At 44.4% G+C, this 71,939-nt stretch overlaps 2 protein-coding genes across 2 annotated transcripts in view; both read right to left on the reverse strand.

Annotated features, from left to right (window-relative positions):
- Nucleotides 1-5,131: 5,131 nt before the first annotated feature.
- Nucleotides 5,132-25,276, reverse strand: GPRC5A (G protein-coupled receptor class C group 5 member A). The gene is made up of 4 exons (XM_007196048.3): nucleotides 25,126-25,276; nucleotides 9,302-10,230; nucleotides 6,433-6,491; nucleotides 5,132-6,135 (listed from the first exon to the last, which is right to left on the reverse strand). The coding sequence occupies exons 2-4, from the start codon at nucleotides 10,221-10,223 to the stop codon at nucleotides 6,043-6,045; spliced, it is 1,074 nt and encodes a 357-aa protein (XP_007196110.1). The 5' UTR covers nucleotides 10,224-10,230; nucleotides 25,126-25,276; the 3' UTR covers nucleotides 5,132-6,042.
- A 41,666-nt stretch (nucleotides 25,277-66,942) lies between these two features.
- DDX47 (DEAD-box helicase 47) overlaps nucleotides 66,943-71,939 on the reverse strand; it is a 20,067-nt gene continuing 15,070 nt past the window's right edge. The window contains exons 9-12 of the mRNA XM_007196049.3: nucleotides 71,695-71,832; nucleotides 69,939-70,009; nucleotides 69,231-69,360; nucleotides 66,943-67,529 (exon numbers count right to left, since the gene is read on the reverse strand). Of these exons, the coding sequence (XP_007196111.1) occupies nucleotides 67,398-67,529; nucleotides 69,231-69,360; nucleotides 69,939-70,009; nucleotides 71,695-71,832 (471 nt within the window). The 3' untranslated portion in view covers nucleotides 66,943-67,397. The remainder of the gene's footprint in view (nucleotides 67,530-69,230; nucleotides 69,361-69,938; nucleotides 70,010-71,694; nucleotides 71,833-71,939) is intronic.

The raw sequence follows: 71,939 nt of genomic DNA on the forward strand, positions 1-71,939 counted from the left end.
ACACCCAATAATAACACTTACTAAAAGGTGAGGGCACCAAGAACAACAACGCGGCAAGTAGAAGTCCAGAGCCCTGAGGGTTACAAGACTCCCTGAGGTTATCTACTCCAGCCTCATTCCTAACACAGAATTACCCACATCATCCTCAGCAGAGCACCCTTGACCTTGAACACTTCTAGCAAGAGATAACCCACCACATCACAGGCAGCTCTTCTGGGATCCATCTCCCTCCAATTTCTAACCCTGGAGCCGTCTGCTGTGCTGTCATGATTACAGGTAGTTGAGGCAGGCTGCAGCTGTGCAGAGGAGATCCAGAGGTGGCCCTCCAGCTTTGACTCCCAGCCCTCCCACTTGGCAACTGTGTCACCTTGGACACTAGTTAACCTCTTCGTGCTTCCATTTCTGCAGCTGTTAAATAAAGGGAGATGATGATCATAATAACTCATATGGTTTTTATAAGTATTAAATTATATGAAACAAGTAAAGCACTTAAATGGAGCCTGGCATAGAGGAAGCACACAATAAATGTTAGCTGTGATGATGGTCATACACACTGCAAAGTCTTCTCCTTTCCAGATGAAATATCTCCAATACCATCAACCATGCTGTATATCGTGTAGTTCTAAAAATAACTCCTCCGTTAGAAGCTCCTCCATTACGGTGAGATGCACAGGAATGGATTTAATATTCTGATGTGGTATAACCTGCCCCAAGTTCAGTGGGAATAGCACCTGCCTTGACCCAGACTTCACAATGGTATCAGTGCTGCCTTCGATTGAGTTGGCTTTTTGTCTGCTTGGTCCTTATCAGTCTTATAAACACCTAAAACTACTAGGTTTTTTTCATAAAAATTGCGGTCGAAGCAAGCCTTTCCAACCTATACTTATGTAATTTATTTTGGAGGCATGAATACATTTACATCTATTAAACTAAATTCTTGGTCTGGGATCTTTATTCCAGTTTACTGCAATACATTTGTATTCTGGTTTTATTATTCAGTCTTTCCTAATTTTGTGTCATGTGCAAAATTTGAGAAATATGCTTTATTTTTACCCAAGTGGTCAATAAAAATGTTATCCAAACAGATCCAAAAACAGAGCCCTGTGGGACACCACTAGAGACCTCCAGCTAATAAATGACCTTTTCTTGGATGTTTGACTTATGACTCCACCTAACTCTATGATCATTAGACCTGCCTTTTTCATGAAGATAGCTTGTTCATAAAGATATCATGCTAGACGCAAACTATTATATATAGAATGGATAAACAACAAGGTCCTACTGTATAGCACAGGGAACCACATTCAGTATCCTGTGGTAAACCATAATGGAAAAGAATATGAAGACGAATATATAGATGTATAATTGAATCACGTTGCTGTGCAGCAGAAATTAACACAGCATTGTAAATCAACTATACTTCAATAAAAAAATTTTTTAAAAGATACCTGCTAAAACAATCTGGAATTATTCCTTCTTAAGAGAAAGGAAGTAGCTTTACATAATCACAGGGTATGGTGCTAACTTCTACCACCATGTCCCAGAGCTCAGGGCATAGCTACATGGGTTTCTCAGAGCTTTTAAAATTGAGTTGATAAAAATCCAGCAGGTTTGGTAGATCATATTATGGAAGGGGATCTGACTCAAAGCAGCTGGTAACCAAATTTCATTAAAGTTTCATCTTCTTTTCTGTTGAAGATCATGGTTGGATCTGGTGCTTGAGATCCACTACACACACAACAGCTCCTTGCAAAGTTTTCCTGAGGACTGCCTCTGAAATCTGCCCTCAGAAACCGCATAGGGTGGTGATCATTTTGTAATGAATAAAAATATGGAATCACTATGTAGCACGCCTGAGACGAATATATTGTAAGTCAATTATATTTCCATTTGAAAAAAAGAAAAAGAAATCGCATAAAGAGTGAGAGATTGCCAAGGGTATCTATAGATCCAGGCAAAGGAAAAGAACAGGGCCTGGGTATGGGTTTTTGACACAGGCTGGGACTCAAGGAAGTGGAACGATTATTACAGCAACTGGGAAGATGAACTCTTGCCTTCCCTTGCAGCCCCTCCTTTGACAGAAGGAGGCTCGTGTGGCTTGCAGGTTGCGGAGGAGTGACCTGGGGTGACCCAGAAAATGTCAGTCCTCACCCGGTCCCTCTCCCCACAGCTTCCATGCCCGGGGGAGGGATGCCTGGAGGAGAAATCGGGGGGCAGGAAAGGCATCTGGGGAGGCAAAGGAAGATGAGAGGAGAGCTTAAAATATATGCTGACCACAGTCATTTTGTCTGATTCTTTCCTCAAACACCCCCTTTGGAAAAAAAAGTGTCTAAAACGGACCACACAAGTGTTGACAGTAGAAGGAGCACAGTACCAGAAATCTGAGCCCAGTTGTGTTAAGTCCTTCAGGCCTGAATTCCCTCCTCTGTAAAATGAGGGCTGTGGTCACCAGCTAAGGAAGCTCTGTGACCTTCTCAAATGCTAACGTTTTAGGCAGCGGAGTGTCCCACTCTGAAGGGTCAGGGAAGTGGTGGTAATCAGGAGGTTGCAGGAATCGGGGTCAGGCACCCATCCTCTGCCACACACTCTGCATACCTGGAAAACCTGAAGCCAAGGAGGCAAAGCATCATCTGCTCCGATGGAAGGGATGCCAGAAAATGACCACAGGTGGACCACAGAATTTCCAAAGGCAGCTGGCTATAACCTGGAGGCCGAGCTCCCAGATCCGGGATCTCAGCGATCGATCGACACCTGAGAAAGATTTTTCTGAAGCTGCCACCTCCAGTTCTAAAGTAATCCCATGTTTCAGGTTGGGGCTGGAACAGTGGCAAACCTACAAACCCGGTAGCAACAGGAGGAAGTGGACAAGGAGGGAAAGATTGGCGGGGTGCAGTTCAGTTCTCAGGGACGATGACAAGTCCAGAAATGACGGGAGAAAGCCCAGAACGCGTGGGGCGGGGATTTCACTGCTGCATTCCCGGGGCCAGACTGTACTCTTGGTTTTGGCAAACTTTCCCTGACAAAAGCCAATGTTCTCACCACATAAACACTCTTCGACATTAATAACAACAGCCTATGAGACCAATACCTGTAAAGATGCCAGGTTGCATGCAGATGAGCTGGAAATACCTTGGAGCGTTTCACAAAAATGAGACACAGGGGAATGAAGCTCTGGGAAAGGAGACGGAGCGTGGCTTCTTTAAAGACGCTGGGAGGGGCGGTGCAAACAGCTCACACGTTCGAGCCTTTTAAAATGGGACGCGTTTGCCTCAAGCCAGCTGAGTAGCTGGCGCCCTGCCTCGTGCCCTTCACGGAAGAGCAGCTGTGGACTTACGCTGAGTCCCTGAGGGCCGATACCTGAGGTGTCACCGCCATCCAGTGGAAGCAGGGGGCATGGCCGCTGTGGACGGCCTCAGCCTCAAGTGAGGGGCAGAGACGACACTCGGGTCTATTTCTCAACCGACAGTGAAAGATGAGGGGAAGGTCGTTGAGCTTCATTTCATTATCACCCATTTAGTTACAAGGAGATGCCGTTCTGGTTTCCAGCCATCAATCAATTGGCGTCACTCAAGGACCAGGCTGGGCTAAATTTGCACATTCTATTTCAGCCCAGGTGGCGATGGAGACTTACAGGAGGAGGGCTTTGAAACCCTCTTCTCCAGTAGCATAGCGATCTTCAGATTCCCAAACTTCCCGTCCCTGAGAGGTCCCTATTTTAATAAAAGCGTTTCATTATGTCCAGAAGACAGAGACCTGAAGTCAGGTTAGCATGGGTGGGGGGACAGGGGTGACGAGTGCTATTTGAATGGGCAGCATTCTTCTGCCACCTGGAAAGAAAAAGAACTCAGTGAGGTGATGATCTACTTGTCCAAACTGTACTTCTTTCTTTTTTTAATTTTTAAATGTTTTTGGCCATGCCACATGGCACATGGGATCTTAGTTCCCCAACCAGGGATCGAACCCATGCCCCCTGCAGTGGAAGCGTGGAGGCTTAACCACGGGACTGCCAGGGAAGTGCCCAAACTGTATTTCTTGGAGGAGAAACCAATCTCCAGCGATGGGTGCCATTTCCATGCCCTCTCCTGTTTTTGAAGAGGCTTGAGGATGGCCATCATGGGGCTACAAAGGCCTGGCACGTTCTTTCCTTAATAAGAAAGCAAATCCAGAGTATTTTGTGGCTTTACCTCTCACTCAGCCCCCTTTGCTTGGTTGACAGGCCAGAGACAGAGAAGGAAAGAAAAGAGGGAAGGAAATACATGTTTCTTGAGTATCCACACTGCGATAGATAATATCCATGAAACAATATTGTTTTCTCTTCACAACAAACCTCACTGGGTTATGGCCTCTTTGGGAAGACTTGAATAGTCTAGAAGGATCCAAATCATCATCTGTAATTCCCCTTTTCAATACGAAGCTGGGCTAATGTGAGTGTGAAGTCATATGGGAAACAATCAACTAAATCTCTGTGGAATGTCAATATCCCTAATTCGGCAAGTCATTAATTGCTCTCCAACCTCTCCCCAGAAAACTGGGTTTTCTTTGTGATGAGAAGCCAAGCGTCAGGCTCTTAGGCGGTAACTCCCTAACTCAGCTATAATCTCGTAAAGGTCATTCAGTTTCTGTGCATGGGGATTTATTTTTTTCTTCTTCACCCGAAAGCGAGCTTCAATTGCCCTGCCCCACAAAGCCGTTTCTGGGATTAAGCAAATGATCATTGTTAGGTACCCTTGTCTTTTCCGAGAGATATTATGAACCAATTCTGTCAAATTAGGGATCTGGATTTATCCCCTCCTACAATTAAACCTCAGATGAAACGAGAAACTAACTGCCTTTGAGGTCTCCTCCCTGTCTGACCCGGGCTGCCAAACCCCATTCTGAAGTTGCCACTCCTCTGTTTCCTGGAGCAAAACCTCAGGTCCGTGACCCTTCCCAGCTTCCCCCTCACCTTTGCCGCTCACCCCCAAAACTGGGGAACACACACTTGTCGTCCTTACGTCTGTAAGGAGGAGGAAAGAAAGGTCAAGTCCACACCCAGTGGGACTGAACCTTGAACTTCAGCTCCCACGTGGAGACGAGAGCCTGCGACTCTCCCCGTGTCCGGTGTCCACCACTCACACTGCCACAGCAACAGTCCAAGAGCTGCCACCACACCTTTATTGCATCTCCAGTGAAGAACGGTGAGTAACTTATTTTACAAGGAACGCTCCCCCGTGAGTGGACAATACCCACTTCCAGAACGCAGGGGGTGAACACGGAGTACATCTATTTACAGAGTCTGAGGAGCAAGGGGGTGGGAGAAGAGTCAGTGCCTAGAGCACTGAGCAGAGCTTAGAGCAAGCCAGTGCACACGTTCTCCTGGCAAAGAGAAACTGGGCTTGTCCACGCTGGTGAGGCCTGGAGGGAGATCTCCCGGTGAAGCACAGGGCCAGGAGGTGAGTCTGGGGACCAGTGGTGAGTCTGGGAGTGAATTGGCGCTGGGGACCCTGCTTAGGCAGCATCACAGAGGTTAGCAAATTCCGGGTGACTTTTAGCCTCTCCCATCTGGGCATGAAGGGAAGTGTTGGTAAGTTGGTTTCCAGTGTAGATGTGGGTGGGGTGGTCTGAGAGACAGGCCTTTGCTGGTTTGCTCAGCTTTGCAGCTCTGCTCTGAGCCAAGCAATTCTCACAGAATCAGCCCACAGTTGGAAGAGTTGGCTTCTGAGGCTGAATGAGCCAGTGTGTGGTCAGATGACCAGAGCCTGAGTCACGTGTAAGATGGCAGGGATGGTTACGAGCCACCCGGAGTGGCCCGAGACTCCCACTCAAGAGAAGTAGCCTAGCTATGGGACAAAGGGAACGACTACAGTGGTGCTGAGAACTGTGGTCCCGTCGGCCCTCGTTAACCCCAGAACAGAAGAATCATGGCTGAAGGCTGCAGGGAGGCGAGGTCTTCTTGTGATGTTCTGTACAGCTTCCTGGGAAGACTCAGGATTCAGCCCACATCCCATGAACTCCCCGCTGGCCCTGCTGACTTACTGTGTTCATCCCACCCTTCGGGACGTGTTAACTGACATCTTTCCTTCCTTCATAGTCACTGTAAGGGCTAACCCGAGTCTGGGCCCGCGGAATGGAGTAATCCTTTGGGGAGTTCCGATTCTGAAAAGAAAACATTCATATTCTTCAACCCACTCCACTTCCCGGCCATTTCCACAGCCCTCTGCACTCCAACCTGGGCAGGAGTCTAACTTTCCTTCCCTTCCTCTAAGCCCTCCCCTGCCCTGCACTCCAGTCTCCTGTCCTAACCCCATGAGGCAGATTACAGGAAAGTAGACCCGCGATCCTTTCTAGGTGGCATCTAGGGGCCATCAGAGTGGCAACATCATCTATTCCCAAAGAACAAATGCTCCTGGGGTGCTAACACTGCTGATGAAAAAAGAGAAAGAGCTCATTTACCTGCAGCTGGAAATGGGTGGAGTAGGGGGCATAGAACGTGTCACCTGTCTCTTCAGCACCTGAAACAGACAATGTGGATTAGGTAAATGTCAGGGTCCCCTCCTTGACAGCCCCCACCTGTGCTCGCCCCAGTTGAGTCATTTATAAAGCATGATGCATTATCCCTTTAATTCTCTGTCTCCCTGGTAGATGGTCAGTTTCATGTGGGAGGAGACTGCGTCCTCAAGCGCAGGCACAGAGTCAGCCCCAAACTGGTTGAACAAATGAATAACTAGCCGCGTATAATCACTAGGGAAATGCTTTCCAAAACCTCTCCAGAGCCCTCCTCATCCTAGGACCACTCCAAAAGCACATTTGACACCAGTCTTTTCAGACACAGATCTGGCTGGAGGTGTACCTAGAGAGAATCTCACTGGGGATTTACCCACTTCCTTACCTGCCCAACCAGGGCGGGAAAAAGTCATGATTTTCTTTGTGAAGGGATAGAACCTGTGAGTAATTGTTTTCTATGTATTTAGGGGAAATCAGAAGGATTTTTTTTTTTTTTTCGCCACACCACGCAGCATGCGGGATGTTAGTTCCCCAACCAGGGATGGAAGCCATGCTCCTTGCAGTGGAAGTACTGAGCCCTAACCACTGAACCACCAGGGAAGTCCAAAATCAGAGGGATTTAAACTCAGGAACAGACGAGTCAACACATACGCTCATCATGAATACGATTTAGGGAATTCCCTGGCAGTCCAGTGGTTAGGACTCTGCGCTTTCACTGTCATGGCCTGGGTTCGATCCCTGGTTGGGGAACTAAGATCCCACATGCCGTAGGGCACGGCTAAATAAATAAATAAATACAATGTAAAGCAATCCATTTATTTCCCACCAAATTTACCTGTTCAGTTTACTCAATAAATACCTAAACACCTTCTGTCCGTAAGATATTGTGAGGAATAGAAGGATTCATCAGAATGATTCCTGCCCTGAGGGTGCCGCTGGAGAGTCCGGAATATATGACAGCTACACAAATAACTACGCAATGAGACAGACTCTGATAAGATCATCTCAAAGGTCTAGAGTTAGGCGGGCGGAGCAAAGACTGAGGGAGACTGGGGACTAGGGACTCTGCAAAAGGGCAAGAATAAGGAGGGATACGTCAGGCAGAGGACAGACGCTCTTTGAGCCCGGATACGCAGGCAGGAAATTGCAGGGACTTGGTTTGTTTGAACTGAGAGCACAGCTTCAGGGGTGGTGGGTTCGGGCTGTGAAAAGCCTCACCAAGGATTCGGGAAATGCAGTGGACGCTGGGGCTCCAGTGAGGCATGCGGGCAGGAAGGGGTGGTGGCCAGACAAGCATTCTAGGGAGGGGAAGCTGGCAATGGCCAATAGAATGAAGGGAAACAAGGATTAAAGGAAGGAAGACTAGGGACTTCCCTGGTGGTCCAGTAGGTAAGACTCCAAGCTCCCAATGCAGGGGGCCCAGGTTCCATCCCTGGTCGGGGAACTAGATCCCGCATGCCGCAACTAAAGATCCCGCGTGCCACAATTAAGACCCTGCACAGCCTAAATAAATTAATTAATTAATAATAAGGGAAGGAAGACTAGTTAGGGACCGATAACACAGAGTCCAAGCGTGAGGTGACAGAGTGAGAGTGTCCATTGGGAATGCACAGGAGGAGGTGGGTGGTAAAGTATCCCCTCCGGCCCTCCCCCTCCCTTCACTCTTCCCAGTGCACAGGAGAGGGACCAGGGCTGCAGAGAGAAACACCGGCAAGCTTTGCACTGAAGGCTTCAAAAGCAAAGAAATTTACTAGCTGGAGCTACGAACCTGGCCTTGGAGGTCCCTCACTCCTGTCCCATACCCACTCCCCTCCCCTGATTAGGCCCGGAGGCTGATGTAAACCCAAGAGATCAATGCATAGAGGCGTAGGAACAAAAGCAGTTTCTGGCTATCAGTGCAACCTGGCTGCTCAGGACTCCAGACAAGAGCAAAATTCCCTCCCGTGGGCCACAGACGGGCAATAAAATGTGTCTCTTCAGGCTACATCGAAATCCTCAGTAAATTTACGGAGATTCCCACTGGTTTATGATAAAAGAGCTTTCTCCTCACTCTGTGCTCTGTGGTCACTGCATGGCTGGGTTTTGTGCATTCAAATCTACAAAGCCTCCACATTTCTGGAAGGATTGCCTAGTTGACATTTATAAAGAACACTATCTCACCCACTTGTCTCTGGGAATTTATCTAATCATTCTTTTCCCATTCCTTTGCTCCATCTTGTTTTGATTCAGAGAAATCTACATGGTATTGGGTAGAACATACTAGATAAAGACCACCAAGGCCAGCTTCTAGTTCTACTTGTCTCTAACTAGCTGGATTATTTTTTCTTTTTTTAATTTTTATTCATTTATTTGTTCATTTTTTGGCTGCATTGGGTCTTTGTTGCTGCGCGCAGGCTTTCTCTAGTTGCGGCGAGCGGGGGCTATTCTTCATTGCGGTGTGCGGACTTATTGCGGTGGCTTCTCTTGTTGCAGAGCACGGGCTCTAGGTGCATGGGCTTCAGTAGTTGTGGCACGCGGGCTCTAGAGCGCAGGCTCAGTAGTTGTGACACACGGGCTTAGTTGCTCCGTGGTATGTGGGATCTTCCCGGACCAGGGCTCGAACCCGTGTCCCCTGCATTGGCAGGCGGATTCTTAACCACTGCGCCACCAGGGAGGTCCCTCTAGCTGGATGATTTTAAGTAAGATCTGAGCTGCAGGGACCTTATCTGTTCTATCGGGAGTATGACCTGATAATCTTGCATGTTCCTTACAGTAATAATATCTTATGATTCTTCCCCATTTTCCCATAAGGGATTCTCCACCCAGCCAGGCTCTGTACCTTGAGTGATTCCCTCTTGAGAATAAGCTGTGTTCTCCACACCATAGCTCTGCTTCATGAGCTGAGGTTTACAGAAAGCATCCTCCACAGGGTAATCCATGGGGTTCCGTTGCTTTGTGAGCAGCTGAAGCTCAGGTGCAACATAAGCCAACAGGAAAACCCAGCCATTGGCCACCAAGGCTGAACTGAGGATGGTGTCATCCCACTGGGGGCCAGGGGTGGGAACCAAGAGCAGGCTGATCCACGTCACCCAGATGGCAATGGAGAGGAGCGTAGTGAGGAAGATGTGGGCCCCGTGCCTCTTCCAGCCAGTGAAGGGTCCCCAAAAGGTGAAAGAGGTCGTGAAGAAGGTCAGCGTCATCAGGAAGAAGACATAGATGAGCAGCATGACGAAGTCCTCATTGCGCCGAGGCGGAGGAAGCTCAGAGAAGATGTTGACGTTGGTCCTGTTCATGGTGAGGACCACATACTCGATGGCGATGACATCCTGCACCAGGCTGAAGCCCAGGGCCAGGCCCAGCATCGCCAGCATGGAGAGGGGCTGCCTCCCTTGGACCAGCTTCGTCAGGTTGAAGGCGTGAACCAGGAGGCAGGAGAAGCAGAGGGCAAAGAGGATGCCGAAGAGGAAGAAGCGTGTGGGCCCCGTGCTGCCGTCAAGGCTGATGATGAAGGCGAAGGTGAGGCCAAAGATCCCCAGCACACCCAGGAGAAAGAGGAACTGGGTGGGGAGCACTTTACGCTTGTTGGAGTCCTGCACCTTGCAGATGAAGACCAGGAGGGCGATCATGAAGGCCACCGAGGTCACAGCGCCCACCGCAGCCAAGGCCTCTAAGACGATGCCCCAGGCTGCCTTCCTATCACAGAGCCTGTGGTACCTGGGGTCCAGGCCCAAGCAGCAACCGTCAGGGAGAACTGTGCCCATTCTCGTCCTGCAAGAAAGCAAAGTTGCAGGTGGGGGTGAATCTCCCCACAAACTCAGGCACAGAGGACCAAAAACTATTCGGAAACTATTTTGTATATTTAACCAGGGTTTTTGCCCCTGAACTTACAACGTTAGATCAAGCTACTAGCTGTTCTCCACCTCTCATGGCAAATTCTAAAGGCTGATGAAGGGAAGAAACAATCTCATACCTTCCTCCCCGCAATTTAACTATGTTAATATTTACCCTGAAGCCAGAGGGCCCAGGGCTCTGACAAGGTGTTTCAGAGTCACATCTCAAAAACTACGTCACAAATAACTTGCCAGGGGTCCTGATATGTTTGGCTAGTGTTTCCTTAGGAATTGGTGAACATGGAAATATGTAACCATAAAGTTAACACTTTGGGAATTCCCTGGCTCTCCAGTGGTTAGCACTCAGTGCTCTCACTGGTGGGGTCCGGGTTGGATCCCTGGTCAGGCAACTAAGATCCCACAAGCAGGGCAGTGTGGCCAAAAAATTTAAAAAGTAAACACTTTAAACATAATTTGTCAGTCTCCAGTTTTTTTTCCACCTTGGGCCCAGCCTCAGATATTATTTGTAAGCATCCCATTCTCTCACGGACAAGAGGAGTTATCTGAATCGTAGATTTCTCTGCAGAAGGCCAGCCTTCCCCTCTCAGCCCCTGGGTCCTCTTCCTCAGCTCTGCTGTCACATATTATTTTCCCTTCTTAATTAAGGTTTGTAAGGATGGCTCTGCTAATCCAGAAAAGCAATGGAAGGGGTCTTCCCTGTCATAGGGTTGGCCACACGTTGCGGCTTGTTGGATCTTAGTTCCCCAGCTAGGGATCGAACCCATGCCCTTGGCAATGAAAGTGTGGAGTCCTAACCACTGGACCGCCAGGGAATTCCCCATAGTGAGCTCTTAATTAGCTACCTGTAAGGAGGGATGGCCCGGATGACACAAAAACGGTGGGTGACCCAACAAAAAATATTCCCAATAGCTAATGCTCATTTTTACTATGAATCAGAAACCCTTCTAATCACTTCTCATATATATATTTATTAGTTTAATTTGATAGCAATCCTATAAGGTAAAAATGATTATCCCTATTTGACAGATGAGGAAACTGAGGCAGGGAGAGATCAAGTTATTTGCCCAACATCACACAGCCAGGAAATGGCAGAGGCAGGATTTGAATCCAGGTTTTATCTGGCTCTAGGTGAGGACCCCTGGTCTTAACTACTATAGGTGCTACCTCTCCAGGGAGTTCTAATGGGCCTTAGAATGCAATCTGAGATATTCCCTCCCCCTTCTTTCCCTCATCAGATGCCCCGTAAACCAGCTATTTGTGGTCCTAATTCTACTCTCTTAGTTCAGCCCCACTGACGGATAGGTGCTCCCAGGTGATAGATGATCCACAAAGCAGGTAATCTACTCACCCACTCAGGGATAATCAGAAATCGACTTGAGGTAGAGCAGCTTACTTCCTATACATCTGTCCTTAATCTCCCAGATCTGCTGCCTTTTTTCCTTCCACAACCTCCATGTCAATTTTAGACCCAGCTGATTTCCCAAACCCCATGAAATCGAATTCCTAGGGATTCCGGGCACACGTGGGAAGATGAGTTGGGAAATGGGAAGGGAAAGGAGTTTGTTCCCATATTTCCTCAAAATGGATGATTCTTAAATTCCAAAGTCAGTGTCAGATAAGACGTTGAAATTCAGGACCGCTCTGGTTTTAACAGCTTCTCAACAAAACTATAATTTTTTTCCGAATTATATTACTGTTTATAAGTTTCTATGGCACGATTCTTATTGATTTGTTGTATACTATTTATGCATGTAGTCTTTTTTTTTTTTTTTTTTTTTTTGGCTCTAGCTTTTCTTTTTCTGACAGGATTGCTCACTCAACAGAGAAATCTTTTGAATTGACTAGAAGACAAATATTGCGGGGGCGGGGAGTGGGGGCAGAGTTAAAAGAAGGGAAGGCTCGTTGAGACCCCCTCCATAGAAAAGCACAAGTGAAAGCTCTTGGCCTCTTCTAGTGCCAAATTGGGAGAAAATGTGCATAAAGAAATCAGCAAGAAGAAGACAGCTGGGATTGAGAAGCAGGAAAAAGCAAAAAATATCCAGAGTCCTGCCTCTTTCCTTATAGCAGAAAAAACAGCTCAGAATTTCTGCACCACATACCCATAAATGCTTATAAACAAGATTTCTCAGGCCCTTCACAGCACTGTAGGGGTGCTGTGATCAACCCAAGACAAACAAGAAAACCCTCCCCTCCCCTTCCATCCTGTCTCTTCAAAACCAAATCACAAAATATGACACAAATGAACTTATCCATGAAACAGAAACAGACTCACAGACATAAAGAACAGACTTGTGGTTGCCAAGAGGGAGGGGGTGGGGGAGGGATGGATTGGGAGTTTGGGTTAGCTGATGTAAACTATTATATGTAAAATGGATAAAAAAGGTCCTACTGCATAACACAGGGAACTATATTCAATATCCTGTAATAAATCATAATGGAAAAGAATTTTTTAAAAAAAGATCAAGGACTTCCCCAGTGGCACAGTGGTTAAGAATCTGCCTGCCAATGCAGGAGACATGGGTTCGATCCCTGGTCCGGGAAGATCCCGCATGCCGCGGAGCAACTAAGCCTGTGCGCCACAACTACTGAGACTGCGCTCTAGAGCCCACAAGCCACAACTACTGAAACCCGTGTGCCTAGAGCCCGTGGTCCGCAACAAGAGAAGTCCGTGCACTGCAACAAAGACCCAACGCAGTCAAAAATAAATAAATAAATTTATTAAAAAAAAAAAAAGATCAAATCACAAGACGGAGCACAGCGAGGTGGGACACATAATGAGCAATTGCTGGCTGACTCTGCAGAGCAAACAAGCATCCTCCTCCACGTAGACAGAATTCAAACACCTGCTTCCCTTAAAGATGCAAAATCTGGACTTCCCTGGTGTTCCAGTGGGTAAGACTCCACTCTCCCAATGCAGGGGGCCCAGGTTCAATCCCTGGTCGAGGAACTAGATCCCACATGCCACAACTAAGAGCCCACATGCAGCAACTAAGAGCCCACATGCAGCAACTAAGAGTTTCCATGCCGCCAACGAAGATCCCACGTGCTGCAACTAAGACCCGGCTCAGCCAAAATAAATAAATAAATTTTAAAACAATAACAATAAATAAAGATGCAAAATCATCTCTTCAGTTCAATGAGATAGTTGTGTCCCAGCATTGTTTTATTCACATAGCCATTAGGAAAAAATTATATATATGTATATGCCATATAACACATACATACATATATGAATGACTATTATGTAGATGCTAGCATTTTATATGTGTGGTGTGTTCGAATAAAATAAATAACTTAAATAATTGATGGCTTAAATCCATCTTCCATACTTTGTAATGAAATTTGCCTCTCCAAGCTTAACTTTTTTCTTTTTTTTTGGCCACGCTGGGTGGCATGCAGGATCTTAGTTTCCCGACCAGGGATCAAACCAGTGTACCCTGGAGGGGAAGCACGAAGTTTTAACCACTGGACCTCCAGGGAAGTTCCTGCAAGCTTCACTTTACAATATAGCCATTCATTCAACCAGCACCACTATGTGTCAATCATGTCAGTTACTCTTCTAGATGCTCAATGGTAAAGGGGAAAACAGACATCAGACATGATCCTTGCTGTAGTAGAAGAAGTAGACAGATGGACGTAATCTACCACCACTGCCACGACCTTCCTGTGGCCTTCCCTGGCCAGGGGTCTGTCACCTGCAGTCCACTCCAGGGAAATGACACCCTGGTCATCCCGACCGCATGCAGAGCACAGAGCAAAGAGTGGGTTACGTTCCACCTCCCCAGGGCAGTGCAGAATGAGACACAGGAGGAAAAAGAAAGGCAAATGCACTTCAGATACAGGCAACCCCTGAAATACAAGGCCCCCCAAAGTCTGATACACTTCGCCCTGGGTGGAACCGGACGGGTGGGGGGGGACACGCCCCCTTGTCTATGCTGAGGATGCAGAAGAGGAAGAGCCGGGTCTAATTCAAGGGCAGCGGCACAGGGGAAGGGACCAGGCTCCAGCATTTTCTTCACTCTCCACCTCCCCACCTCACTTCCTCTCAGATTAATCATAAGGGCAGTGTCCAGCTGGAAAGGTATTTCTCTCACCTCCCGCCCTTCCCTGGAAACTGCTCCTTCCCCACCCCTCAGGGCAGTGCTGTTTGTTGACAGGTAGTTGTTATCATAATTACCTGATAATTACAAAGGACTCTGAACCTGATGTCTGTCAGTCTGGAGAGAGTGATGAGGTTCTCACCTAAAGGAAGGTTCTGGTGCTGCACAGAGGGATGGCAGGGCAGAGACCTCCTGCTCCCAGCTTGGACCTCTAGGCCCTTCCCATCTGTGCAGCTGTGCAGGAAGGGTTTGTGTCTTGGGGCCTCCTGGTGCCCACAGACCAGGGTCCGACACTGTAAGCACATAAGGTAGGGGGTCCCTGGAGAAAAAGAACGAGGCATGGCTTTCTTGACATGAGAGAAGCCATTTTTGGCCTAAGTTGTTTTGTGATCTAAGCCTGGTCACAGTGCTTGCCCATGAACAGGTCTCAGAAATTAATGATCTTTTTTTTTTTTAAGATTTTTTTTTTTTGATGCGGACCATTTTTTTAAAGTCTTTATTGAATTTGTTACAATAGTGCTTCTGTTTTATGTTTTGGTTTTTTGGCCAGGAGGCATGTGGGATCTTAGCTCCCCGACCAGGTATCAAACCCGCACCCACTGCATTGGAAGACGAAGTCTTAACCACTGGACCACCAGGGAAGTCCCAGCAATTAATGATCTTAAGGGAACAAAAGAATGCAGAAATAAGCGAGGGTGATCAGGCAAGAGAACTACCAACAGCAAAGATAATAGATCAGTTGTAAAGACTCCCAGTTCTGCTCAAAGATTAGCCTGAAGCACTCAACCACCAGATCAACTGGAGTCTAAGGGGTAATGGTGTTGACCTTTGCTGACCCTCATGACTTAAGTCAACAAAAGCTTGGACTCTGTCGATGCCCAAGCCCCTTCATGAATATGCATGGACCCTTAGCTTAAAACTTCCCCAATTTTGCCATTTGGAGAGACACTGCTTTGGGAAAGATCCCCAGTGTTCTCCTTACTTGCTACAAGTAATGATAAATCCTTCCTTCTCCTGATCTTTGGCTTGGTTGTGTCTTTTGGCTCAACACTCACCAAGAAGTGAATCCAGTTTTCCAAGTAACAACACGAACAATTGACAGTGGGTATGTAGAGGAGAAGAACCCCACTTCCCCCAGTTTCACCTCCACCTCCCACCCCCAATCATGCAAGGGAGATGGAGAAACAGTCCCTGAATTACCTTTAAAACGCTTTTTTTAAAGTAAAAATAGAACTACCATATGACCCAGCAATCCCACTACTGGGCATATACCCTCAGAAAACCATAATTCAAAAAGAGTCATGTACCACAATGTTCATTGCAGCACTATTTACAATAGCCAGGACATGGAAGCAACCTAAATGTCCATTGACAGATGAATGGATAAAGAAGATGTGGCACATGTATACCATGGAATATTACTCAGCCATAAAAAGAAATGAAATTGAGTTATTTGTAGTGAGGTGGATAGATTAGAGTCTGTCATAGAGAGTGAAGTAAGTCAGAAAGAGAAAACCAAATAACGTATGCTAACACATATATATGGAATCTAAAAAAAAAGAAAAAAACGGTTATGAAGAACCTAGGGGCAGGACAGGAATAAAGACGCAGACGTAGAGAATGGACTTGAGGACACGGGGAGGGGGAAGGGTAAGCTGGGACGAAGTGAGAGATTGGCATGGACATATATACACCACCAAACGTAAAATAGATAGCTAGTGGGAAGCAGCTGCATGACACAGGGAGGTCAGCTCGGTGCTTTGTGACCACCTAGAGGGGTGGGATAGGGAGGGTGGGAGGGAGACGCAAGAGGGAGGAGATATGGAGATATATGTATATGTATAGCTGATTCACTTTGTTATAAAGCAGAAACTAACACACCATTGTAAAGCAATTATACTCCAATAAAGATGTTTAAAAAAAAAAAGAATAGGGCTTCCCTGGTGGCGCAGTGGTTGAGAATCTGCCTGCTAATGCAGGGGACACGGGTTCGAGCCCTGGTCTGGGAAGATCCCACATGCCACGGAGCACCTGGGCCCGTGAGCCACAACTACTGAGCCTGCGCGTCTGGAGCCTGTGCCCCGCAACGGGAGGGGCCGCGATAGTGAAAGGCCCGCGCACCGCGATGAAGAGCGGTCCCCGCACCGCGATGAAGAGTGGCCCCCGCTTGCCGCAACTAGAGAAAGCCCTCGCACGAACCGAAGACCCAACACAGCCAAAAATAAATAAATAAATGAATAAAGTAGCTATAAAAAAAAAAAAAAAAAAAAAAAGAATAAATTTTACCAAGATAAAGATAAAAAAATAAAACATGAAAAGATGTTTAAAAAACCCACTTTTTTTAATGTTTGTTTTTATTATAGAAAATTTCAAGCATACTCAAAAATAAAGAGAATAGTATAATGAAGGCTCATCATTTGGTTTCAAAACTTACCACTATTTGCCCTATTTTCCTTCATCTACACCCCCTTCCCACTCACTAGATCATTTTTAATCTAGTGAGAAATCCCAGACATCATTCTGTGCATAAATGCTTCAGTATGTATCTCTAAAAGATAAAACCCTTTTTAACTTAACCCCACTTTAAAAATTAACGATGACCCTTTAATATCAAATATCCAGTTAGGGTTCATAGTTCTCAGTTCTCTCAAACGTCTTTTTTAAAAACTTCTGAGTAAGTGATTTTTTATCTGAGTGACTAATTTTTTTGGAATAATCCTTCCTAATTCACCTCTCAGCCCTCCTCCACCCCTTCCCCAGCATGACAGCGATTTCGCAACGGGTCTGAAGTGTCCTGAGCACTTTGAATTTTGTCAGAGAAATCAAACTCACCAAACGCACTAACAAGCAGGTCTGCACTGAGAAGGCGCTGGGTCACATAGGGAATGGCCCAGATGAGCCACCAGGAAAGTGGCTGGGGACGAAGGACAGGGTTCTGAGAAGCTGAGGGCTTCTAGCAAGCAGGGTTTGAGGAAGAAAAGGGAAGCATCAGCATCTGGGATTAGAAACCGCCAGGAGCTAAAGCGACAGCCTCAGAGAAGAACCTAAGGGCTGGAGCAGGAGAAAATGAAACTGGTGGTCATATGGACATCATAGGACCAGAGTCATAACCAGATTCTTGTCTGGTTAAGTCTGCTCATCACCAGAGTCAAGGGCAGACAGACCTGTGGGAATTCCCTGGTGGTCCAATGCTTAGGACACTGCGCCGTCACTGCGGTGGCCCGGGTTCAATCCCTGGTCGGGGAGCTAAGATCCCACGAGTTGCGAGGCACAGCAAAGACAAAAAAGGGCAGAGAGACCTAGGGTCCAACCAAGAAAGGACTTGCTCCTACAAAGACCAAACGGGGGCAGCCCTGGCCGCGGCTGGGCTCCTGTCTAAGTGACCCCAGGTGTCTTCTGGTAGCTTGGGTCCTGAGCAAGCAGCGCCAGTAAGCAGAAGGATTCACTGGCATCCGGTCATTCACTCCCACTCAGCTCCCTGATTGACTAAACCCTGCGCTCTGGAGGGAGATGGTGAGGTTTCAGCGTGTGCCGCCTCTGGCCTGAGACACGAGAAAGGACTTTGAGTCATGGGGGTGAGACCCTCTTCACTTATTACAGCAGCTGAGCCAACTACGGCCGTCCAATAATCCACCAACACCCACACCCAAGACCCTGATAGCCCTCGGCGCTGCCTTAAGCCCTTTACAGGTAAGCCAAGGCATGACAGAAAGGTTAAAAAAAAAAAACGAGGGAGGAAAGGGAGAAAGGGAGAAGGAAAGGAGAAACAAGAAGAACCAGAAGCCGTGGCTGAGGGAGAGGGGAGGACCGGGAAGGAGGGAGTCGCTGCGCTCAATTCCCAGCCCTGTGACTCCGCCCCTTTAGGAAAGAGGGGTTTCAGCGGCCTCTGTGTGCGGACACCATCTCCTGGAACCTCCATCCTCTCCAAAGCGGGGCTGGGTGCTGAACTAGGCGGTCTGAGCCCATGTCCATTTCCTCTGTTCATCCCTCTGGGGAACTCCTTGTAGACAATTTCCAAATCACTTTCTCCCTCCCCCTCATCCTCCTTCCTGCCCCATTTCCTGTCATTAAAAGAATATGTGCCGCAAACTCCTAACCAAACCCCAGACCAGGGCTGGAGGTGAGGTGGAAGGGTCTGAGTACCGGCTGGGCTCAGGACGCAGGGTGAACGCTCACCTGCCAGACAGAGCCACAGGGGTGCTAGAGCAGGACTGGCCCTAGACTGGCCTTGACACACGGCATTGACTGCAATGCAGGGACAAATGCCAGCATGTGAAGGGTCTCTCAGCTTCTTCTTTGCAAGCTCTGAGACTCCTGTTTCCCCAGAGAGGTGGGGAGGGGTCTGGAGTTACTTACGTCCAGACCTAGTAGGTTGCCTAGCTGACTGTATGCGGCCCACCCCAGATTAGCTGAGCAGGAATTACCCGCGGCCCTGAATCTTGCCCAGAGCTGATCTTATGTTCCTCCTTATGAGATCTATCTCCTTCTGTCATCTAAAAAGAAGAAGACGATACATGTATGACTGATTCACTTTGCTGTACACCTGAAACTAACACAACATTGTAAATCAACTATACTCCAATAAAAAAATATTTTTAATAAAAATAAATGAAAATAAAAAGAAGAGGACGATACTGACCTCTTAGGACAACTGCCTGGGGAATGATATCAAATAACTCAAGTGTTTGTTAAAGCTGGGCCTTCACACCATCCCAAGCCAGGCAAACTGGCAATTTTCTAGCATTTTAATTTTCTCTCTATTCTTGGAATTGCCACATTCAGTCAGTAGTAATAACAATAGTCACAATATAAGTATGATTAAAACTAATGACAACTACTGTCACATACTGAGTCCTCTTATGAGCCAGGCTTGATGCTGAGTGTTTATATGTTTTTTTATGTGCGTTCACTCATTTACATGCTTTTACATCTATTTTCATATTTAATATTCCTACAACCCATTTTATAGGTGATAAGACTGACTCTTGGAGAGATGAAGTTACACATCCAGTGTGAATTAGTTAGGAAGAATATCCCTTTATGAGTAGTCTTAATTAGAATTTAATCTTTTGTTTCATCTCTAAATCACTATTATGCTCTCTGAAACTTTTCTCCCTGACTCCAGCTTCACTCTATTTTTTTTTTTTTTTTTGAAATTGAAGTATAGTTGATTTACAATGCTGTGTTAGGTCCTGGTGTACAGCAAAGTGATTCAGTTATACATATGTATATATTCTTTTTCATATTCTTTTCCATTATGGTTTATTACAGGATATTGAATATAGTTCCCTGTGCTATACAATAGGATCTTGTTGTTTATCCATTCTCTGTATAATAGTTTGCATCTGCTAACCCCAAACTCCCAATCCATCCCTCCCTCACACCCCTCCCCTTGGCAACCACAAGTCTGTTCAAGCCTCTCTCTATTTAAACCACATCCAAGAAGCCTCCAAAATAAGCAATCCTGCATTTGGTCAATCTTCCTGCATTTGCTGTGTTAAGTGTACAAATCATGCAGACTCGCAGACAGAAAGTGTGGCCGCGGCCCCTAGAAGCACCAACAGAGTCACACTGACATACAAACAAGGGTTGCAGAGTGTGCAGGGAATGCTGAGGGCACACGGAAAACAGTGACCCACTCTACCTAAAGCGGTAAAAAAAAAAAAAAAAAGGCTTTAGAGAGGAGACCAGGGGGAGATGAGGCCTGAAAGATGGGCAGGGAATGGTGGGAGATTTTAAGAAGGTAGAACCAAATGGAGCTTAGAAATACAGGCTCGTGGGGAGAGATATCCAGTTTAACTTTGTTAAATCTAAGATGAATTGGGGGGACTTCCCTGGCAGTTCAGTGGTTAAGACTCTACGCTTCCACCACAGGGGGCACGGGTTCGATCCCTGGTCGGGGAACTAAGATCTTTTTTTTTATTGGAGTATAGTTGATTTACAATGTTGGGTTAGTTTCAGGTGTACAGCTAAGTGATTCAGTTATACATATACATATATTCATTCTTTTTTAGATTCTTTTCTCATATAGGTTATCACAGAGTATTGAGTAGAGTTCCCTGTGCTATACAGCAGGTCCTTGTTGGTAATCTGTCTCATATATAGCGGGGTGTGTATGTGTGTTCATGCCAGATTACGCCCTCTTTTTACAGTGGAGGAAATAGAGGAACAGAGACATTAAATAACTTGCCCAAGATCACCTGGCTCTTAGAAGCCAGGCTCCTGGGAGTTCCCTGGTGACCCAGCGGTTAGGACTCAGCACTTTCACCGCCATGGCCCGGGTTCAATCCCTGGTCAGGGAACTGAGATCCCGCAAGCTGAGTGGCGCAGCCAAAAAAAATTTAAAATAAAAAATAAATAAAAGCCAGGCTCCACGACACCAGATTGTGCTGACCCTGCGTGCTTGAACATGTGAGCCTGAGGCTCAGGAGAGGTTTGGGCTATGAGTACAGATGGGGGGGTCACGGGCTCATAGCAGGTATCGGAAGGCTTTGGAGGAGACCAGATCACAGAGGAAGCATGCACGGCAGCAAGAGGGCCAAGGACAGAACCCTGGGACACCGTCTCATGGAAGCAGGAGTCAGCAAAGGTTGTTCAAAAGAAACTGCCAGAGTTAGCACAAGAAATAAGCCCGGCTGGTTTCTTAGAAGTCAAGGAGCAGTTTCCCAAAGAGTGGTTGATGGAGTTAAATGCTACAAGGGCAGCAAAGAAGAGAAGACGTGGGAAGGAATCTTTGGGTTTAGCAATTTAAAAGCATATCAAAAGAAAAATAAAAAAATAATTCAAAGCATATCAGCTCCTTTCTGTCTGTTACAACAGATTCAGCCTCAGTGTGAGCTTCAAGGCTTTTCTCCAACTGGTCCTCCCACCCACTTCTTCCTGGTTTCCTAACTCCCCTCCCCACATCTATGCAAGGTAAGCAAAACTTCCAAGAGTATTTTCTATCTGGAAGGGAACTGGGGCTCATCTAAGACCCTCTCTTACAAAGTCGCTCTTTGCCTCATCACATGCATTATTCTCCTTGCCAGAAAGGCCCTTCTCCTCCTAGCCACAATTCATGTACCATGTTTCTTAGAAACTTGACCCAAAACTTACCTCTACCTTGAGGGTTTTTTAATTATTAGTCCCATCTCATTCTAAATTTGTAGATCTCTTCATAGTTTTTACAATTAAGAATTTCTCGGTGCTCAAGTTTTTCCATATATATGTCATATATTATACATTAATATCAGTGCTAACTCACCTATCAGATAACAAGCTTCTTAAGGAAATAGAGCAAGTCTTCTATTTGTTGGTATCTCCCTATGTGCTCTGCACAGTGGTTGTTGAGCAAATGTTTTGGACTAAAACTGAGTGTGAATATAACTCAAAGCAAGTTATTCATTAGCAAGTGTGAGTAATGGGGAGGAAGGATTTGGGGAGCTGAATATGTGCTGATGCTAATCCTTATATTTTTATCTAGGCTGAGCTCTAAGACGAGGGTGGAGTCCCACAGAAATTTCTCTGCCCTAGGTGAAGGATTAGCTGTAAATGGAAAGTGTCTACAGGGAAATCTCCAGGATCCCCTCTTCTGGGTAAGCCATCCAGATTCTGAGGACATAAAAGTGATGCATCGTGGCAACAGCTTATGAATAACATCTGAATAACATCACTGAGTTGAGTTTCTATGTAGTAACTGGGAGAAAATAAATCATCATTCCACCACAGGCAGATCTAAACAAGTATAACAACGGTGTTCATCCCAATTTATTCACTTTTGGAGGTATTACCGTCTTCCTCTGTTCTAAACAGTGCATGTGAACTTTAGATAAATTACTGAAATATAAAATAAAATACTGGAAATCCCCTTTTTTAACTTAAGATTTTGAGTGAAACTACTAAATCTCTTAGGCCCAGAATTTTAAGATATGAAATTTCCAGGAAATAGGTGGATAAAGTGAAGGCCTCTACTGGTATACCGCCTCAAAGCTCTCAAAGACACCTTCTTTCAAGTATTTTATTTCAACATATGAAGGTAACATATTTATGTTCCCAAGCTAAACTTATCTCTCCTTACAAGCCTTTATTTCTAAACCCTGAGAATGGTACTACCATACACTCAGTGTATCTAAAAATACAATATAGACTATCTAATGTGGGGGAAGATAGAGAGAGCAGACCACATGGCCAAAAATTAGATGACAATAGCAAGCAACTATTATTACAATAAATGTAAATGGTAATTTTTTATTTTGAAAAGACTAAATTAAACCATATTATACCTATAAGAACCTCACCTAAAACAACGAGATTCAGAAAAGTTGAAAGTAAAAGAAAGGAAAAAATGAAAATAAGTGCAAAAAAAAGCAACAATAACAGATATGTTTATTTAGCAAGTATTATGTATCAAGTACAAAGTTAAATAATAGCTTGCTCAAGGTAAGAAAATTAAGTAAGAGTTGAGTTATTAATATCACACAAAGTTTAGTCAAGACAAAAAGCTATTATACTGACCTAAAAGCTTTTTTTATAATAATTAAGAATACTCCACATTGAAGATACAACCATCATAAACTTCTATGCACTGAATAATACAGCACCAAAATACCTAAAACAAATCTACCAGAAATACAAGGAGAAATCAAAAGAAATACTATAGTTACAGAAACTTTAATACTTCTTTATCAGTCTTCAGCAGATGAAATAGAAAAAGCAAATAGTAATATGGTAAATTTTTATAAATGTTCTATGGATCCTTTAATATGCTCTATCTTCATATTTTATTAGATCTCTACTATTAATCATGTAATTCAGATCCTCTATATCTGTGATCAGCAAACATCTTTTGTAAAGGACCAGATAATAAGGAACTTAGGATTGGCAGGCCATTTGTTTGTAGCTGAGAGCAGTCATAGATGATACATAGACAATGAGCATAACTGAGTTCCAATAAAACTTTATTTACAAAAACAGACTGTGGGAAGTGTTTAGCCAGGAATCTAGTTTACCAGTCCTCTCTATATGATTTCTTTTATTGAAGTGGTCATGGAATGTTTACAAAAACAGCATATTTTAGACCGCACCAAAAAAAAAAAGTCTGAAATAAGAAATGTACAGGAATGTACATAATGCACAGAAATGTATATAATCTGACCACAGGCAATAAAAATAGAAATATAAGTAGAAACAAAAACACCAAACTACTCAGAAAATTTGAGACTCCTCAAGCAAAATTATTATTTGATTCATTGTTTTTAAAGGCCCTATCATACCAACATATCATTTCCTGCCCATTTCCTCAGCTCAGTCTGTGGATTTTTAAATAGCAGTGGACCTGAAGACAAACCCCCAGAATGAGAATAAAATCACAGTCAAAACTCTTCTTCACGCCCTCTTACCTTCAATTCCCACTAAGGAGTGGAATACAAAGAAGCAGGCTCCAATGAGGACGCCCAAAGAGACACATACAGATAGAGAAGGGCTAGAATCTCAGCCCTGGGAAGGAGCTGGGGGCCTTTCCAAGATCCCTTAGGAGGAACTCAAGGCCCAGCCCAGGCCTCCTCACAGCTACATGGCCTGCAGAGCTGGGGTGAGAAATCAGGCTTCCTGACTCAAGGCTAAGAGCACTTCCCAGGAATGTTAGCTCCTTCTGAGTTCTGCTCATTCCCATCTGCCCTTGGAGCACCCACCTACGTCTCCACACCCCAGAGGAGCCTCTTTCCTGGGTGACACCTCTGCTGACCCTCCTTCCCCCCGCATTTCTTCCCTCTCCTAGGAGAAGCCAGCACACAGACCGGAGGGCGGAGTTCTGACCCCCCATCCTCACCCCTCCCCAGGCCCCTTGTATCTGAAGTGGCTCAAGTATTCCCCTTCAGGAATGAGCCCACAGGCCTAGCTGATTCAACCAAACCCTTCAACAGGTGTGGCATTTACAAAACCCTCAGAGGCAAAAATCAGTCTGTAAAGAAGTCAGGAATGGAAAGTCCTTCAAATTCCTTGAACCTGAGCTGCCTCCGCTTCCTTCCCCCGTGGATGTTTAAGGGACCATCTTGGACAGTTTGGGCCCATTCCCGAGTCCCATCTGGTTGGTGCCTGAAGGTGGGCTATTACTGGACATTCAAATGGACATTCAGCCCAGGGATCCAGAGCAACTCAAGGGACAGCAGAGGAGGGAATGCTGCAGAGCTGAGGGCCACACTCACGTCAAGAGAAGGGATGGCTTCTAGAATCTACTTCCCAAAATTCAGAAGGGCACACTTGTCGTGGAAGGACAAAATAAATGGACACTTTATAGTACCTGGGTAAAGTAGCAGTGGTCACCATCTCCTTCTTCCTGCCCACCCAACCAATTCCCTGTCATTCCTCTAAGATCTTCCTCCTTCTTTTCTCTTCCCCTAGACTGACCCCAGAACTGCTCACCTGCCTGGCCGGGATTCCACCTACTCAGTTTGTTCAATGTGTCTGAGCAGAAACTATTTATCCTGATTATCTTTTTGCTCTCTGCCTCTTAGCCTGGGAAGCCTGGGATGGGGGTGTGGGAATCTGAGTTGAATTAAACTACAGGAATTCCTTTCCTGGGATTGTTTTTTGCTCCGAGCCAGCTGTAGTCTATTACCGGGGTTTCTTTCCTCTCGTATCCCCTCTCCCAGCGCCGCTCTCCCCGCCGCGCGTCCCCCCTGGAGGATTTCAATCCCGAGGCCGGGCGCGCTCTGTGCGCAGTGCGCCTCACTTACCCTGCTACCTTGGCTTCGGCGAGTGAACTTGGCGCTGCTTCCCACGCACAGAGGCAGCACAGGAGCCCCTCGGTGCTAGCGGAGCCCGCGGGCAGCAATCCCGCCCTCCCGGCGCGGAGCAGTTATAAAGGCGGCTGTCGCCGGAGGGAGGAGGGAGAGAGGGGGTGAGCAGAGGCACGAGGGGCGGGGTAGGGTCAGGGTGGGGTGGAGTAGGGGGAGAGGACACGCCTATTCCAGTTCCACGGCACTGCGTGCTGTTATGAAAATAAAGTCCCCGTGCCAGGGAATGAGCCAAAAGCCGCCTGACGTCAGCGGCACAGTCACCCTTGAAGTAGGTGGTGGTGGTGATGGGAGGGGGCACCCAAGGCACCCAACCCGCCCCACCCGGCGCATCAGCAGCTCAGGACGTCCCAGGGCGCGGGGGTAAAGAAAGGAGTCAGAGGGGACTGCTCAGTGTCCGTCCTGCCAGCTGTCACCCCCAGGAGGGAGTCACACAGGCCCTTGCTCCGGGCACTCCCGTGCGCCCAGGGCAAGGGCTAGACAGCTCGCAGCGCCTGAGTGATTCCTGGGTCCTGGGACCCCTGGGAAGCTAGGCCCGGGAGAGGAGGAGCTGGCCACCCTCTCGGATCTCCTCAGCCAAGGCAGGTGAAGCCAAGGAAAGCCTCCTCCCTGGTCCCAGAGTCAGCTGTGCAATTCCGCCGGTCAGAGCTGTCCCCAGACGGGCACCGTGAAGGCTGCCCCAGTGCGGAGAGACGGGGAGACGGTTCCCTCCCTACTTTGCTACCTCTCTTAAAGCCTTGACAGTGCAGGTGGAGGAGAATGTGGATGCCAGATAAAATTATGAAATAAAGGAATCTGCCTTTGGTGTCTGGTTCCCCCTCCCTCCGCTGCCCACTCCTTGGCCATGATCAAGCCAATCCCACTGAAACCTGTCTTTATTGACTTGTCAAACAACCCCTGAGTGGCTGCCGCCTGGGTGCTGGCCTCAGGCAAGGCTCTACCCCACTGCCTGGCAGGAGGGCGCTGTGTGCTTTTAAGGTGCTGCTTGGTTAGCACACTGGTCAGCTAACCTGGGATACTATGCATGTAATGAACGCGGAAGGCCTAGGGCTCCCCAGCTTTCTCCTCACGTCTCCTCACACCCCAAGTTTCCAGTCTTTTTAAAGGTGACTTTTTGGAGACAGTGCCTCCACTTTTGGTAGGTTTTTATTTCTCTCTCTCAAGAAACCACAGCCAATGTCCTGAGTCCTGGAACACTTCCCTTGAGGCCTGCAGCTCAGGTCCACGGGCTCCTCTCCCAGGCTCCTAGGCATGCATGTGCATGTGTGTGTGTGTGTGTGTGTGTGTGATTGTCAGGGACTGGGAACGACAGTGCTTTTTAGTGTGCGCCGTCTGCTAAATCAGGTCTCCTCTCTTGACCACAGTTTTCTCATCTGTTGAAGGAGGAAGTTGAACTAGTTCAGCCTTGTCCCCTAGATGTGTCATTCAAGCCACGAAGGTCAGCCACGTGTGTAATTTAAATTTTCTAGCAGCCACATTAAAAGAAATAAAAAGAAACAGGAGGAATTAATTTTAATGATGTATTTTATGTAACCCAAGAGACCCCAGACATTATCATTTCAACATGTAATCAATATTTTTAAAAATATTAATGAGCTGCTTTACATTCTTTTTTTTTTTTCAAACTACATCCTCAAATGCCCAGTATGTATTTTATGCTTCCAGCCCTGACCAGATTGGACCAGCCCTGGACCAGCTTCCAGCCCTGGACCAGCCGTTTCTAAGGGCTCTTCGGGCACTGGCATTTTAGGGGTCTGGATCACCAAGGCTAGGGTGAGGTTCATGGCATCAAGAAAAAGATGTCAAATCGGAGGAGGGAGTGAAAGCAGAGGGCTCATGACTTTGGGGATTTGCCCCACATCCCCCTACCTCCGACGTCCACAAGAAACTCGGGGAAACCTAATGAGAAAGGGGTGCATGTGTTTTGTTTTTCCTATTGCTCCTCCTTCTCTAGTGCCGGCTGGCTGGCTGGCTGGCGGGTCCAGGGCTGCGTGCTGGAGAGCTTTGTGGGGATGCCTGCTTTGAAGCCCTGCCCGTGGTCGCCTGTGCCCATTAGTCTCCGCCTTTCTGTTGACGTCATATTTCCCACCTTGTCCTCCTAGCACTCTCCCTTCTACCCTCCTTTCCTCCTCCCATCCCTTTATCCATAGCCAGCCCAGCGTCAAGCCAGGACTGGGGCAAGGCACTCAGGGCACAAAATTTAAGGTGACACTAACACAGCCCTGAGAGTGGGCGCCCTCTTAAAATCTGAGCCCTGGGTGCCTTGCGCTGCCCCAGGATCCCTGCGGGTCCAGCTGTCTGAGAGGTGGGGTGGGACTGGGGGGGAGACTGAGGAGGGCGGGGTAGCTGAGCAATTGTGAGACGCCCCCAAGGAAGACAGGGGGGGACCCAGTAGCTGAAATAATTCATTTGCTGATGGTCCAGAGAACAAGGCTGAGGCCCTTGGAAATCAGTGGGAGAAAGACCGTAAGGGGAGTCTGGAGACCCAGGTACACTCCAACTCAAGTCCTCCTCCTCTGAGTGTCACCTGGCTTCGAGTGACAGGTGGCATTGTTGAGGGACACAGAAGGGAAGCTCAAGTGACTGGAAATGAGAAGAGAGAGGCTCACAATAAGGGCGCTTGTTCCAGAGGCTGGAGAGCACCTTCATTCAGCTGCAAGGCCGGCAGAGGTCACTTTCCATGAGGAGGGGCCGGGTCTGCCTCCCTCTGGGAGCCCCAGAACCCGGTCCTTGCTGACCCTGCCCTCACCACCCAACCATCGCCACCAGGACCCCACCCTTGATGGCAGGACTGAACCGGGAATGCGGTGGCTCTCCCAGTGCCCTGGTGCTCTGACCCCTTCACCACGGCCACCTCAGCATCTGGGGCTGTAGAACCTCAGGGCAGGGGCTGCCCCTTTCTCTCCCCACACTTCCTCACCAGCAAGATGGAAGGTGCCACCTGCCCGCCCCCCGCCCCCCGACCTCCATGAAATCCCATTTAAGAAGCGCAGTGGACTTCCCTGGTGGTGCGGTGGATAAGACTCTGAGCTCCCAATGCAGGGGGCCCAGGTTAGATCCCTGGTCAGGGAACTAGATCTCACATGCATGCTGCAACTGAGAGTTCTCATGCCACAACTAAGGAGCCCATGTGCTACAACTAAGGAACCTGCAAGCCGCAGTGCAACCAAATAAATAAATAAATATTTTTAAAAAAACAAATAAGCCTGCTCCCTTGGGAAACCTGTAAGCGAGTGGGCCCTTGTGGAAACGCCAGGTGAGGTTGAGGTGGCCTTTTTTTTAAAAAAAAAGAAGCATCTGAGGAATTCCCTGGCGGTCCAGCGGCTAGGACTCCGATTTTCCCCTGCAGAGGGCACGGGCTGATCCCTGGTCAGGGAATCCCACATGCCATGCCGTGAGGCACAGCCAAAAAAAAAGAAGCACCTCAGTTGGAGGAGAAAAACACAGGGTAATTTTATGTCCTCAGGTCATTACACTCATGGAATGGAGGGGATCACTGAACCTCAGCTCCCGCCAGCTTCCTGCTAATCGTGGCTTCTCCATCCAATCACTAAACCGAACAGAAAGCAGCTGAGAGCCAGCTACACACCGAGCATTGCAGGGAATGTAACACACGTATGAGAAAGATGCCACTCCGTCTCTACGGCTGAAAGGAATCTCAACGTTTTTTCAGCCATTTAGCAGCTGGGGATGAACTTCTATATAACATGCTAGGGACTCAGAAGAAAACTGTCTTGAAGGAGCTCAGTCTGGAGGAGAGATGGATGTAACGAAACAAAGGTATGCATTGTGTTACACGTTATGCCGAAGGAAGGAACACACCGGGCCACAGCTGGGCATGAAAGGCCGCAGCGTTCAGGGTAGCCCTCCCCCGGGGGGGCGGGGTGAGGCTTCAAGGAAGGGTAAGTTTTTCAGGTGGAGCAGGAGGAGGGCGAGTGACAGCCTGGAGGGCATTCCAGGCTGAGAGGACAGACTTTGCAAAGGCACAGAGGTTGTGACAGCCCTGCCCGTCAGTACAGCGTGGACACCGAGTGTGGGCAGCGGGAGATGAAACCGGACAAGTAGACAGTGGCCAGCTGGAGTGTGGAGTCCCAGACTCACCCTGGAAGCAGAAGGGCACGGCAGCAGGAAGCAGGTCGCCCACCTGACCTTTGAGGATGTGTGAGATGGGCAGCCCCTCCGGCGACCGGTGTCTTTTTTTAGTTCTTGGCCACTCTGCATGGCATGCGGCATGTGGGAGTTTAGTTCCCTGACCAGGGATCGAACTTGCACCCTCTGCAATGGAAGCGCGGATTCTTATCCAATGGACCGCCAGGGAAGTCCCAGCAACCGGTGTCCTTCTAAGAAGAGGACACGGAGAGATGCACAGGCACAGATGAGGCAGAGACACAGAGGAGGAGGCCACAGGAAGGCAGAGGCAGAGATTGGAGCTACACTGCCACCAGCCAAGGAGCACCAAGGATGGACGATAGCCACCAGAAGCTTCTCCCTCAGAGCTCCAGAAGGAACCAGGCCTGCCCACACCTGGGCTCCAGACTTCCAGCTTCCAGAACCCTGAGAGAGTAAACTTCTGTTGTTCTGGTCTGACATACTTCATTACACAGCCCCGGGAAAGTAAAACACTCTGAAATGGAGATGATTTTGCACCAGCCAGCAGGTCCTGTGAGCTGCTAAGAGGAGCTCGCCTAGTGCAGCAGCAGTCCCAGGCCTTCATCTGGACGTGGCCTTGGTTCCATCCTCCCGCCTCCAGGAGACGGAAGCAAAGAAGGGGAGCACGCAGAGGGTAAACACGTGTAGCGCGGGAGACAGAACACTTGAGGCCCTGGCATGCAGCCTGTGGGGAACCTGAGCTTGCAGTCAGCACGCTGGCCGAACACCAGCCCTGCCTGTCTCCTGTCTGTCCCTGCCTGTCCTCTGCCTCGTGGGGTCGGGCCATTAAAAATGCCGGGGTTACAGCTCACACTTGCCCACCTGTTCTGGGACTGACTTTAAGACTGTGCTCGTACTCAGGGTCTTGATTCCAAGGAGAGTTATGAGCTGAAGCTGCCATGCGCACCAGAGAGGTGCCACCAGTGACCCCAAGGCTGGAGTAGAGAATCCCATTCAGTGCCCAGACGGGTTCGGTGACTGAGAAACCCAAGGCAGCTGGCAGTGTCCTCTTTCAGCTCCCTCGCACCTGCCCAGTGGATCTGCCCTGACCTATCTCTCTCTCTCTCTGTCTCTCTCTCTGTCTCTCTCTCTCTCTCTCTCTCTCTGTCTCTCTCTCTCTCTCTCTTTCTCTCTCTCTCTCTCTCTCTCTCTCGCTCTCTCACTCTCTCGATCTCTCGCTCTCGCTCTCCCTGGTTGTACTCAGCCCAGGGCAGGGAGGCAGTAACCAGGGGGGTTCACATTGCAATGAATTTGAATGGCAACCCCTTGGGGTCAGGAAGATCTGCTCTGAATCCTACAAACAACTCCGAGGTCTATTTCCTCATCTGAAAGAAGGAAGTTCATTACATTGAATTCACAGCGTTCACAAGCATCAGATTGAGTTACGCAAGGCGCATAGGAGATAGTCAGTAATATGCATCCGCTCACTCATGGATTTCCGGCACTGAAGGCAGGAAGGCAGCTTCCTGAGTCTGTATATGAAAGACAGGTAAAACGGTGAAGCTGGCAAAATTGTCCTTCAGTATCTTGCCCTTGTCAGTCCTCTCCCTCATGTCCAGTTACCCGAACGCCCTTATATTTTCCATCGGCTGCTCAATCAAAAACACTCATTCGAACCACAGTGTCCAAGGACTGAAAGGATTACCTTTTGCCCCTCCTGGGAGTATTTTCTATTAAAAGAAAGGCTTACCAATTCCATTCAGCAGCAAAGAGAAAGGAACCACTGGTACATACCACAACATGGATGAATCTCAAAAACAACATACCAAGGAAGAGGAGGAAAGAGTACAGACTGTATGCTTCCAGTTCTATAGAATTCTAGAACAGGCAGAATTTATCTATGATGACAGAAAGCAGATCAGTGATTGTCCAGGGCCAGGGGTGAGCGCTGAGGATTTCCTGCCCACTTTTTTGGGGTGATGGAAATGTTCTAGATCTTCATTGCAATGGTTGTTACACAGCTGCATGCATTTGTCAAAACTCAACAAACCATACCTTAAACATGGATGCATATATGTAAATTATACAGCTATGAAAATGATTTTAAAAGAAAAAAAGGAGTCTGTTAAAGAGGTTGATCTTTTTTTTTTTTTTTTTTTTTAAGTATTTCTTTCTTTATTTGGTTGCACCAGGTCTTAGTTGCAGCAGGCGGGCTCCTTAGTTGAGAGGTTGATCTTAACACTAAAAAAATGAATCCCTCAGAATAGAATTTTAAGGAAAGTGAAGGATGGCAGAGCTGGACAGAAGAGGGCATTTCAGGAGAACGTTTTGGTGGGACAAAATAATTTGGTGTCCCTTCCAGGCAAAAGAAGCTATTTGGGGAATGTGGTTAAGACGCTGAATATTTAGGATGCAATGATCACCCACACTCCTACCTGTTCGTTCTTCACTCCCTGGCTTGAGGCTAGGATATTGAATCATTCAAAAAATACGTATTGAATATCTCTACGTGCCAGGAACCGTTCCAGAAGGTGGGAATTCCATCCTGAACAAGACAAAGTCTCCGTGCTCATGGAGCTGACATTTTAGCAGAGGGAAGAAAACAATAAGCAAGTGAATATGTTATGTTCAGCAGAGTTGGGAGGTAGGGTTGGAGGGAATAGATGCTGTTATACACAGGGGGCCAGGACAGCCCTCTGGGAGAAGGCGACATTTAGGCAGAGACCCGAATGTAGTCAGGGAGTGAGCCTTGTGGATCTCTAGGAAAGCAGCCCAGGCAGAGGGAACAGCTGGGCAGGGCCCTGAGCTTGGCACGTTCATGGAACAGTAAGGAGGCCGGAGAAAGGTGCAAGGGAGAGAGTGGGGCAGGAAGAAGGTGCAGATCAAGTCCAGCCTTGGAATCACTGTGAGATCTTTGGCTTTCACTCTGAATGAGACGGGAAACCGGTAGCGGTGAGGAGGGACATTTTACGAGGGTCACCCTCTCTGTGCTGAGAATGTGCGTTGGGGGGGGGGCTGGGGGCAGGGCTGGACAGTGCAAGGCCACTGCTAGGCAAGGAGGCTGCTTGGAGCAGGCGTAGCAGCGGGAGTAGTAAGAAGTGGCCAGATCCTGGATACATTCTGAGGATAAAGCCAACAGGACTTGCTAGTGAATTGAATGTGGGATGTGAAAGAAAGAAAAGGAATCAAGGATGATTCCAAGGTTTGAGGCTTTGGATATAATTGAAAAGAAATTCCTTTTGTTCTATGTGTTATCAAGAAACAACTAGGACCCTTATTACTAAATTCTTTAAAGGACCATCTTTTCAAAATAAGAAATGGAACAACCGAATGTTTGGGTTTTTTTCTGATTTCTTTTCTATTTTTTTTTAACATCTTTATTGGAGTATAATTGCTTTACAGTGTTGTGTTAGTTTCTGCTGTAAAACAAAGTGAATCAGCTATATGCATACGTATATCCCCATATCCCCTCCCTCTTGCGTCTCCCTCCCACCCTCCCTATCCCACCCCTCTAGGTGGTAACAAAGCATGAGCTGATCTCCCTGTGCTATGCAGCTGCTTCCCGCTAGCTATCTATTTTACATTTGGTAGTGTATATATGTCGGTGCTACTCTCTCACTTCGTCCCAGCTTACCCTTCCCCATCCCTGTGTCTGCAACTCCATTCTCTACATCTGCGTCTTTATTCCTGTCCTGCCCCTAGGTTCATCAGAACCATTTTTTTTTTTTAGATCCCATATATATGTGTTAGCATACGGTATTTGTTTTTCTCTTTCTGACTTACTTCACTCTCTATGACAGAGTCTAGGTCCATCCACCTCACTACAAAAAACTCAATTTTGTTCCTTTTTATGGCTGAGTAATATTCCATTGTATATATGTGCCACATCTTCTTTAGCCATTCATCTGTCAGTGGACACTTAGGTTGCTTCCATGTCCTGGCTATTGTAAATAGAGCTGCAGTGAACATTGTGGTACATGACTCTTCTTGAATTATGGTTTTCCCAGGGTATATGCCCAGTAGTGGGATTGCTGGGTCATATGGTAGTTCTGTTTTTAGTTATTTAAGGAACCTCCATACTGTTCTCCATAGTGGCTGTGTCAATTTACATTCCCACTAACAGTGCAAGAGGGTTCCCTTTTCTCCACACCCTCTCCAGCATTTATTGTTTGTAGAGTTTTTGATGATGGCCATTCTGACCGGTGTGAGGTGATACCTCATTGTAGTTTTGATTGGCATTTCTCTAGTGATTAGTGATGTTGAGCATCTTTTCACGTGTTTGTTGGCAATCTGTATATCTTCTTTGGAGAAATGTCTATTTAGGTCTTCTGCCCATTTTTGGTTTGGGTTGTTTGTTTTCTTTTGATATTGAGCTGCATGAGCTGCTTGTATATTTTGGAGATTAATCCTTTGTCACTTGCTTCATTTGCAAATATTTTCTCCCATTCTGAGGGGTGTCTTTTCGTCTTGTTTATAGTTTCCTTTGCTGTGCAAAAGCTTTTAAGTTTCATTAGGTCCCATTTGTTTATTTTTGGTTTTATTTCCATTTCTCTAGGAGCTGGGTCAAAAAGGATCTTGCTGTGATTTATGTCATAGAGTGCTCTGCCTATGTTTTCCTCTAAGAGTCTGATAGTGTCTGGCCTTACCTTTAGGTCCTTAATCCACTTTGAGCTTATCTTTGTGTATGGTGCTAGGAAGTGTTCTAATTTCATTCTTTTACATGTAGCTGTCCAGTTTTCCCAGCACCACTTATTGAAGAAGCTGTCTTTTCTCCATTGTATATTCTGGCCTCCTTTATCAAAGATAAGGGGACCATATGTGTGTGGGTTTATCTCTGGGCTTTCTATCCTGTTCCATTGATCTATATTTCTGGTTTTGTGCCAGTACCATACTGTCTTGATTACTGTAGCTTTGTAGTATAGTCTGAAGTCCAGGAGCCTGATTCCTCCAACTCCGTTTTTCTTTCTCAAGATTGCTTTGGCTATTCGGCGTCTTTTGTGTTTCCATACAAATTGTGAAATTTTTTATTCCAGTTCTGTGAAAAATGCCATTAGTGGTTTTGATAGGGATTGCACTGAATCTATAGATTGCTTTGGGTAGTATAGTCATTTTCACAAGGTTGATTCTTCCAATCCAAGAACATAGTATATCTCTCCATCTGTTTGTTAAATCATCTTTAATTCCTTTCATCAGTGTCTTATGGTTTTCTGCATACAGGTCTTTTGTCTCCCTAGGTAGGTTTATTCCTAGGTATTTTATTCTTTTTGTTGCAATGGTGAATGGGAGTGTTTCCTTAATTTCTCTTTCAGATTTTTCATCATTAGTGTATAGGAATGCAGGAGATTTCTGTGCATTAATTTTGTATCCTGCTACTCTACCAAATTCTTTGATTATCTCTAGTAGTTTTCTGGTGGCATCTTTCGGATTCTCTATGTATAGTATCATGTCATCTGCAAACAGTGACAGCTTTACTTTTCTCTTCCAATTTGGATTGCTTTTATTTCTTTTTCTTCTCTGATTGCTGTGGCTAACACTTCCAAAACTATGTTGAATAATAGTGGTGAGAGTGGACAACCTTGTCTTACTCCTGATCTTAGAGGAAATGGTTTCAGTTTTTCACCATTGAGAACGATGTTGGCTGTGGGTTTGTCATATATGGTCTTTATTATGTTGAGGTAAGTTCCCTCTATGCCTACTTTCTGGAGGGTTTTTATCATAAATGGGTGTTGAATTTTGTCAAAAGCTTTTTCTGCATCTATTGAGATGATCATACGGTTTTTCTCCTTCAGTTTGTTAATATGGTGTATCACATTGATTGATTTGTGTATATTGAAGAATCCTTGCATTCCTGGGATAAACCCCACTTGATCATGGTGTGTGATCCTTTTAATGTGCTGTTGGATTCTGTTTGCTAGTATTTTGTTGAGGATTTTTGCATCTGTGTTCATCAGTGATATTGGCCTGTAGTTTTCTTTTTTTGTGACATCTTTGTCTGGTTTTGGTATCAGGGTGATAGTGGCCTCTTAGAATGAGTTTGGGAGTGTTCCTCCCTCTGCTATATTTTGGAAGAGTTTGAGAAGGATAGGTGTTAGCTATCTAAATGTTTGATAGAATTCGCCTGTGAAGCCATCTAGTCCTGGGCTTTTGTTTGTTGCAAGATTTTTAATCACAGTCTCAATTTCAGTGGTTGTGATTGGTCTGTTTATATTTTCTATTTCTTCCTGGTTCAGTCTCAGAAGGTGGTGTTTTTCTAAGAATTCGTCCATTTCTTCCGGGTTGTCCATTTTATTGGCATAGAGTTGCTTGTAGTAATCTCTCACGGTCCTTGGTATTTCTGCAGTGTCAGTTGTTAGTTCTCCTTTTTCATTTCTAATTCTGTTGATTTGAGTCTTCTCCCTTTTTTTCTTGATGAGTCTGGCTAATGGGTTATCAATTTTGTTTATCTTCTCAAAGAACCAGCTTTTAGTTTTATTGATCTTTGGTATTGTTTCCTTCATTTATTTCTGATCTGATCTTTATGATTTCTTTCCTTCTGCTAACTTTGCAGGGTTTTTTGTTCTTCTTTCTCTAATTGCTTTAGGGGTAAGCTTAGGTTGTTTATTTGAGATTTTTCTTGTTTCTTGAGGTGAGATTGTATTGCTATAAACTTCCCTCTTAGAACTGCTTTTGCTGCATCCCATAGGTTTCGGGTTGTCATGTTTTCATTGTCATTTGTTTCTAGGTATTTTTTGATTTCTTCTTTGATTTCTTCAGTGATCTCTTGGTTTTTTAGTAGCGTATTATTTAGCCTCTATGTGTTTGTATTTTTTACAGTTTTTTTCCTGTAATTGATATCTAGTCTCATAGCGTTGTGGTCAGAAAAGATACTTGTTGCGATTTCAATTTTCTTATATTTACCAAGGCTTGATTTGTGACCCAGATATGGTCTATCCTGGTGAATGTTCCATGAGCACTTGAGAAGAAAGTGTATTCTGTTGTTTTTGGATGGAATGTCCTATAAATATCAATTAAGTCCATCTTGCTTAGTTTGTCATTTAAAGCTTGTGTTTCCTTTTTTATTTTCAATTTGGATGATCTGTCCATTGGTGAAAGTGGGGTGTTAAAGTCCCCTACAATTATTGTGTTACTGACAATTTCCCCTTTTATGGCTGTTAGCATTAGCCTTATGTATTGAGGTGCTCCTATGTTGGGTGCATAAATATTTACAATTGTTATATTTTCTTCTTGGATTGATCCCTTGACCATTATGTAGTGTCCTTCTTTGTCTCTTGTAATAGTCTTTATTATAAAGTCTATTTTGTCTGATATGAGAATTGCTACTCCAGCTTTCTTTTGATTTCCATTTGCATGGAATATCTTTTTCCATCCCCTCACTTTCAGTCTGTATGTGTCTCTAGGTCTGAAGTGGGTCTCTTGTAGACAGCATATGTATGGGTCTTGTTTTTGTATCCATTCAGTCAGTCTATGTCTTTTGGATGGAGCATTTAATCCATTTACATTTAAGGTAATTATCAATATGTATGTTCCTATTACCATTTTCTTAATTGTTTTGGGTTTACTTTTGTAGGTCTTTTCCTTCTCTTGTGTTTCCTGCCTAGAGAAGTTCCTTTATCATTGTTGTAAAGGTGGTTTGGTGGTGCTGAATTCTCTTAACTTTTGCTTATCTGTGAAGTTTTTCACTTCTCCATCGAATCTGAATGAGATCCTTGCTGGGTAGAGTAATCTTGGTTGTAGGTTTTTCCCTTTCATCACTTTAAATATGTCCTGCCACTCGCTTCTGGCTTGCAGAGTTTGTGCTGAAAGATCAGCTGTTAACCTTATGGGGATTCCCTTGTATGTCATTTATTGCTTTTGCCTTGCTGCTTTTAATATTTTTTCTTTGTTTTTAATTTTTGATAGTTTGATTAATATGTGTTTCAGCGTGTTTCTCTTTGGGTTTATCCTGTATGGTACTCTCTGTGCTTCCTGGACTTGATTAACTATTTCCTTTCCCACGTTAGGGAAGTTTTCGACTATAATCTCTTCAAATATTCTCTCAGACCCTTTCTTTTTCTCTTCTTCTTCTGGAACCCCTATAATTCGAATGTTGGTGTGTTTAATGCTGGTGCATTTAATGTTTTCCCAGAAGTCTCTGAGACTGTCCTCAATTCTTTTCATTCTTTTTTCTTTATTCTGCTCCCTGACAGTTATTTCCAACATTTTATCTTCCAGCTCACTTATCCATTCTTCTGCCTCAGTTATTCTGTTATTGATTCCTTCTAGTGTATTTTTAATTTCAGTAATTGTGTTGTTCATCACTGTTTGTTTGCTCTTTAGTTCTTCTAGTTCCTTGTTAAATGTTTCTTATATTTTCTCCATTCTGTTTCTGAGATTTTGGATCATCTTTACTATCTTTACCCTGAATTCTTTTTCAGGTAGGTTGCCTATTTCATCTTCACTTATTTGGTCTTGTGGTTTTTACCTTGCTCCTTCGTCTGTAACATATTTTTTTTGTTATTTCTTTCTTTTTTTTTTTTTTTTGATGGGTTAGTATTCCTGTCTTACTGGTTGTTTGACCTAAGACATCCAGCACGGGAGTTTGCAGGCAGTTGGATAGAGCTGGGTCTTGGTGCTGAGATGAGGACCTCTGGGAGCCCTCACTCTGATTGATATTCCCTGGGGTCTGAGGTTCTCTGTTAGTCCAGCAGTTTGGACTCAGAGCTCCCACCACAGGAGCTCGGGCCTGACCTCTGGCCTGGGAACCAAGATCCCGCAAGCTTCATGGCACGGTTAAAAAAAAAAAAGAAGAAAGAAAGAAAAAAAGGAGCAGTACAATATCAAAGACTAAAAAACAAAATAAAATTAGAAAGAGAAAAATATGTTAGGAAAAATAAAACTATAATTGAAACAACCAGTCGCTGGGAGTTCCTCCCGTCTCCTTAGGTGTCTGTGGTCCCTCACCGGTGCGTGGTAGGTGCCATAGTTGTGAGGAGATGCAAATTCCGTGCCCTCCTAGTACGCCATCTTGACTCCACCCCCTACCAAATGGTTTTGATGCCACACACACACAAAGTGCAAGAGGCAGTTTCAAAAATATAAAGACCTAAATATTGAAATTTCTAAGATAGTTTAATGGTTTATGGGGTCAGTTGTGGGATGAATATTTGAAACTGGGATGATCCTATAAAACCTTATAACCACCAACTTTCCCCAACAGAATGATGCTTTCTCAAATGCTTTTTCATTGATTCTCAAAAGAATCATGAAATTAGAAGTTATTTCATGGTCAAGTCACTTGCACCAATGCAGCTGAGTTGGATGGATTGGAACACTTTCATGGTGAAGCAGGAGTTTGGTAACACAATCAGATGTAAGATTTAGGATTTTTTAAAATTAATCAGTTAATTAATTTATTTATTTTGGCTGCTCCAGGTCTTAGTTGTGGCACGCAGGATCTTCGTTGCGGCGTGGGGGATCTGTAGTTGTGGCATGCAGACTTCTTAGCTGAGGCATGTGAACTCTTAGGTTGTGGCATGCAGGATCTAGTTCCCTGACCAGGGATCAAACCTGGGCCCCCTGCATTGGGAGTGTGGAGTTTTACCCACTGGACCACCAGAGAAGTCCCAAGATTTAGAAATTAACATAAAGTTTGTCAGTCCCTAGAGTGGTTTAGAATAAGTCATTCATCATTTAACCAAAGGGGGAAAATATCAGAGGAGCATAAATGATAACTTTTCCCATCTTGTTTTTATCCTCTTTGGTACCATCTTCCAAACGTTTACCATCTTAGGATTTTTTTCACAATTGTTCACCGTGAAGACTCATTTAGATTCTCATGGAACCACAAATTTCTTCCTCTGCCTTCAATCCATAACATTTATCTCCCAGCAAATTAAATAAGATGAGAAGAATGAAAACATTTCTACTGACATCGATTGAGGCACTCCGGAGTTTCTACCTGGACAGACACAGAAGGCCTTCACTTCTAAAACTGTTTTCAAATAAACTAACTTCCCAAATGCCCAGATTTCCCTTTGTCCCTAAAGGCTTGGCTAAGACCCAGAGAAGAAAAGTGACTTGTCCAAAATTTACTTGATGAGACAATGGAACACAGGAAAAATATCCCTACCAAGATAAGAAGGTCAGTAAATGAAGTTAATTCTCCCTTGAGTGCAGAGGAAATATTTGGCTTTCCAATACAGACTGGCCTGAAGTTTTTAAATATATATATGTTCCTTACTGAAGCCTCCATCATGATTTTCTGAGTTATCACTAGAAGAATGAAGTACCTGAGGGAAGAAAGAGATAAGGACCAGCTATTGATCGAAGGCCTATTTTGTGCCAGCTCTTTTTTCAGTGCAAAAGGACTAAGGAGAACTATCCATGTATCCTCTGTATATACTTGTACAAAACACCTACTATGTGCCAGGTATGTATAGTGTTTCAGATGAAATGGAATCAATGAGTAAGAGGGCTTCACCCAGATCAGTAAATCACCTCTACATCAAAATGTCCTTACGGGTTGGAAAATTAGCAGATTATCACCTTGTGTTGCCTGTCCTTTGGTTGCTAAGTGTATTCAGTGTGTTGGAGGGGGACCCCAAGGAATATGGCCCAAAGGGCTAATGTCCCACAGGGGCTGGAATGAGAGGGGTCTCTAGTCTGCTTTCCAGCCCCCAGGCCACATCCCCGTCTGGTTCTGGCCTCAACCCAGAGATGGGCAATGGCTAATTCCCAGGACAACACAAACCCAAACCAGAGTGAAACTCCTGTGGAAAGATTCCGGGCTGGCACTCGGGCAACACCCCGGGGCCCCCACCAGCAGAGGCACACTGCCGTGGCACTTCTGAACCATCCTGGCCCACAGCAGGTGCAGAGCAAAACAAGAGTGCTATTGGGCCTGCCACCTACCTGCCAGTCACTTCCTTATTTCTCTGGTGCTATGCCAAACCACAACTGCTTGAAACGTCTTTTCAAGAAAATGATGGGTGTGACCCTGGGAGGGAACCGTGTAAATAGGTACCTACAAAGGTGAGTATTGAGAAAAGAAGACGATTTTAACGGAAAGTGGAAGAAGACCAAGCTGCCTTCATCTTGGTAAAGATGAAGGCCCCAGGTATTTCTGGGTATGACTACTCAGTTTCCCAGAACCAAGGCTTGTCTTGGATCCCTTGAGAAAGAACTTCTGAATTGAGACCTAAGGAAATTTTATTTTCCCATTGTAAAGTAATTTGGCTCTCCTCCAACAGAATAATAACAATACTGTGTGTATGTGATATACATATATATACGCACGCTGTGCAATGTTGAACTGTTAGTTAATAATATTTGGGGGTGAGGGGAACACTTAGCATAATGTGTCTGGCCCATGATATAGCATCAGTAATTAGCAGCTCTAGGTGGGAATAAGCTTGACCAATAATAGGACTGAAGTTCAGAGAATGAGAGACATATCTTAAGTCCCAAATCTAGTGAACTGGGGAGTCAGAACTAGAACCTAGGTCACCAGACTCCTGTTCCAGGCATCCAGCTGTTGTATCACCCTAATTCCCATCTCATGACTTATTTAAGGATAACAACTTAGATAGCAAACTCTTTTACATCTTGCATATTTTAAAAATCTTGCATTTTTACTCCCATCCACCAAAAACATGGAAGAAATTCCTTGATATTCTCAAGGACCACCAACATTCCCTATTTTCAATAGTGCAGGGGTTCATGGTCCATGGACCATAGACACGCAGACACACACCAGGGATCCAAAGATGGATTTCAAGTTGAGAACCCCTCTCCACTGTCAGAAATACATGTGCATTTTCCTTGAGAAAGTGCCATAGGGAATTCCCTTGTGGTCCAGTGGTTAGGACTTCGTGCTTTCACTGCCTAGGGCGCGGGGTTGATCCCTGGTCCGGGAACTAAGATTAAGACTCCATGCTTCCACTGCAGGTGACACGGGTTCGATTCCTGGTCAGGGAACTAAGATCCCAGGCATGCCGAGCAGCACAGCCAAACATTAAAAAAAAAAAAAAAAGAGTACAATAGTGGTATACCAACAAGGGCCTGGCTAGGAAATGCAAGATCAGCCCAGGGGATAAGCATTTTCCCTATTTTGGCATTTTATTTAAAGCCTATCTGCTTACTACCCAGGATCTTTTCACTAAAATACATAACATCATGGAATATACCTAAGAAGGAATGGTTTCTTTTTAACCAGTGTAATGGACTTGATGTTTGTGTCCCTGCCAAATCCCTATGTTGAAGCCCTAACACTCAATGATGGTATTTGGAGGTGGAGCCTTTGAGGTTAGGGTCATGAGAGTGGGGCCTTCACGGTGGGAATAGCGCTCTTATAAAAAGAGACACCAGAGGGACTTCCCTGGCGGTCCATTGGTTAGGACTCCGCACTTCCACTACAGGGGACATGTGGGGGTTCCATCCCTGGTCAGGGAACTAAGATACTAAGATCCCGCATGCCACACGGTGCAACCAAAACAAAAAAAAAAACTGAGGTCATGTGAGCACACAACGAGATGGTAGTCACCTGCGGGCCAAGAGAAGCAGCCTCAGGATGAAATTACCTTACCTTGATCTTGGACTTGCAGCCTCCAGAAGCGTGAGAAAATAAACCTCTGTTGTTTAAGTCTCCCTGGGTGTGGTATTTTGTTAAGGCCGCCCGAGCAGACTCAGACAACCAGTTTACTTTCTTTTTCATGATCAGGAAACCTGTTATCCAGAGCTTTCAGTTTCTGCAGCACTTGTGTTTTCTGTCTCATGTTCTATCTTTCCAGAAACTCTCCAACGCAGGTGTTATTATCCTCAATTTACAGATGAGGAAATCGAGGCTCAGAGAGGCAAGCGGCCTGCACATGGTTCAACCTTCATAATGTGATGCCACGTCCACACAGCTGGGCCCTCCTCACTCCAGAGTCAGGCAGTCTTTGGGCCCCCCCTCTGCCCTTGGCCTCCTCGTCCCCCTGCGGCTGACTCTGCAAGGACCTCAGGGCTGTGTCTCTGCCGTGTTTTCCCCAGAGCTCTGGCGGCCTCCCTGCTGGTCTCGCCCTGCTGAGCTCATTTGCAGCTGGTGCTGCCCTGTGGCCTTCAACAGCCTGCTTTTCCACAGTTTAGGTTTGGCAGGAGCTGTGGCTCTTCCCTTCGTTTCTCTTTCCCAAGTGAAAAGAGCTGACAAACTGACTTCACTGGGGCCAGGCTTACATCTCCGAGCAAACACCTCCATTCACCACTTGATTTCCGTGACTCGGATTTGGTGCTACTGCTGTATTTCTACACATTCTGAGATACACCACCGGGCATCAGTCAGGGGCTTTACCTCATTTCCTGGTTGCAGCTCACCTGTAATCTTAAGGGCTTCTAAAACAAGCTAGGAAGGGGATGTCCCCTGACCTGGGTCTCCTGTCCCCGCCCTACCACCCCATCCAGCCACCACCACCCCACTAATTCCATATCCTCCCCCATAGCTCCTCTGTGTGCCCAACACCTTCCCTGTCTAATCTGCTCTTTTGTTTTGTTTGTTTTCTGTTTTCAGCTTACGTCTGTTGGGAACCTTCTTATGCCAGACACAGCATTATCTCAATCCTTTACATCCATTATCTCAATCCTTTCCCCCCTCCCAGGAAGAAGCTGATAAACACATTTACTGGCAAGGAATATAGGACAGATAAGGTTTAACGGGTTAACCCTGGGACACTTTAAAGGAAAAACAGAACTTCCACCAAAGCTGTCTGTTGCTGTAAATACAAAAGTATTTACAGTTAAGGAAGGCAGTGCATGGTTTGATTTAGTTTGATAGACAGGAGGTACCTTCCTTTAAGAGCTTGAATCATGTTATCAGGTGCTCAGTCACTTGTGGCCTCTTTTGCAAGGCTGTTTCCTTGGCATGTATCCTTACTCAGTAGATTCAACACAATGGTACTTATTAAGCACCTGCTGTGTGAGGGGATTATATTACTCTGGTAACACAAAGGAGGCTGCTGAACTCTTTTTTTTTTTTACTTAATTTTATTTTTGGCTGCGTGGGGTCTTCATTGCTGCGCTCAGGCTTTCTCTAGTTGTGGCGAGCAGGGACTCCTCTTAGGTGCGGTGCGCGGGCTTCTCATTGCGGTGGCTTCTCTTTGCTTCGGAGCACAGGCTCTAGGCGCGTGGGCTCAGTCGTTGTGGCTCACAGGCTGTAGAGGACAGGCTCAGTAGTTGTGGCACACGGGCTTCGTTGCTCCATGGCATGTGGGATCTTCCCAGACCAGGGATCGAACCTGTGTCCCCTGCGTTGGCAGGCGGATTCTTAACCACTCTGCCCCCTTGCCAAACTCTTGAAACTACAGAAAGTTCATGACTGTCTCTTTACACCTCTCAGGGGAGAAGTTTCATATCTTTCTGAGATTTTCAAGGACCTTCAACTCACTTGTGGTTCAGAATGACTGCTTTACAGATTTCAGTTCTAAGTCCCCAGGTGTTAAGATACTTTGTAAAAAGAATGAACGTGGAAGCAGAACTAATCTGTAAACACATAGAAAAACAAAGTCTCCTCTCTCTGTCACCATCTGTCATGGAGGCATGCTGTGACCTCGGGGAACAGAAGGACCCTCTCCCCACTTGCGCTCTCTCCTCTGCTCATGGAGCGTCAATCTGGGCTCAAACAAAAGGAGCAGTTATCCAAGCTTCTCCACCTAAGACACCTGACTGAGTCGGAAAGGCCCGCGAACTGACCAATCTCTTCTTTAACCTCATCCATTTGGTACTGTTACTCCTTATAAATCTACTGTTTAGTTTGTTTTCTTGGCTAGATTTGCCCTGAGTGAAGGGAGTCATCGAGAAAAGCCATTTTTTAAGTTCATGCACACAAACACACACACAGATGCCCGTGTACATATTTATATTGTAATTTAAGTCAACAGACACCTTGCTTAGCCATGCGGTTCATTCATTCATTCATTAAATAATCAACATTTATCGTCCTACCTGGAACTAGGCTCTGGAGTTGAGGACAGAATTAAAGTAGGTTCCATACTTAAGTCTCTCACAGTCTAATGAGAGACAGACATCTAAGCACTTGATTACAAGACAGTGAGTTAAATGCAAAGAAGTAAATAATTGGAAATTCGGAAGAAAGAGGGCAATTTCTCCTGGAAGGATAAAGAAGGCAGGAAAGGTTTCACAGGAAAAGTGACTTATGAGCTGAAGAACACGTGAAGACCAGACTAATAAAAAAAGACACAGTGCTTGCTGCCCCTCCAGGGGGCCACTTCATTCCTGTAAGGCACTCACCCAACACACACTGATCCAACACCCATACACGCTAAGCACTAATCATACAGCCTTCAACTCTGCGATGGCAAACACAGTCAAAGCACCCATGGCCTCTGCCCCTTTCCCATTTCCCCACGGAGTGAGAAAAACTGTTTGCATTGCAAACATCTTGGCTGGGGTGGCAGACACTTTACAGCAGGGGTGGGTGAGCCCAGGCACTTTATAAGTCCAATTCAAGCCTACTCCCATTTCTGGCTAAGTGAAAGCCAGACTTTGACATAAGCTGTATCAGGAAGGCCCATCTAACCCCCAAATCTCCTGCCAGAAAGAACCTTGTCATCTGCCTAAAGGTGGACCATGAACGTTAGTAAGAGTCTTACTTCGCTTTTTGGGGGGCTTTTTTGGGTTTATTTTAATTTTTGAATTTTATTTTACTTATTTTTTTATACAGCAGGTTCTTATCAGTCATCCATTTTATACACATCAGTGTAGACATGTCCATCGCAATCGCCCAATTCATCACACCACCACTCCCATCCCCCCGCCGCTTTCCCCCCTTGGTGTCCATACGTTTGTTCTCAAGAGTCTTACTTTGAAATGCCAGGGTGCCATGAAACACCAGTAATTTTTTTTCATTAAAAAAAAATTTCTTTTTTATGTCTTTATTGGAGTATAATTGCTTTACAATGGTGTGTTAGTTTCTGCTGTACAACACAGTGAATCCGCTATATGTGTACATATAGCCCCATATGCCCTCCTGCTTGGGCCTCCCTCCCACCCTCCCTATCCCACCCCTCTAGGTCATCACAAAGCACCGAGCTGATCTCCCTGTGCTATGCAGCTGCTTCCCTCTAGCTATCCATTTTACATTTGGTAGTGTATACATGCCAATGCTACTCTCTCACTTCGTCCCAGCTTCCCCTTCCCCCCACTGTGTCCTCAAGTCCGTTCTCTACATCTGATGAAACATCAGTATATTAATCTGGTCATTAGATGATTATTATTCATACCTTGTGTGTAAATTATAAATCAATTCTCCTCTCTTTTTTTAAAATTTTTTTCTTTTTGGCCTCACGGCACGGCACGTGGGATCTTAGTTCCCCAACCAGGGATGGAACCCATGCCCCCTGCATTGGAAGGGCAGAGTCTTAATCACTGGACCGCCAGGGAAATCCTCTCCTCTCCTCATAGTTGCTAGATATCACCCCCCTTTGCAGCCCGCTCTGCCTGCACCTGTGAAGAGGCAGCAGTATCTAGGCACTGAGGCCTCTCCATGGCCCTGAACCCAGGCCTGGCTGCCCGCTGGAACAGGGGTTTGAAAGTCCGGGTGGGTCCAGTCTCCTCACTCCCAGGCACACTGGCAGGGCCGCACCTTGCCTGGAGCCTTCCTTTGCCCCGTGCGGCTGTCCCCCATCCCCGCCGAGAGCACTTCCTCAGGGAGCCTGACCTCAGGGAGCTGCACCAAGGAGCTGAAGAGGGAAGAGGGAAAGGCCTGGACGATACACTCCCGCTGTTGACGGTGTTTCCTGGGGAGGCCCTCTGAGAGGGAACACAGGGGACTGAGACACAGTCTCTGGAGAGTCATGGGCAGGGACTTCCCTGGCGGTCCAGTGGTTAGGGCTCCGCACTTTCACTGCTGAGGGCGCAGGTTCAATCCCCGGTGGGGGAACTAAGATCCCGCCAGCCGTACTGTGCAGTCAAAAAAAAAAAAAAAAAAAAAAAGTGATGGGCGAAGTATCCCAGGGACCCATGTCGTTTTGTTTTTTTAAACTTTTCTTTTTGTTTGCCCTGTATATTTTAATTCATCTTTTTTACTTTCAACTTTTTGAGTTCCGTTGTTTTATTTATTTGATATTTATTTTAAAAATTTTTTGCCATTCCACGCAGCTTGCGGGATCTTCCCTGACCAGGGATTGAACCCGGGCCGTGGCAGTGAAAGCTCCGAATCCTAATCACTAGGCCACCGGGGAAGTCCACCAACACTGTTGTTAGTGGTCCTCATTCACGTTCCTGTCTCAGGCCTTTAAACCGCCCACAACCGTGGCTGCCGTCCACCGCGTGCCGTGAGGGGGCCCACGCACACGTTTTCACTGACCCCGCACCCTCGGCGGGGAGAGCGTGGAGTCCCAACCGCCGGACGGCCAGGGAAGTCCCCACGCACACGTTTTCTCATTTAATCCTCACCGCAACCCCAGGAGGCACGCGTTATGTGTCTCCCCACTTTACAGCGACAAAATGGGGGCTTCCTAAGGTTCAGTGACCACAAACCCGGCCAGGAGGAGAACCAGGACCAACGCCAAGTCGCCCTGACCAGAGACGGGCCTTTTCATCCCCACCGTTGAGGTGGGTGGTCACTCTCTCCAGGCATTTCTGTGGATTGAAACTAGACCTCTAACCCGGGAGGGAGGCCCAGCCCAGCAGGTGTGAAGGCTCCTGCTGTCCCCAGGGGACCTTCCTGTGCACCTCAGTCCCAGCCTCCCCCCCCCAGGGGGCCTTCAGAGGAAACCAGGAACTAAGAGGCTTCTGCTGGCACTGCCTGGAGGGGAGCAGAGGCTCCCGTGAGATCCCACTCTGAAGGGGGCAGACAGAGTAAGCTTTCGCGTCGGCTCTCGCTCAGCATCGACTGAGCAATCTCTTACTGAACATCAACTAGGTCTCACGTTCTGTGCTAGGCCCTGGGGTCACCGAGATTTAAATGAAAACAAAAGCATAGGCCCTGCCCTCAGAAAAGGTCATAATCTCACCTGTAGAGGAGACAGGTAGGTACACAGGTGCTACGAGGCAGGAAGTGATGACACAGGAAGCAGCTGGGAGCCAGACCAGCTGGGTTTTAGTTCTGGGTGGGTTCGGCACATGAGTGCGGTGGGCCTTTTTGAAAACCTGTGCGTTTCTGTTTCCTCAGTGGTAAAATGTGGATAATAGAACCTGCCTCTTAGGGTTGTCGGAAAGATTAAAAACACATGTAAGGGAACTGTTTAACTGGGGACCGTTCCCACTTGGCTCCTGAACAAATGCCAGCCTTCACAACCTTGGGCAGGTGACCTAACCCTTTCCTCCTCAGCTTCCCAATCTGTAAGTTAGGGCTAACACATCCTCCAGACTTCTAGATCTGTCCCTCAACAGAGGTTGCCTGAAAACTCTGAGACGTGTTGTGGCCACAATGGAGGGAAAACCATCAACCCTCAGAGGGCTTCCAGTAAAGCTGGGAGATGCTCGGAGTAGCGTCCTGTTGGGGGAAGAGCATACACAGCATGTGAGTAAGGGCGGAGTTATATGGTGCCTACACTTCCTCTGGGGTTCTTTAAATGTTGCGGGGGGGGGACATAGGTGTGGGGCAGTGACCCACACGGGCTAAAAGAGCGAAGAGAGGCTCCCGCAGATGTGGGAATTGAGCTGTGCCTTGAAGGATGTGTAGGACCCTATCGATCAAGGCCCCATGTGGAATCAGGAGCAAGCGTGGGGTGTTCTTGGGCAAGAGGTTAGAGTGGCTCCTGTCAGAGGCTATTTATTTATTTTATTTATTTATTTGTCCAGTCCTTAGCACCACCAAGCTGAAAACCAACAAAAGAAAGCAGAATGGTGTGGGTGATAAAAGCATGGGCTTTTGAGTCAAAAGGAGGTCTTTGAATCCTGGCCCTGTACTTGCTTTTGGAGTGACTATATTACATATATATCACATGTGGTTAAATATAGTTATAGTTAATTACAGAAAAAGAATATGGTCCAACAATAATACAGGCTTGTCAAAGTTTACATCAAACTAACACAGCGGAAAATTCCCTCTAGACATGTGACCTTATCTCCAGGCTGCACATTTTATGACTAAATCATTCATTCTATTCCATTTACTGGAAAACCCATATCTTTGGGAGAGCATGAAGAGGGGGATTATTCCTTAGACTTTGGTGCATACTAAACAGGAGACTGGACTGATCACTGTTTCAGGGCGAGAACTGAATCTTGTTCATCCTCGTTTCTCCATGCTGATAACGGCATCTGGTATATGGTAGCTGCTTACTAAGGATAAGATGAAAGAATGAATGAGTGAATGAATGAATGAATAAAGGAGAAGGAGAACGCACAATATGAAGTGCAAGATCTAGGCTGAGAATTTTACCTAGAATATCTCACCTACTTCTCATAACCACCCTATGATATAGGTTATATAGCTACTTCTGATTGAAACCACTCTCCAGCATTCAACACCTTGTTTCATATTACTTGTACCATGGACTCAGGGATGATCTTTTTCATCTATTTTTTTGGCTGTGCCACGTGGCATGTGGGATCTTAGTTCCCCAACCAGGGATCAAACCCTCAACCCCTACATTGGAAGCGCAGAGTCAACCCCTGGACCGCCAGGGAAGTCCCCATGGATGATCTTTTTCAGAAAGGAAAAGTGTGGCTTGACTTAACTAGCCAGAGAGGACTTTCACTGCCACACAGAGTTTATCTTCAAATCATTACATAAATATGTAAATAACCTTTGAAAGGTAAGATAATTTGGTGAAGGCAATCTAGCTGAGATAACTGTCCAATAACTGGAGCAGAATGAGGGCCAGGCATGTAGATACCCTCAGAATCATAACTGAATATTTGCAATTCATGGATGAAAGGAATCCCAGTCTGGGAGATCAAACAAGATATCAGGAGACAAAGAACCTCTCTAGTAAAACAGAAGGCTCTGCATTTTAGCTTCCTGTCAAAGAGGGGATGTACCTATAACAGTCCGGGTCCAATCAGGAGGCAAAAACTACACAGTAATTTAACAGGGAAAGTTTAACATAAAGAATTATGAGGCTAAGATAGGAACGTAACTATGAGATGTAAAGAGAACTCTAAAGGGTACTTTAGGGAATTCCCTGGCAGACCAGCAGTTAGGACTTGGCGCTCTTACTGCCAAGGGCCCGGGTTCAATTCCTGGTCAGGGAACTAAGATCCCGCATGCCACATGGCGTGGCCAAAAAAAAAAAAAAAAAGGAAACGTAGTTTTTATTTGTCCAGCTAAGAATTAGAGGATTTATTACCAAGAAAGAATGGACGGAACAAATATTGTAGTACAATTAGCTGTCTCTGTCACAAGGATTATCAAAAAAAGGATTTGATTAGATAATACATGCAAAAGATTTGGCATACAAATAAGCACTCAGTAAATATTAGCTATATTTTGACACAGAGTTTTCTCAGTGTATGTATTCTTGGGAGCTACTTGTCCTCTGCCTTGAATGCTTCCCCTCACCTCTGCAACTCTTTTCTATCATTAGGCCCCTCCATGTTCTAGCTCCACTGTGGAGTCTTCCTTAACTTATCCTTCAACTCATTCCACAAATATTCATTGAGTGCCCATTATGTGCTAGGCATGTTACTTGGTGCTGAAAATACAATGATGGGTAAAAACATATTCAGTCTTACCTCTCATTGTGCTTATAAAGTAGTGAGAGAAATAGATACCAATCAAATAACCAGGCAAATATAATACGTGACAAGTGTTAGTTACCAAGTTACCAAGAGATGATACTAGGAGGATTTAACCTAGTCAGTGTTGTCAAGCAAGACTTTCCTGAGGAAGGGTATGCCTGAGCTGGGATCTGAAGGATGAGTAGAAGCTGCATAGGTGAAGAGAGCAGAAGAGGAGAGCAGGTAGAGAAAACAGCATGTGCAAAGGCCCTGTGGCAGGCAAGAGCTTTGGGACTGAAAAAAGGCCCGTGGGGGAGGAAGGACAAGTGAAAGAGTTGCTGGAGAGATCAGTGGGGCCATGTAGAGCCTTGTAGGCCATGCTAAGTGGCTTTGTATTTATTCTTTCTCCAAAGAACAATGGAAAGACAGTGAAGGGTAGATGGGTGGGTGGGTTAGTTGTTGGTTTGTCTTTTTGAGGGTTGACAAGTATTGCTTCACCTAGCAAAGAACTCTGGGAAAAGACCAGAATTAGTGACAAACCTCTACTTGGGCTGACATTGTCTGCCTCCTCTGGACTCATCTACTCTGTGTTGTTTTTGTGCCCCCTTCCCTGTGCAACCTTGAGCAAGTTATTTGTTTGAGCTTCAGCTTCCTCTTCTGAAAAGAAAGATACTGATAGTAGCTACCTTTGAGAATTTTTGTATAAATTAGATTAAATTAAATCATGCATATAAAGCACTTAGAAAAGCATCTGATAATAGCATGGGCTCAGAAATATTAGCTGCTGTTATTTTACTATTACATTGTAAGCATTATATTATTTATTGATCCATTCTTTAATTATATGCCATATAACCAGCACTCCATTTTAATTTTCTTGAATCATCCTTTAATTGTATACTTAATTTTAACCCTCCAATTAAGACTGAAAGCTCCTTAGAGGTAAAAACTATTAGCTCTGTCATCATCTGACATGCTGCTGACCTAAATATTTGTTGATTGATTAGTTTTTCAGAGTTTGATCTGCATCTACTCCCATTTATTATTTTTTTATTTTTTTAACATCTTTATTGGAGTATAATTGCTTTACAATGGTGTGTTAGTTTCTGCTGTATAATAAAGTGAATCAGCTATACATATACATTTATCCCCATTTCTCCTCCCTCTTGCGTCTCCCTCCCACCCTTCCTATCCCACCCCTCTAGATGGACACAAAGCACCAAGCTGATCTCCTTGTGCTATGCAGCTGCTTCCCACTAGCTATTTTACATTTGGTAGTGTGTATATGTCAATGCTACTCTCTCACATTGTCCCAGCTTCCCCTTCCCCCTCCCCGTGTCCTCAAGTCCATTCTCTACGTTTGCGTATTTATTCCTGTCCTGCCCCTAGGATCTTCAGAACCATTTTTTTGTTTGTTTGTTTGTAGATACCATATATATGTGTTAGCATACGGTATTTGTTTTTCTCTTTCTGACTTACTTCACTCTGTATGACAGTCTCCAGGTCCATCCACCTCACTGCAATGTTCTTGGTATGGAAGAATCAACATTGTGAAAATGACTATACTACCCAAAGCCATCTACAGATTCAATGCAATCCCTATCAAACTACCAATGGCATTTTTCACAGAACTAGAACAAAAAATTTCACAGTTTGTATGGAAACACAAAAGACCCCGAATAGCCACTCCCATTTATTTTGAATGATGGAGGCAGCACAGGAAAGTGGAAGAATGATGTGGGCGGGTGAAAAGAGGTCGGAGAAGGGAATTTGGTTCTGATTATGAACATTGATCTTCAGAGTTGAGTGGTCCAAAGTGCACATGCCAGGGTGCACTTAGAAACTGCTCAGGACTCAGAGACAGAAATCATCATCATCATCATGATTACCATCATCATTAATATTTACTGAGTGTCTACTATCAGCACATGAATTAATTCTTTTAATCCTCACAATAACCCTGAGAGGGTTGTATCATTATTGCTACCCCCATTATACAAGAAGGAAGGTACAGCAGTGCAGAGAGCTTAAACACCCAGTGTGTCATAGCCCACACGTAGCACAGCCATGTCATGGAAGCACAGAGGACTCGAGGTTTCTGCCACCACCGTGGGTCTGTGCAGGACTCCCTTTGCCTCCCCTATTCCTTCCCAGTCTCTCCTGCATCGGGCTTGCACCACAGGCAGCAGGGTGCTGCCCAGGCCAGTCCTGGCTGTGTTCTGCTCCACCTAGTAAGAGGTGTAAGGCAAATCACCTGAATTCTCCATTGGCCGTTTCCTAATTTGAAAAGCAAGAGGTGAAAGGAAGGGACTCTCATCAGAAATCCACACTTCCACAGTGTAGAAGTGAGCTGTAGCTGTCCTCCACATTTACCTCCCAGCCGTTGGGATGAGGCCAGACACGCTCTGTGCCATACATTTTCCTGAGTTTTCCTGGCCTCCGTAATCCCACTGCACCCCCTGTAGCTAGTGACTTGGTTTAATGCTGTGCTTTGTACAGTGCTTTGTGCATTTTGGCATCTGATAAAAGTTAAATTAGAAAATCTTATGTGGCATCATTGCATTTATTTTAGCTTTTTTAAAAATTAATTATTTATTTTTGAAAATTTATTTATTTTTGGCTGCATTTGGTCTTCGTTGCTGCACGTGGGCTTCTCATTGCAGTGGCTTCTCTTGTTGCGGAGCACAGGCTCTAGGTGCGCGGGCTTCAGTACTTGCAGCATGCAGGCCCTAGAGCTTGTGGGCTTCAGTAGTTGTGGCATGTAGGCTCAGAAGTTGTGGCTCGTGGGCTCTAGAGCGCAGGCTCAGTAGTCGTGGTGCAACGGCTTAGTTGCTCCGCAGCATGTGGGATCTTCCTGGACCAGGGCTCGAACCTGTGTCCCCTGCATTGGCAGGTGGATTCTTAACCATTGCGCCACCAGGGAAACCCTATTTTGGCTTCTAACTTGCAGAAGAGATCCTCATTTTATTTTTCCAAAATCAGGTGATGAAGGGGAAAATGAGACAAGCCACTCCAAGTTGAATTGACAGAGAGCTGAAGGCAGAGGTGAATGAGTATTTTTATCACCCACTCAGGTAGCTCTTCCAAAGGAAAGTGGGAGAGTCATGCACCATTTAACATGGCGGCAATCCCAGGTTAGGTTCAACACCAACCAAACCTGTCTCTGAATCACAAGGTGTGGCAAAAGAAGATGCTGCCTACAGCGCAAACTGAGTTGCAAAAAACTGTACAAATTCATAATATTTTCCTCTTGAAAAAATATACAAGGAAAGGCAAAACAATAGGAACAGAAAACAAATGAGTATTAGGAAATCTTTGGGGTTTAGAAGTGTTCTAAAACTGAATTATGGTGATGGTTGCACAAATTACCAGACCAGAGAGAGTAAGGGTGAGGTAGGATGGTAGGTGGGGGGGAAGGGAAGGGGTGTCTGGAGCAGAGCCAAGCTCAGCCTAGGATCCTGAATCTATTAATCAACAAAAGTTAAATGTCCCAAACCATTAGGAAATGGGTCATATAACTAACAATAAACCATTTGTGAGACATTGGCTTCTATCGTTTTTCATTTCTCTTTGATATAGCAATTATCACTGCATCAATTACGTTATAGTAATTTGCATACTTATCTTTTCACTCCCACTAGGTTATAATCCCCTTAAGTGTAGGCACTGGGATTAACTGTTTATGAACTCCACTGTGCCTAGCTAATTGAGGATATTCATTCAATAAGTTATATTTACATGTTACTTATTTTTATTTGTTTTTGATAGGTATTCACATTGTTCAAAACTCATAAGTTACTTAAGGGCATATAAGATGAAGATTTTCCCTTCCTCAGCACCCCCAGATCTACTGGCAACAAATTTCCTCCATGTTGTCTGAGAAAGTCTTTGTTTCTCCTTCATTTTTGAAGGATAATTTCATAGGGTACAGAATTCTAGGTTGGTTGGATTTTTTTTCTCTTAACGCTTTAAATATTTCTCTCCACTTTCTTCTTGCTTGCATGGTTTTTGAAGAAAAGTTGGATGAAATTCTTATCTTTGTGCCTCTATAGGTGAGGTATTTTTTTCCTCTAGCTTCTTTCAGGATTTTTTCTTTATCTTTGAACTTCTGTAATTTGAATATGATATGCCTAGGTGTACGATTTTTGGCATTTATCTGCTTGGTGTTTTCTGAACTTCTTGCATCTGTGGTTTGGTGTCTGACATTAATTTGGGGAAAATATTAATAAAGAGAGAAAACCTAAAAAGAAACCAAAAACAAATTCTAGAACTGAAAAGTTCAATAACTGAAATGAAAAAATTCACTAGAGGAATTCAAAGGCAGATTTGAGCAGGCAGAAGAAAGAGTTAGTGAATTTGAAGAAAGGACAATGGGAATTATCAAATCTGATGAAAAGAACAAAAAAAGATCGACAAAAAGTAAACAGAGCCTAAGGGACCTGTGAGACACCATCAAGAAGACCTGCATACACATGGGAGGAGTTCCAGAAGGAGAAGAGAGAGAAAAGAGGGCAGAGAGAATATTTGAAGAAATAACAGCTGAAAAACTTCCCAAATTTGATGAAAGACATGAGTATAAACATCTAAGAAGCTTAATGAACTCTAAGTAAGATCAACTCAAAGAGATCCTCACTGAGACACATTATAACCAAACTTTCAAAAGGCACAGACAAAGAGAGAATATTGAAAGCAGCAAGAGAAAAGTGAATCATCACATACAATAAGATTATTAATATTATTGATCCTCAATAAAATAAGATTATCAGCATAGTTCTCATCAGAAACTTGGAGGCCAGAAGCCAGTGGGCTGATAAAGATACTCAAAATGCTAAAATGACAATAACAGAAAACCTGTCAACTATGAATCCTAAGTGGCAACTGTCCTTCAAAAGTGAGGGAGAAATTAAGACATCCCCAGATAAACAAAAGCTCAGGGACATTGTGGCCACTAGACCTGCCCTGCAAGAAATGCTCAACAGATTCCTGCAAGGTGAAATGAAAGGACACTAGATAGTAGCTAGAAGCCATATGAAGAAATAAGGACCTCAATAAAGGTAAATACATGGGCAATTATAAAAGCTAGTATTATTATAACAATGTTTTGTAACTGTACTTTTTGTTTTCTACATGATTTAAGAGACTAATACATTTAAAGAAAAAATATTACTTGTGTAAAAGCTATTATTACTATAACTTTGGTTTGCAACTCCAAATCTTGCTTTCTACATAACTTAAGAAACAAATGCATTTAAAATTATTAGCTCACGTTTTGGGGCACACAATGTATAAAAGTCCAGTTTTGTGGCATCAACAGCAGAAATGACTGGGGACAGAACTGTAAAGAAGCAGAGTTTTTGTATGTTATTGAAATTAAGCTGGCATAAATTCAAATTAGAGTGCTATAACTTTAGGATTTTAAATGTAATCCCCATGGTAACCACAAAGACAACAGCTAAAAGGAAATGAAAAAGGAAAGGTAAACACTTCACTACAAAAAATCAACTAAACACAAAAGAAGACAGCAATGCAGAAATGAGGGACCAAAAACAGCCATAAGGCATATAGAAAACAAATAGCAAAATGACAGGGTCCCTCCTTATTGGTAATTACTTTAAATGTAAATGAGTTAAACCCTCCAATCAAAAGACAGAGATTGGCAGAATGGATAAAAACACATGATCCAATCATATACTGTCTACAAGAGACACACTTCAGCTCCAGAGACACAAACAGATTGAAAGTAAAAGGATGGAAAAGATATTCCATGGAAATAGTAACCAAAAGAGAGCAGAGATGCTCTACTAATATCAGACAAAATAGACTTTATTTATTTCTTTATTTAGGCTGAGCCGGGTCTTAGTTGCGGCAGGCAGGATCTTCATTGCGGCATGTGGGATCTTTAGTTGCGGCATGCGGACTCTTAGTTGCAGCATGTGGGCTTCTTAGTTGTGACATGTGAACTCTTAGTTGCAGCATGCATGAGGGATCTAGTTCCCTGACCAGTGATTGAACCCGGGCCCCCTGCATTGGGAGTGTGGAGTCTTACCCACTGGACCACCTGGGAAGTTCCAACTTTAAATCAAATAAGTTTACAAGAGACAAAGAAAAGCGTTATATATTATAAAATGTTCAATACAGCAAGATGATGTAACAACTATAAACATTCACGTACCTAATGACAGACCATCAAAATATATGAAGCAAAAACTGGCAGAATTGAAGGGAGAAAAACTTCTACAACAATAGTTGGAGACTTCAATACCCCACTCACAATAATGGATAGAACAACAAGAGAGAAGTAAGCAAATAGAGGACTTAAGCAACAAAATAATCCAACTAGCTCTAGCAGACAAACACAGAACACCCTACCCAACAACAGCAACATACACATTCTTCTCAAGTGCATGTGGGACATTGTCCAGGATAATCCACAAATTAAGTCTCAGTAGGCTTTAAAAAACAGATAACATACAAAGTATGATCTCTGACCATAACCAGATGAAGTTACAAATCAATAACAAAAGGAAAGCTGGAAATTGACAAAATTGTGGAGAAACTAAACAACACATTTTTAAACAACCAATGGATCAGGGAAGAAGTCACAAGGAAAATTAGAAAATACTTACAGGGTAGTGAAAATGAAAATACAACTTACCAAAACTTATGGAATGTGGCAAAAGTGGTGCTATGGGGAAAATGTACAGCTATAAACACATTAAAAAACAAAAAGGGAGGAAAGAGGAAGATAAAAATAGGATCAAAAAACAAGTGCAATGATAAGAAAATAGTTACACATGGTAAATGTTCATCTAGCTATATTAATAATCACTTTAAATGTGAATGGTCTAAACACACCAATTAAAAGACAGAGAATGACAGAATGGACCAAAAAACAAGACCTAGTAATATGTTGTCTACAAGAAATCCACTTTAAATATAAAGACACAGGTAGATTAAAAGAAAAGTGATAAAGAAAGGAAAAATAAAAATAAAAACAACAAAGACTTCAAATCAACAACCTAAGTTTACAACTTAAGAAACTAGAAAAAGAAAAAACTAAACTCAAAGCCAGCAGGAGGAAGGAAATAATAAAGATTAGAGCAGAGAGAAACAAATATAGAATAGAAAACAATAGAGAAAATCAATGAAACCAAAAATTGTTGCTTTGAAAAGATCAACAAAATTGACAAACTTTTAGCTAGATGGACTAAGAAAAAAGAAGGCTCAAATTACTAAAATCAGAAATGAAAGTAGAGGGACTTCCCTGGTGGCACAGTGGTTAAGAATCCGCCTGCCAATGCAGGGGACACAAGTTCGATCCCTGGTCCAGGAAGATCCCACATGCCACGGAGCAACTAAGCCGTTGCACTATAGCTACTGAGCCTGCACTCTAGAGCCCACAAGCCACAACTTCTGAGCCTATATGCTGCCACAACTACTGAAGCCCACAAGCTCTAGGGCCTGCGTGCTGCAACTACTGAAGCCCACACACCTAGAGCCTGTGCTCTGCAACAAGAGAAGCCACTGCAATGAGAAGCCCGCACACAGTGACAAAGAGTAGTCCCTGCTCACCGCAACTAGAGAAAGCCTGCGTGCAGCAATGAACACCCAACGCAGCCAAAAATTAAAAAACAAAATAAAATAAAAAGAAATGAAAGTGGAAACATTACTTCTGATTCTTCAGAGATAAAAAGGGTTGTAAGAGGGTACTATGAACAACTGTATGTCAACAAATTGGATAACCTCAACAAAATGGACAAATTCCTAGAAACACAAGACCTACCAAGACTAAATCATGAAGAAATAGAAAATCTAAACAGATCTATAACTAGCAAGGAAAGTAAACCAGTAATAAAAATCTCTCAACAAAGAAAAGCCCTGGACCTGATGGTTTCACTTGTGAATTCTACCAAATATACTTTAAATGACTTTAAACCTCTTTAAAGAACTGATACCAATTCTTCTCAAACTTTTTCAAAAAACTGAAAAGGAAGGAATAGTTTTTTTTTTTTTTTTTGCCATGCTGTGCAGCTTGCGGGATCTTAGTTCCCCAACCAGGTATTGAACCCGGGCCACAGCAGTGAAAGCACCAAGTCCTAACCACAGGACTGCCAGGGAATTCCCAGGAAGGAATACTTTCTAAGTGATTATCTGAGGCCTGGATTACCCTGATACCAAAGCCAGACAAAAACACTACAAGAAAACCACAAAACAATATTCCCCATGAACATTTACGCAAAAATCCTCAACAAAATAGTAGGAAACAGAATTCTGCAGCATATTAAAAGGATTACAAGTGACCAACTGGGATTTACTCCTGGAAAGCAAGAATGGTTCAACATTGGAAAATTGATTGATATAATGCGTGACATCAATAGAATGAAGGGGAAAAGACACGTGATCATATAATTAATGCAGAAAAAGAATCTGATACCCTTCCACGATAAAAACATTCAGCAAACTAGGAGTAGAGGAAACTACTTCAACATAATAAAAGCCATATATTAAAAAGCCATAGCAAACCTCATATGCAATGATAAAAGACTGAAAGCTTTTCCTCTAAGACTGGGAACAAGGTAAAGATGTCCGCTTTCACCCTTTCTATTTAACATAGTACTAGAAGTGCTAGCCTGAACAATTAGGCAAGAAAAAAGAAGTAAAAGGCACCCAAATCGAAAAGGAATACATTATCTCTGTTTGCAGCTGATTCAAAACTGAGCAAAGGACTTGAATACTTTTCTCCGAAGAAGATATACAAATGGCCAGTAAGCACATGAAAAGATATTCAACATCACCTAGGGAAATTCAAATCAAAACTACAATGGGATTCTACCTCACACAAATTAGGATGGCGGCTAACAAGAAACAAACAAAAAACAGAAAAAAACAGCTTTTGGTGAGGTTGTAGAAATTGGAACACTTGTGCGCTGTTTGTGGAAATGTAAAATGGTACAGCTGCTGTGGAAAATCGTTTGGTGCTTCCTCAAAAAATTAAAAATAGAATTACCTATGACCCAACAATTTCCCTTCTGGGTATATATACCCAAAAGAATTGCAAGCAGAGTCTCAAAGAGATATTTATACACCCACGTTCATAGCAGCCTTATTCACAATAGCTAAAACATGAAAGCAATCCAAGTGCGCACTTAACAGATGAATGCATAAGCAAAATGTGGTCTATAGATACAAGTGGTCCATACATACAATTCTTTATTGCCTTCTTTAAAGGAAGGCAATTCTGCAATATGCTATAACATGGATGAACCTTGAGGACATTATGCTGAGTGAAATAAACCAGTCACAAAATGACAAACACAGTATAATTATACTTACATGAGGTACTTAGTCAAAATCATAAGGATGGATAGTATAATGGTGGTTGCCAGGGGTTGAGGGGAGGGGAGAAAGGGGAGTTATTGTTTAATGGGTAGAGTTTCAATCCTGCAAGATGAAAAGAGCCATGGGGATGGATGGTGGTAGTGGTTGCACAACAATGTGAATGTATTTAATACCACTGAACTGTACACTTTAAAATGGTTAAGATGGTAAATTTTATGTTATGTGTATTTTACCACATTAAAAGAGAAGTGGGGGGAGGAAAAACCTGCGCAGGAATGTTTATAGCAACTTTATTCATAATTGCCAAAACTTGAAAGCAACCAAGATGTCCTTCAATAGGTGAATGGGTAAACTATGATACATCCAGGCAATGGAATATTACTCAGTGCTTAAAAGAAATGAGCTATAATGCGATGGAAGCTAATTGGAAAGGCTATATATATACTGTATGATTCCAACCATATGACATCCTGGAAAAGGCAAAACTATGGAGACCGTAAAAATATCAGTGGTTGCCAGGGTTTCCGGGCACAGTGAGGGACCAACAGGTGGAGCACAGAGGATTTACAGGGCAGTGAAAATACTCTATGATACTACAATGGTAGATACACATCATTATACATTTGTCCAAACCCAAAGAAGGTACAACACTAAGAGTGAACCCTAAGATAAACGATGGACTTCAGGTGATTATGATGGGTCAATGTGGGTTCAGTGATTGTTAACACATGTACCACTCTGGTAGGGGATGTTGATAATGGGGGAGGCTATACACGCGTGGGGACAGCAGGGTATATGGGAAATCTCCGTACCTTCCTCTCAATTTTGCTGTGAACCTAAAACTGCTCTTTAAAAAAAATTTTTTTAAACTGTAAGGATATATCAGAGTTTTGTTTGAAAATGAATTTCAGAATGAAACGTAATTCTTCTAAAGGACTGTTATCAGAATAATTTCCTAGGGCTTTAGTCTCCAACTTTCCCAATAGTGCATCCCTATTTAACATTCTTAAGATACTTCCATACTTGTATATAAGTTGTCATTAAAATAATACTTTATGTGCATTATAAAAAATATACTAGAAATTCAAAAAGGATGAGTTAAAAATAAATATAAGTAAAAATTCTAGTATCTTCTCATACTCCGATAAACTGTCATGCACTCCGCTGGATGTCTGTGTCCCACTGTGGCCACTGCTCCTCGAGGTCAGAGGGAAAAGAAACGAGCCCTGGCCACGGGCCACTGGCCAGTGAGTGACTCAGGGAGTCTGCAGAGTGGAGAAGAGGCAGGAAATGACTGTACTCCTGCCCAGTACCATAAATTCCACAGCCTACGTCAGGCTATCAATCTCAGGAGATACACTCTCTCCTTCTTTCCTTTCCCTCCCCACACCCTACCCATGTGATCAGCCCAGAGGTGGCTCTTCTCTCTTCCCCACGGAACCGCTGGTCTGAACCTTGTCCTTTTGGGGCTTTTGGCCTCCTTCCAGGCCGCCCTTGGTGATCACACATCAATTGGAGTTCACTAGGGTAAAGATGTTAGGTGAGCCATGAAATATGACTTACCCGTACTCCTCCCAAGAAAGCACCTGGAACCTGGTTGGGGACAACACTGGCATTTGTTAGGAAAATTAGGCTAACCAGGGCCACCTAAAACACATATTTGTCCCTCAACATCTTCCACCACGTTTCTCAAAAAGGAGACTTCAGTCTTAAGCTATTATCCTGAAAAGCAAGCGTTTTTTTTCCCTTTAGGCAGGTATTATGAACAAAATTCCATCACAGCTTTTTTTTTTTTTTTTTTTTGGCTGTGCTGCATGGCTGGTGGGATCTTAGTTCCTGAAACAGGGGTCAAACCCAGGCCCTTAGCAGTGAGTAGAACTTTTTTGAAGAATAGTGTCTCTCTTTAAGTTGCTATAACCTTGTGAGCATGTTATAAAACACACACAAACTTACACATTGTAAAACATATACAAACTTACAAAGATACACATACTGCCTTTAAGTATCCTCAAAGGAAAAATTAACAATCTGGTTGATCACCAAGTTCCTCTCAACCCTAAAATTCTGGTCTGGGGTGAGGTTTCACATGAATATTATGACCGAGTCCAAACATCAAATTTATTAATTTTATAAAGACTTGGTGAAAATATAAAACTATGGTGAAGAGAGGCATCTCTTCTACTCCCCCACTCACCCTCAGGCCTTTGGATTCTACCCAGATCAACCAAATGGACACAGAAGTCACAGATTATCTATGATGTGATCAAATCTCTATTTCATTTTTGTCAGCATCAGCTCACCATGCTAATTTCCTGAACAGCTTTGGATGAATTTAAGAAATCATGGAAGATAAAGAATAAGGCTTGACCAGGTTGTGATTTTAAAATATCACAAACAAGCTTTTCTGCTTCCTCAAGAAATGACTCATTATCTCCAGTAAATGAAACAGTATATACCAAGCACCTAGCAAATCCCTAGCACACGGCAGGCTCTTCACATCCTTACGTAAAGAGCAACAAACAAGCCATTACAAATATACAAGTAGAAATATGTCAAATAAGAAACCTTCTCCTGGTCCCTACTGCTTTGACCCACCCAGCAAACCCAATAAGGATGTTGGTTTGAAGTCGGCACGGGATGGAACAGCTTGGGTTGGAGAGTTTCTAAGAGGTCAGGTGTTGGGCAGGAGTCACCAGTGGACTCCCCCCGCGAAAGGAATGTGTGGAGAAAAAGCCGGCACAGAAGTCAGTGACTGGAGTTAGCGCCGTTATTTCTGACCACCACACCTGAAGGCTGCTACCACTCTTTTGGAACCAGAGGGACAACGCCCCATCACTTGGAGCTGAAAGATATGTCTTTAGGACAGAATGAAGGAACAAGTGGCTCTCCAGCTAACCAGCACCAGGCTTATTTGACGGAGGAGTGAGGGCTATGGACAAAGCTTACTAGATGGATATGCAGTAAAAGGGAAGGTACAACAGAAGGGGGATTCATAGCTCGGCAAATTTACACTCAGAAACACGAACATGTAGTGGGAGTAGGCAGTGATGTCGGGGGGAGAGTAACAGTACTCTGAGGTTACGGACTGGGGTGGGAGTTGGAGGGGGCATAAACAGAGGACAAGGGACTTAAAATCCCAGGAGGGAAGGGCAGACTTTTCAAAAGAACAAAGCTGCTTGCAGGCCGAACGGTAGGGAATGCAGGCTGGGACTGAGGAAGAGATAATAGTGGAATGCAGCTGCTGCTTCTTACTACATCTGAACCTCAGTTTACTTCTATCCCCAGTCCCCATCTTCTGGGTCAACCTAGTAGATCTTGAAGGCTGACACCTTCAAATACCTGAAGGTAGTTCTCATACCCACCCTGACCCCCCGGGCCCTTAGTCACTGTGGGCCAAACATTAGACAAAGAGCCCTTTTAATCAGCCACTGTGAAAACTCCTCCCATTTAGGGATATCTTTTCTCCCTTCTGCCATCTACTGGTGGAAATGAAAATGTCATATTCTCCCACCTGGCCGTTCCAATCTGCAAATACTGAATAGGCTGGAGTCTGAAAGCTCATTTGTGTCATACTTGTTTGTTATGTGGAATACATTTTTCCAAAGGAAAAAATATACATTACAAATGATGGCTCAATCTTCATGCAATAAGCACTTGCTGAATGAATAATATGAAATTATACACACACACTTAACACAGTGTATTTAGCATGAAGAGTAGAGGCTTGAAAGCAAATTTTACACGCTGTATGACAAGCTGTATGGGCAAGCTACTTAGCCACTCTTCATCTGTAATAATAGTAATAATAATGACAATCACAATGGCTAACACTTATTGATCATTTGAGGAAAGCCACAGTACAGTTCATTTAAACCTCACAAGGTAGGTTTATTACTATCTGTGTTTCTTCAGATAAGGAGATTGAAACAAGAAAAGGTTGAATACTTTGCCCAAGGTCTCACAGCTGGTAAGAAGCAGATTGGATAGTCCGGCTCCTTAGCTTATAATGGGAACAATAACATCCACCTTTCAGGATTGAAGGGAACTAAAGACACGTGTGAAGATGCCAATACACAGCATGTTTCAGAAAAGGACAGATATTGAACCTTCACTGTGTGCTGGGCCCTGCAAGATGTTAGAGTCACACCCACGAAAGGCCTTGGGCCCCGCCCCCTGGGCAAGCAAGACCACAATACCACGCACGCTAAGACTGAGTTCATCCAAGACAGCGTCTGACTTTTCTCTTCAGTATGGTCTTCCTGGTACCTGGCACAGTGGCTGGGATAGAGCAGACACTGGAAGGGAGAGAGGGAGGGAACAGAATATAAAAATAAATAAAACCAGCTTCAAGACTCTGAGGCAGATTGGCGAGATGCTCCTATTTCCGTATTAACAAGTGAGAGAAATTGAGGTGCAGTAACTCTCACGAGGTCACGGAGCTACAGCGCGAACGAGTCTCCTAACACTTTCCCCACACTGTGCTGTGTCCCACATCCCTCCAGTTTCCTCCAGTGCCTAGATGGCATCCACAGGTTAATGAAGAATTATAGTTTTGGAAGGTATTGGGTGGACTACACACAGATTAAAAACTTCAAGAATATGAAGACATCAGAGCCCACCAACTAGAGATTACATATTCTCTACATGAGCCCATTTTTCCCTGTCTCTCTTCCACTGGGCACAAATCAACTCTTTCTTCTAGGTGAGACTGTTCAGTGTGATTTCCCAGAGTTCAAGTTTCTGCAGTTATTTTTAGTGCATACCTGGGACAGGTGAGGCATGAAAAAGAATGTGGGTGTGGGTAGCCCTGGAGTCTCTAGTGCCAGGGTCTGGGTCTCTCGTCATTCCTGCTGAAGAGGGGTGACTCACATCCTGATTTATCATCAGCCCTGAGGCTAGATTTCACCTTGAGAACTATGTGGATTAAGACTTCTTGTAAACTCTCTAATTCTGCATTCAAGTCTTTGGAGCATACCTGCTTGATGTTATTTTGTTACCTGCTTTTGATAACTTGGACGCCTTCATTTTCTGTAACCAATACCACAGCCTGTGGTTCTTTCTGGTCTCATTTCCCAGGGCTTTGAGGGACCTGGGGTAGACAGAGTCTTTGATTTGGATTTTTGGATGTATCTGCAGGTAGGAAGCTACCTGGAAAACACTCTGGCTGTAGGCCAGATGTCTTTATAGAGTCAGCCAAGTTCTAGGATATTCATCACATTTTTGAGGGACTAAGAAAAGAATAATCTAGTTGAGTCTAGATCCCTCCGGGCAACTACTAGAATCCTGAGTGCCCTTAAATTCCAGAGAGCCTGGAATTCTGGGCCTGCTTTTAAGCCTAGAATAGCCTGCCCAGCTGAAACCCCATCACTGGGATCCTAAGACCCCTTCATAAGGTAGAGGTATTTTCCTCATCTCACTTTAGCTCTGTACAGAGGAAGTAAAACCACTCTAGCTAATATCATGAAGCCATGATACAATGAATACTGTATAAACTGGTTTTATGATTCAGATGAGAAATAAGGGAGAATTTTCTCTGGGCCAGCATTACTAATGACTATTGCAAGATACTCCCTTTAAGTCATAAAAGTTAGGTGTGGGAATTGTTTGCAATTGGGGGAGGGGGAGAGGTTGGTTGGTTGTTTTGAAGCCCTCAGTTTCTTAAATCAGGAAAGCAGAACTAAGGAATTACACTAAGATGGGACTAGAAGAAAGGCCGGAGACCTCCTTCTCCACTTCTAAAACGAGACCGTTTGGGACCTTGACTACAAAACAATTTACATTTCATTTAAGAGGATGTCATTGTAAATTTCTCTACTTCTACCCATCCTACTGTTTCTGAAAACCTATCTCCTGTCTTTTCTCCACTTTCTTTGTAATTAACTCTATCTACCACTTGTATTCCACAACACAATCTTAAACCCCCCAAAACACAACAGTCCAGAAAGACGGTCTGTACTGGGCTAAATGGTGTCCCCCCCCCAAAATTCATGTCTACGTGGAACCCCAGAATGTGACCTTATTTGGAAATAGGGTCTTTGTGGAGATAATGAGTCAAGACGAGGTCATACTGGATTAGGGTGTTCCCTAAATCCAATTATCACATCCTTATAAGAAGGCCATGTGAAGGCAGACACACAGGGAAGAAGGTTACGTGAAGATATGGAGGCAGAGACTGGAGCTACGTTGCCACAAGCCAAGGACCGCTGGCCACCACCAGATGCTAGGAGGAGGCAAGGACAGACCCTTCCCGAGACGTTTCAGATGGAAGCCTGCTGATAACTTGGTCTTGGACATCTAGACTCCAGAACTGTGATCCAACAAATTGCTGTTTTAAGCCCCCCGGTTTCTGGTACTTTGTTACAGCAGCCCCAGGAAACTCATACACACCTCGATTAGGGTTTCAGCCTCCAGACTTCTGCAACCTTGCCTTTGCGGACAGGGAGCATGAAGAAAGGTTCAGATTAGTGACACAAACCAACAGCTTTGCCCTCATTTACTACTAGATCGCATTCGTTTACTTCTGTGCCTCCTGCCCTTCACAATGACATCTTTACCTGTTCTGCTTGGGACTCTAGTTTATGGTCTGGGCCTACTAATACGCCTGAAGACACATCATCCACCTCTCTTCCCTTAGAGTCCTATCTTCCCATCCTAGCAAAGCATAATATGTATATACTTCAGAAACAACAGATAAGCTTTAAAAGAGGTTTTTAACCTTTTTAGTCTCCCCAGAAATGTGCATATACCTCAGGGGTCCACAGACCCTAAGTTAGAGACCTTGCCCATTTAGAAAGTTCAGACTCCTTCAGGATAATTCCGATCCCTTCTTACCCAGCACCCATAACCCGATTCAAATTCAGCTTGCTTCTGAAGTCTTCCGCTGAGCTGAAGCAGCAGCCGTCCACTGGCTTTTACCCACCGGCCCAGAGGGAGAGAGAGTTGCTGTTAGCTAAGCCACTCTGGAGAGTCCCATCAGGAAACAAGACAAATGGAGAATTAGCCCCCAGAGGTAGGCACCCCACCCCCTACATTTATAAAGATCTTCCTGCAATCAACATGCACACCTGACTCCCACAGAGAATTTTTTTTTTAATTTATTTATTTTTGGCTGCGTTGGGTCTTCATTGCTGCATGCAAGCTTTTAGTTGCGGCAAGCAGGGGCTACTCTTCATTGCGGTGCGCGCGCTTCTCATTGAGGTGGCTTCTCTTGTTGCGGAGCACGGGCTCTAGGCGCGCGGGCTTCAGTAGTTGTGGCTCGCGGGCTCTAGAGCACAGGCTCAGTAGTTGTGGCGCACGGGCTTAGTTGCTCCACAGCACGTGGGATCTTCCTGGACCAGGGCTCGAACCCGTGTCCCCTGCATTGGCAGGCGGATTCTTAACCACTGTGCCACCAGGGAAGCCCCCCCGACAGAGGATTTTAATCCAAGAAGCCAGGGATGTGAATCTATTCAGGGATCTAAGAGACTCTGCTCCATCCCCAAGAAAAACACAACCTCCTTTCAAACAGGACTTCCCTTTCAAAGCCATCCATCCTCGTTTCTTTGTTGATTTTTTTAAAGTCATAAATAATGTTTACCTCAAATTAAGGACAACCAATGAATTTGCCATGGAATCGCCACTGTCAGTTTCTTACCTATTAGGAAGATCTTACTAAATCTATAAAGTCTGTAACCCAAAAAGGTCCTCACGGAGTTTGAATTTTTAAAAAATAATATTTAAATTTATTATTTCCCATTTGGTCTCATGAAACGCAAGCTGAGACTGCAGAAGTATCACTGTTTTTAGATCTAGAAGCTCCTTTCCTTTACAATTACAGGTCAAGGGCTTCATGAGCCCAATCCTCGACTTGCAGCTGAAAAAAGCACAGGTCTGTGTGAAGGGATACGAGAGCACATCTTACTAGTGTCAGGAGCAAGGAACCAAAGCTGAAAAACAGTCCGAGTCTTGACCTCAGCACTTCGAAAATATTCTGCAGGCAACGATGTTCTAACACACGGCAAGGGGGATGAGCACCGAGTGGGCTGGGCAGACCCTGGACACGATTCTGATGGATTTCGGCCTGCAGAGCTCTGGAGGGAGAGGTCCCATTCTCTCCTTCAATCCTCTTTACAGAACAAAAAGCAGAAATCAAGTCTTTATAAAAGAGATTAACGGCCCTTCCGTTTCTTCATTTTTCCTCCAGCCACCTTGTTCCTGACACCAATCGCACCCTCCGTATCGTCATTGTCCCCAGCAACCTCCCACGAGCGCTTCTTCTTCTCTCCATGCTCCCTTAACTCCTGCAAGAAACAGGAAGGATGGGACTGAAAATGAATGACTGTCACTGAAAGTGACACATCCTGGTCTCTGCTCCTTAAAATCAAACACTAAGTAACTCCCTAACACCTCCCATTAGCAAAGGAATAAGGCCAAAATCCCAAGATACAAAAATGTTAATCTATTTAGTAATCAAAGACAGGAAGATTAAAACAATAAGCTATTATTATTATTCTGGCAAAGATCTAAGAGAATGGTAATACCTAGACCTGGTCAGGGTGTGGGGACAGTCACATACACTGTCGCTCATCGTGTCAAAGTGCTTTAGCTTTTCTAGGGGGGCAGTTTGACATTATGTATGAATTCGAATTTTAACTGTGTATTCTCCTCCACCCAACAATTGATTCTACTTCTAGGAATTTATTCTAAGGAAACAAGACAAGTTTGCAAAGCTGTACATATCAGGATGTTCAACAGAGTTCTAGTTAAAATACCAAAAACTGGGAAAAGCATTAACACACATCAATGTAAATCACGTCATGTATTCCATGACAGAATTCTCTGTAGCCATTAAGAAATGATCCCATGAGAATTCTAAGATGCTAGTGTCTAAGATATCAGTTTCTAAACTTGCAAGCAGTGCTATTTTTAAAAAACTGAATTCTCTCTCCTCAGATTACCAACTTTCAAAACATTGGAAAGTAATAAAATATACCTAATGCAAAGTCTAGAAGACCCAATTTGGTTTCCCTTGACGAGTCAGAAGGCAGTTAAGGACCTTGCAACAACTCCAAGAGCTTACTCCTGCCACTGGTGTTTAGGAAAGTCTGGTAACTGAATCGATTCAGGGCTAAGACACAGCCTAGATGACACTTTTTGAATAAAGTTTAAAATGTGAAGAAAAAAAAAAGAAGTGATCACATGAATCTCTGCTAGTTCAAAGAGAAAAATGATATACCTTTGGATAAAGTCATATACAATTAGATAAAGTCTAATTATGGCTAAAGAAAGAAAAATAGCCAACTGTTATCAGTGGTTTTCTGTGGGGGGTGGCTTATGTGTTTCACTTACTATTTTAATCCTTTGTGTATTTTCTAAAAATGCTTCCCAACGCACATGTAATATTTTTATAAGCAAAAATACCAAACAAAGAATTCCATGTGGGCAGAAAAACAAAAACAAGTCCACACCTCAGCTACTCAGAAAGCAGCCCATGGGCGAAGTTTCTTCACCCCTCAGACCAGCACTCCAGGCAGCAGACGGCACTTGGAAGGCTGCTCCTTTAGACCTTCTCATCGCCACTCCTACCGCTACTATCGGTAACCACGCTGTTTACACCAGCTTGACTGATGCTCATAAAACCCTGTATTCAAGGTAACAATTATTCCCAATCTACAAATGAGGAACTGATTCTGAGAGGTCAGACACCTTGTCCGAGCTCACAGTTCTCAGCTGCACCTCCTGATCTCAAGGCCAAAGGTTTTTTTTTTTTTTGCCTCATGTGAAACATGAACAGTGGCTGGGAATGTGGTCCCTGTGGTCAGACTGAGTCCAAACCCTGATTCGACCATTTAGTTGTACAGTCGAAAGCAAATTACCAACATCTGCACTTTAGTATGCTCTTCTTAAATTTGGAATAAAATATTCCAAGTTGAGGATTAACACAATAAAGTGTCTTGCATGTAAGTTAATTTCATTTGCTGGTGAGAAAACGCGTCGCATACCATTCGGGCAAATCTTTGGGCCTCAGTCACACGTTCTGTCAGCATCATAACCTCGTCATCCTGGGTTGGAAAGACAGGCAATTTCTTCCCAATTAAGTGTTCTATGCGCTGGAAGAGTTCCACGTCATATCTGAAAAAGGAAAATTGCCATGGCTCTGGCTGGCTGACAGTGCACATGTCTGTCCGTTCCAAAACTATGATGCAACAGGCACCACAGTTTTCAACGATATCAGACCTATTATTCCTTTTCAGACACTAACTAAATGCAATCTTCTGTGCACAGCCCAGCAGAAAACCACCCAACATATCCCTTACTCCCAGAAAAGCCCTGGGTACATAACAATTTGTTCCTTTGAAAACAAAATCAGAAATAGTTATTGTAATACTGTGAGTTGAGGGAACGGTCACTGTTCTCTGGCTCCGGCATTTAAAAGAAATAACAGGGTTTTTTGTGTGTGTTTGCCTCTATATGCCAAGTACTATACTACACACATGTAGTACAGTATATGCTCTTTACATATACATCTCCAGTCTTCATTAAAACCCTGCTAGGTCGGTATTATTATTTCTATTTTACAAACAATGAAGGCAGGATGAGGGAGGTTAAGTGACTGTTACAGTAAGTGGTGAAGTCAGGTTCCAAGTCTGTCTGCCCCACAGTTCTGCCCTTTTCTCTACATTGCTCTGCCCCAAAGTCGGGTCACTTACTGTGTGACAAAGGTAATAGACTTTCCAGAGCGCCCTGCTCGAGCTGTTCGACCTACTCGATGGATGTAATCCTGAAATGAAAACGGTAAGTAACTTTGAGTTAGCTGGAATATAAATTTAAAACTGTATGTAAATTCTTCCTGCAAACCTTTGAAAGAAAACAGATTTGTGTTAGAACATGGAGAGATGAACTCGCAATCTGTTGAGATAAATCTACTTCACTTTTGTTATTCTCCTCAGAGCACAAAACTGACCCCCTTTTTCCTTTCTTTTATAGAAAGACAAATCTACAAAGCAAATCTCCATGGACATAGCACAGGCAGAGGAAAATGGCACTAGATCTAGAGGCAGACCTGGGTCACAGATCTGCTTTTCCCACCGACCAGCGACGCAACTGTCTACAAGTCCAGAACTTCTCTGAACCCTGGTTTGTATCTATAAAACAGAGACACAAATACATGTCCAAACTCACACAGAGTTACTGTGAAAATCCTATGAGACAGCACCCTGTCTACAGCAGTTTAATACGAAGTTGACACACACTAGTTGTTCTCAACTGGGGTCAGTTTCATCCTCCCCAGGGGGCATTTGGAAATGTCTGGAAACATATCTGGTTGTCACAATGTCACCTGTGAGTAGAAGCCAGGAATTCTGCTAAGCATCCTACAATGCAAAGGACAGCCCCACAACGAGGAAGTCCCAGACCAAGATGTTAACAGTGCCGAGGCTGGAAACCCTGGGATACACTGAGGACCACAAGCTGCCATTTCTCATCAGCTGGACCAACAGAGGTGAGCACGTGATCCGTCTGCGCCTCCGACAGTGAGCATCTAACCCCTCTCCTGGGCTCCTTCATTCACATTCATTAATATCACATCCACAGGCATGTGCAAGATGAGGAGAATGAAAAGATCAAGAGCTTTCCCTATTTTTGATACTTAACTAATCAAGGACACACACACACCAAAAAAAACTCCAATACTGTAACTAAGGAAAGACAGAAAACATTCCATTAAGAAATACACTTTGTATACAATGGAATATTATTCAGCCATAAAAAAGAATGACATCTTCCCATCTGTGACAACATGGATAGACCTTGAGGGTATTCAGCTAAGTGAAATAAGTTAGACAGAGACAAATACTAGATCTCACTTATATGTGGTATCTAAAACAAAAACAAAAACAAAAAAAAATTGAGCTCACAGATACAGAGAACAGATTTGGTGGTTGCCAGAGGCAGGGATGGGTGTGTGTGAAATGGGTGAAAGGGGGCAAAAGGTACAAATTTCAGTTATAAAATAAATAAGTCATGGGGATGTAATGTACAACATGCTGACTAGAGTTAATAATACTGTACTGCATATTTGAAAGTTGCTAAGGGAAAATATCTTTGAAATTCTCATCATAAGAAAAATACGTAACTATGAATGGTGACAGATGTTAACTAGACTTACTATGACCATTTTGCAATATATACGAATATTAAATCATTACATTTTACACCTGAAACGAATATAATATGTCAATTACATCTCAATTTAAAAAAAAAAGAAAAGAAAAGCAGAGAGAAGGAGGTGGGGGAGAAAGAGAGTAAGAGGAAGGAAGGGAGGGAGGGAGGGAAGGAGGAAGGGAAAGAAAGGACAGGAAAGGAAAGGAAGGGAAGGGGAGGGAAGGGAAGGGAAGGGGAAAAGAAAAGAAAAGAGAAAAGAAAAACACTTTGGGGCTAGAAAATCAGGTCAGCAACAGGACTCACCTTGGAATGGGTAGGAATGTCAAAGTTAACAACTACATCCACATGAGGTATGTCCAAACCACGGCTGGCAACATCAGTTGCTAAAAGAATGGAACGAGCCTTTGCCTTAAATTTATTAAGGGATCCTAGGCGCTTGCTCTGAGATGATGAAAAGAAGAAATGGAAAGAATTTAATCTTGAAAAACGTGGAATCCAAGACACACAAACTAGACACACTAAATAAATACAAGAACCAAGAGATAAAT

Source organism: Balaenoptera acutorostrata, chromosome 11 (genome assembly GCF_949987535.1).
Source record: "Balaenoptera acutorostrata chromosome 11, mBalAcu1.1, whole genome shotgun sequence".
Taxonomy (NCBI): Eukaryota; Metazoa; Chordata; class Mammalia; order Artiodactyla; family Balaenopteridae; genus Balaenoptera; species Balaenoptera acutorostrata.

What these genes read in the sequence shown, in the direction of transcription:
- GPRC5A (XM_007196048.3), bottom strand. Translation starts at nt 10,223, where the DNA reads ATGGGCACAGTTCTCCCTGACGGTTGCTGCTTGGGCCTGGACCCCAGG. An exon ending in TCAAGAGGGAATCACTCAAG is followed by an intron (nt 6,492 to 9,301) that starts GTACAGAGCCTG and finishes TGTCTGTTTCAG; the next exon opens with GTGCTGAAGAGACAGGTGAC. An exon ending in CCACCCATTTCCAGCTGCAG is followed by an intron (nt 6,136 to 6,432) that starts GTAAATGAGCTC and finishes TTTTCTTTTCAG; the next exon opens with AATCGGAACTCCCCAAAGGA.